Genomic DNA, 60,948 nt, shown 5'->3' on the forward strand with positions numbered 1-60,948 from the left:
TTTTTATCAGCCAAGGGATCCACAGCACCTGTTCTGATCTCTGTAAGGGGTTACAAACCTGATATCAGCAGCCTCGTGGCCACCCAAAGCATTCACTCCTCTCACTGTGAGTTTGCTCAGTGATGAATTTTCTCACTGTTCTAAAGCTCCCACTGGATTTTGTTGTGTCTATCCATATTAAGTAATGGAATTGTAACATGATAAAAAAAATTAAAAGCAAGCAGATCAGGAGTACATTGTTTGCTCTGGTGATGTGATCCAAAAATTTTTTTTAAAGTTTCTTTTTCCCCCCTTCTTCTTTAGACATCCTTCTAAAATAAATGACATAATGGAGCAGAACTAAAATACCTAGATTTTCATTTCAGCCTGATGTGAGCACCTCAGAGGGACAGAAAAGGGGAATGGGATGAATTTTGAAATGCCAGCAGCCTGGCAAGTAGCCACATCATAAGCTACACATTGGCAAAAAAAATGCATGTGCTGGGAACCATGTGCATGTGTTGTGGTTGTTTTCATGAGGATGGAGCACAGCGTGACTGTGGGGGTTTATAAACAGCAGAGGGACTGAAAATTATTTGTGGGTTGGAGTAAGTAGGAGAAAAATCAAATTGCAAAGCATTTTGGTTCAGACTGTCCCACAGACCTCTGGGTATCTGAGAGTTCATCACCAAGATTTTTACAGATCTTAAGGAAGGGGTACTTAAAGCTTGGCTTTGCTTGAGGAACATGGGAATAGCTGACACAAGCTCTCTGTGCCCTGTGGCTGGAGAGGCTCTCCTTGCAGGAACTCTGCTGCCTTTGGGCAGCCCCAGAGCCTGGGGGGCTGCAGAAATCCTCCAGCTGCATTCAACACAGAGCAGTAAAAAACAGGGATGGGATTAATTCCCAGAGGCCACACACACCTGCTCCCAAAGCAGGATTAAACCCCCTTTATCCCATTCCTGACAGGACTTGTCCAAGTCCTCTCCTTGCTGCCCATCCCCTCTCTCCTGCCAGGGGTAATTGAGAACATCCCGTGCCCACAAATGGATCCATTCCTGTGCTGCCAGTGCTCAACTCTCTTCAGAAAGAGACTAACAAGAACTTGTCAGGGTTTTTTTTTTTCCCAGTTTTCAAACCCCCTTCTGCCATTCCTAGCCTTGTCCAGTGTTTGTGGAGAGCTGCAAGGAGCAGAGCAGGTGGGAAAATCACACTGTGTAGTTACATCTTAATAACTGCTTTTAGTGCCCAGAATGCCTTCTAAGTGATGTTTTCCAGCTCTCCCACCCCCTTTATTACCTCTGCACGTTTCAAGAGACTCTCTATAACATTCTTTACACCCCTGGGCTACAGGTACCAAAGTAATTCAGATGGCAAAAATGGGAAGCAGTGGAGTTGTGCAGGCCCCCTGCAGATTGGGGCCAAAAAACCAGAGCCTTATCCTGCTCTGTTGGGGCTAGTGGAAATTTTAGTGTCATTTGGGGGGAAGGATCAGTCCCTCCAGGAATTAGTAACAGTTCAGGCACCCCGGAATTCTGCTTAGCCTGCTGCCTGGCACCATGTGCTCCTGTGGCTGGCACTGGAGGTAATAATTCCCAAACACAGAATGGCTGGCAGGAAAATTAAAATGATCTTCATCAAATTAACTGAGAATGTGCATTGTGGCTGTATCTGGAAGCACTCTCAGGGGTGCTCTTAGCTCTCACTCTCAAAGACATGGCCCTGCACGCTGCTGCCAATGTTATGTATGGGAGACAACATCAGGCAATATTCACTCATTTACATGTCAGTGCACCTCAGTGTGAGCCCTGCAGCAAGATTTGGGGTCCTCCTGGCTGGAATTTCAGCACAGGAACTTAACTTCTAAAGCTTTCCATTTAAAGGGTAAATTTTTAGGGTGAATGAGTTAAAATGAGGAGGAGGCTTCAGAAACCAGGAGCCAGAGTTCCTGTAAATAACTGGTATGGACATCACTCAGCATCAAGGTGAATTTTAGCTCTGTTAGATTGTTAAAGGGAGTTGGGCTAACATGCCAGAGAGGAATGTTTAGAGTATGTAAATTATCCAGATGTGTGTGCTTCAAGTAACGGAGAGAATGGAAAACTCTTCTGTAAACAGACATTTTTATTTAATTGTGGAACAAACCAGCGCAGACACAATTTCAGGTTTTCATTTTCCAGAGATGTTGAAAGGTTTTGTGAAAAACCTGTTATGGGTCAAAGGTGTTAAATCACAAAGCTAAGGAATTTATTTTCCTGAATTTATTTTCCTGCTATTTTTACTTCAATGAAATAATGGTTAATTTCAATATGAAAATTAAGAGAAAATGTAGCTGTATTTAATGAGAGGAACCAAGGCACTAAAACCTTGACAAGTGATTGTCTATCTAGATATTTTTTTCTTTATATGTAAATCTATCTGCAACCTTTCATCTACACATTTATATGCAAGAAGTCCATAATATCTCTTTATATATTTATTACCATTCATTTCTGCTTGTATAATCCCACTTCTTTGTATAGAATTGCTGCAATAATTGGTTATTTTCTCACAAAGCAGAATGTGTCCACTGATAGCTGGTGCTGATAGAAGTGTCCTTCAATACTAAATTAAAAATATGTGATTCTATCATCATCTGTCTAGACCAGGGACTTTCACCCTCCTGCTGTCTGCTGCATCACGACAGTTTCCACATCTTTCCACAACTTCACCTCCAATTTAGGGATGAGCAGCAGCACACACGGCAACCAGAAATAGCCTGGCTTCCAGCAAAATGTCACTCACCCCATAAAGTTAATAAAAAAAAGTCCAATACCTTATTTTTTGCTGCCCTGCAGTTGCCATCTCACACGTCAGGAGGATGCACGTCCAAGGCTGTGGGAATGGCCATCTGTTCTGCCTGCACACTGCTGATGCTTGGGAGTGCTGAATTACTCAGATGCTCTCATTTTTAGAGACATCTGGAAATGGTGGCCAGCTATTAAAAAAAAATAATAAACTACAGCAGCACAGAAAAAATTAAATTGGGCTGAGTGCCTTCTCCTTGGGATCATGAGAAATTTCAGCACGTTTGGAGAATCAGGGAATGGTTTGGGCTGGAAAGGAACTTTAAAGCCCATCCAGTCTCACCCCAGCCATGGGCAGGGACACCTTTCACCATCCCAGGTTGCTCCAAGCCCTGTCCAACCTGGACTTGGGCACTTCCAGGGATCCAGGGGCAGCCACAGCTGCTCTGGGCACCTGTGCCAGGCCTGCCCACCCTCATAGGGAGGATTTTTTCCCTGATATCTCATCTAAATCTACTCAGAAAAATGTAATAATGCCAGAGGGGATGACATCATTAGTAGGTTTTGTAGGTTTGTTTTCCTAATGACACCACAAAGCACATGGTGAATAGAAGAAGATAATTTAGGGTGTAGGAAGGTGGAAAAATCAAACTGGATGAACTCAGTTGTGTACAGAAAAATGGGGCACATTGTCCAAGCCTTTAGAAGGAAAGTACTGTAATTATATTTTGGCATTGCAGTGTTAACTGGTGCAGGGGAATCCCAAAGGTGCACAAACCAGTCCTGGATTTCAAGTGGGTTTTTAGAGCCAAGGGCGCTTTGGCCCACACCAGGAGCACAAAGGAAGATTTCCTGTGCTCTGTGATGGGATAATCCAGCTGTCAGCCCTGGGATCAGCCGTGCCTGGGCTGGAACACACATGGGTGATGGAAAATATGGAAACACCCACCCAGAGTGAGGAGGAGAGGTTGTTCCTTGCTGAGGAGAGGAGGCAGCTGCTGAGGGCTCACCTGGAGCACCTCCAGAGCCATCGAGCTGATGCTTCACCTGCAGGGACAGGGCCCTTGGACAAGGAGATTTTGATGCAAGGGCAGAGTCAGGAGGAGGAGTGGGGAGAGCAGGACAGGATTAATTATGGTTGTGTTCGAGGGTGCCAGGACGAGGGAAGAGATGAGAATCTTGGCTCCATGTTTCAGAAGGCTGATTTATTATATTATGATATATATTACAATAAAATGCTATACTAAAACTATACTAGAGAGAATAGAGAGAAAGGATCCGAGGAGAGGAGAGGAAAGGAAAGGAAAGGAATTGTCAGTGACAATTAATAACCCTGCATTAATTGCAGCCTCAATAAGCACAGCGTGTGCTTCACAGGCAGTGAGGAACCAGCTCAGTCCCCAGGGATGGCAGCATCTGCCATGGGCAGCTTCTCCCTGCCAGGCTGTGCCACCTCACCTCTGTGCTGCCCCAAGGCATTTTCCCTAAAAACCAACTCTGTTTGAAAAGCAAAATTAATATTCTAACATTTTTTTTTCAGTACTGAAACAATCAGAAGATTTTTGCAATTCTTTCTTTAGTGCCTGAAACGACCAAAGTCTTCTAGAACTGCTTTTCTCTCTGATGCAGAATTTGTGTCAGTATCTTTCTGACACTGTTGGTGTCAGAGCAGGGAGTTTTGATGGAGAAGTTTGGAGATCAATTAATTTAAAATTCAGCCTTGCTGTGAAGTCTCCTCCCAGCAGCTCTTGTTTAGGAACACAGTTTTTCATGTCCTTAAATCTGAGTCAAACACGCCAACAGGATTTCATATGGATGGAGCAGGTGCTTAACAGCACTATTGCCAACACCTGCAGCTAAATCACAAATTAATCTTTGCAAAATTTGTTTATAAAAAACCCAAAGATGTTATCCCACTTGTACCTCCTGCTTGGCTCTGAAAGGTATGTTTGGATTAGATTTTTAATCTTTTCACGGCAACGATGAAGCCTGAATGTTGAATTTCTTTTTTATTTTTCTTTTTTATTTCCTATGGGCTAGAACTCTTGGAGCCACCAACTTGCTGGACCTGCAATTAAAAGGAAGAGGGGAAAGCAGCGAAGAGTGGGAAATGAAACTGAAAATATTGGCTATTGCTGCTGTGAAACTTTGTACACGGAAAATGCTGCTCACAGCCTGGGCAGGTGTTTTGCACGTGTGGACCTGCCAAATTCTGGCTTTTTCCTTTATTTAGCAGCAATGTTTGCAGGTGAAATGTTTTCACACAAATCTTCCTCTCGTGCAAAGGTCTTGAACACCTGGACAGCGAGCTGTGAGACCTCAAAAAGTGGGATTTTATGTGTCAGAATTGATATTTCTTCACCTGCTTTGCTGTGCAGAACAAACTTTTACATGGGAACTTGTGAATTTCAGAGACACAAATTCACGTTTTAGGGGAAACATGGCTTGTGGGGGCTGCTAAAAGCATCATGTCAGAAATGTATGTCCAATCTTTTCTCTGGTTTACCATCATTTGATTGCTTCAGGATTAAATATGAAGTGTTGTGCAGTAATACAGGCTGTCTGTGTCTGCAGCAGGAAATTATTCCTAACAGAACAAATTGGAATTGACTCATCACTTCACTTGGGGATGTGTTTGTTCACATATATATTAATTATATGTATTAATACATATTAATATAACATATATTATATTAATATATATGTCATATAGTAATATAATAATAATAATGCATGTAAAATTTTATGATTATATATTATACATTATATGTTATATATTAACAATAATTTGTATAATAATATATTCTCATATATACTAAATATTCATATATATATTTCATGTTGAAGTGGATTTTCTGCCTTTATTGCAGCAAAATAATTAAATACAAGGCTTAGTGCTCATTTTATGGGATTTTTTTTGGGGGGGCTTTTGCAGCTGCTCCATGGGTGTGGAGCCAGCCCCTCACTCAGTCACACGTTTTACTGCATCCAGGTTCCTCTGGAGACTGAATCCTCAGCGAGCACCCCACAGATGGCAGCTTGTGCCAGCACTCCTGGCTTCATTACTGCCCGTTTCAGATGGCTATTTCATTTGTTATCACTTTTGGCTGGAAAACTGTTCCTGTAATCAAACGCCTGCTTTCTGTCAGGCCCCAGGCATTTATTTTCATTACTGGGGTTACCTCAAAAAAAAAAAAAAAAAAAAAAAAAAAAAAAAAGAAAAGAAATAAAAAAAAAGAAATAAAAAAAAGAAGTACCCAACCACCCAGCCTGGAGGCTGGGTGTTGGAGCAGAGCTCTTTGAGAGCTGGGTGTCCATCTGCTTTGTGAGTTTGGAATAAACAGAGAGGGCCTGGTGGATCTTCAGGAGGTGTGAGAGCAGGATCTGAACAACAGCCACAGGGAACGGTGCCTGCCTGAGGAGCACGAGATTTAACTCAATTTGGAAGACCTTAAAGCAGGGGAGAGCCCAGGAGGCACGAAAATAAAGTGGAAATTTTCACCCTCAGTGCCCTCAGTTGCTCTGCTTGTAATTTTAGCAGAGTTTCCAATTCTATTCCCAGCTCCTTAAATTACACAGCATCTCTGCTACCCCAAAAACCTTTCTGCAACACTTGTGCCAGCTTTGCATTTCCTCACTCTCTGACCACCAAGCTGAAGGATTAGAGCAGAGCTGGGCAAGCCAAGCCCTGAGCTGGCACAGGGACCAGGCCATTCTCATTATTGCTATTTGTTGACATGTTCTCTGTAATTTAAGGAGCTCTCTGCTTTCCCTGGCACTAAAGTCAGATGGGTGTCTGGGATTTTCTGCCCTGCACTTGATTATTTCTTCTGTCTCCACACTAAGAGCCCAGTCTGTCACTGGATTATGTACATTGACTTAGCAGTGAGATTTTAAGGCTGAAATGAATGTATGAGAATTGGCTGCTGAAATCCTGAGGCCCTTGGGTCTGTGAGAGTGAAATATTGGCAGGGCAGGACTGAATAGAAATAATATTCTGCACAACCCAGCCAATATATGGAAGCCAAACAGCAAAGGCAAGCAAACAATTCCTTTCTATTTCCGCCATGCAATTTTTAAATTTTAATTCAGTATACAGGTAACAGGGGGTTTTAAAAGGCCATTAGCCAAGGATTTCCTCCTGGCTGATTTTATTTTCTTACAACAGAATCCCCCTGATTACAAATTCCTTAAAATAAAATAACATAGCAGCATGTCCCTTAATTAAACCATGAGAAATATTTAATATTTTTAAGGTTTCTGGGCAGAAATGTGTATGTTTTAGTAACAGATATCAGCCAGCTGCCCTCCCCGAGGTCCTGCCCTGGTAACACCACACCAAGGTCCAGGAGTTCTCTCTGGCTCCTGCTCAATGGTCCATTTTCATTTGGACACTTTAATCCCAGTAACTGAGTCCACAAAGGTACTGATTCCTAAAGAAATAGTCACCCTGAGAAATTCTTACTTGAAATTATTCAGATTTTGCTTTTAATAAACAACAAATTTTAAAGAAATTTTAAAATTCTATCAAGATAAGACAACTGGTGGGTTTTTAGAAAGTGATCATTTTTCCATTTCAGCATTCCAGGTATCTCCATCTCAAAAATGAGATGCCTCACATGGGAACAAAATGTTTTGGGCCGCACAGAACCGATGACAAGAAATCTGAATTTCTCTTCCTCGAGGAGTTTCAAAGTGTTGATGGATTGTCCTGATGCACCACATGAAACACTTCCAAAATCCTACAGCTCTTCAGGGAACAGGAAGAATCTTCCCACTCAGTTCTTGAGGCAACGGAGGTATTTCATACTGAACTTTAAAAACATTGACAGATTTCTCCCTGCAGCCAAAGGAAGGCAGAGAGAGTTTATGTGTTTCAAAGAAAATTGAGATGCTGGCAGACAACATCAATGTCTGTGTGTGTGTCTTTCAAAATGCAGTTGTCACCCAATGCAGTTGTAGTATGAATCACACCCTGAAGAGTTATATAAGGTTTGGGCTCTGAGTAAAAGCTGGGGTTTATTTTCCCCCAGGGAGAATTTGAATCTAGTGAAAAATTTTGATTCTAGTGAAAAAAAGAAAAATAAAATCTTAAAAGAATATATTATAAGAAAAATAAAGAATAAAATATTAAAATAAAATAGAATTTGAGATATTATATGTTATATATGTTATATATGTTATATATGTTATATATGTTATATATATTATGTTATATAAGTTATATATATGTTATATATGTTATATATATGTTGTATCTTATATATTGCATATTATATGTTATATAATATATTTTATGTTATATATCATATACTATAAATATATGTGTTATATATTAGTAATATATTTTTTCATCTATTATATCATATATTGTTAGTTGTAAGAATAACTGAAAAGCTGGAAGCCCTAGAATTAGGAGCCTATTTAAATGAGTTCAGTATATTGTATTTATAAATGGATAAATATCAGTGTACAGAGGGTCAGTTTAGAGAACAGCTTTTGTGGCCTGAATTTAGCAACCACTCCACTCTGATGATAAATAAGAAAGGTCCCCTTGGTTATGTAAAAAGGAGAGGGAAGCATCTCAGTGAATAATCCCCAGGGATTACAGGGTGCCAGTGGAAGTCCAGTATTAGCCAGCAGCCAATGGCTTCACATCTGGAACTGGGAGCCCAAATGCAGCTGGGGGGTGGCACTCATTAAAAATAGATCTGCTGGAGGGCTAAGATGATTATTGGTGCTGATTTGCAGGATTAGACACGGGCAGCAGTCTGTCAGGCTATTTCTTCACTTGAGCACACAAAATCTCCTCCAAGGCCGGTGCAGACAGGGGTTTGTGTCTGGGGAAAGGAGGATTTGGGAGGGGAGAGGGAGGACACTTCCCTCTGCTCCTCTGCCGTGGTGTTGGAGCAGAGTTGAGCTCACCCCAGACCAGCAGAGAGATTTGTGTGGCTGAACCACTGGAGATGGGAATGATGGACAGAATCTCCCTGCCCGGTGCTGTGAGGTCTTTGCAGCTGGATTTATAGCCAGTGTAAGGAAATTGCGGTGTTGGAGCAGAGCTGAGCTCACCCCAGACCCGCAGAGATTTGTGTGGCTGAACCACTGGAGATGGGAATGATGGACAGAATCTCCCTGCCCGGTGCTGTGAGGTCTTTGCAGCTGGATTTATAGCCAGTGTAAGGAAATTGCAGGGGAGCAGGTGTTGCAGGAAGGCACAAAGATCATAGAGAAAAGATTCATAAAGTCAGGCCTGCTCTCCTAAAATCAGTGGCTGGCCTTGTCAAGCTGGCACTGTGCAGGTTGCCGTGTGAAAAAAATCCTGGTGTGAGCAGTTCATTAACATAACAATCTATTCCTGGGTAAAAAACAACTTACACCTGTATAAACTGGTTTTACACCTTAGACAGAAAAATGAAAAATATCACTCACAAACAACTTTTCTGCACGTACACACTGAGAATTTGAGTGACCAGTCAATTCAGAATAACAATTTGTTACTGACCAATAAAGTAATTGGCAAGAAAGCTCCTGACCAATTGGAGTCCCACACCAGGTCTGTAAAACTGGCTAAAAAGGAGTTTTGTGAATAAAGACTGGGCTTTTTGCACCATGAAGCAAATGGAGTCCTGTGTGATTTATTCCCATAGGCAGGGAGTTACAGGTTCATTTCTTCAAAGGGAATCTGGATACATGGGATGGACTGAGAGTGGTGGGTGCAATTCATAGTTTTATTTTACAATAAACAAATCAGAATACTGTAGTCCCCACAGAAATAACAGTGTGCAAAAATCTGACTGGGAAACCCTTGCTTTCCTTGTTACTAAGTCCTCTTTATTCTTGTTTTCAGAATTGTTCTGTTTTGCAAGAAAACACTTAGGAAATATTGCGGGGGAAGAATAGATTTCTGTTCAGGGACAGGAAAAATATGCACTTTTGAGGCTAAACAAGCAGTTTGGATAATCAGAGGTATATGATCCTGACAACCCATTTCCCTTCATTTGCTGAGACAATGATAGAACAAACAATTTAAAATAATAAGCACATTCAGAAGAATTACAACATGTGCTGTCTGCCAAGAGGGGAAAGTCTCATCCATCAAAGAAATGATTACAGGTAGTTTGTCCAGATCCTGCTAATTCCAATATTTACACAATTTCCTCCTAGTTCCTGGTTTATGTGTTTATTGATGGTGAATGAATATTCTGTTGAATCATCTGAGCACTGGGCTTTCAGCTGGCCATTAAGTTAACTGCTGAGAAATTAGAGCTGGACCTCAGAAATGCAGATTCATGGGAGTTATTTGGTAATTCTTTAATCAACTGCTCCTGCTGAATTGCCACATGAATTTTGTTTACCTGGGGCTGTGTCATCCATAGTTACCATTCAGATTAACCTGTCAGGTCAAGTAAATGTACTTTTCTAATTAGATTCTTAATGTTTCCATCTGTGGCTCGGACAAAATATTTCAAGCTCCTTTCCCCCCTTGGTTCAGAAACTCTCTCCTGAGAGGGGAATTGCTGAAAAAAGCCAAGCCATCCCCAGCAGCCAATTCCCCCACGCAGATGTGGGTGGGTTCAGTGGGGATTCACATCTTGGAGCAGAGATAATGAAAGAGGAGCCCATAAACCCAGTTATTGAAGCCCTGACAGGCAGCAGCACTTCCAAAGCCTAATGGCAGCAGCCAGTGTGTGTGCTTTGGAGACAATCTCACTCAGTGCTTCCCCTGTAAATAATCATAAGATACAATGGATCTGTGGGAATTAAGTTCTTAGGAGGCGGTGATGTCATGTCCACAGATTCAGGGCACTATTCACTTGCTTTTGGGAAACATTTGATAGTTACATAATATTCCTCAATCCATGTTCTGGATCAGCTTTGCTCCATCAGGCTTTTCCCATTACTTTAATAACTTCTGGCGCCAGCTTCACAAGTTGTTTGTTTTGTTTGTTTGGTTTTTTTTAATGTGCCATCAGCCATCATATTCAAAAAGAAAAATAAGAAAAAAAAAAGAAAAGAAAGACAAAGGAAAAAAAGAAAAAAAGCCAGGGAATCCAGCAACTTCTAATTCATGGTTGTTGCTCACATGGATATAAATAATAGGGGTTGTTTAACTCAGGGCAGCTTATTTCTTATCTGAGGAAATATTAATGCCCTCCCTGTTATCTAATTCAGCATAATGTAAGGGGATTTAGTGGAGATTAAGAGAGAAAGTGGGAGAAGGATTTATATTCTTTAGGGCCATGCTGGTGCTCCCAGGAGTTTTGGCATCACTTCCATTGGAAGAGGTGATTGCTCTCCAAGGAGTTAAAATAATTGGAAGGAGAGGCAAGCTCTTACACTGGAATGAAAAGTCCTGAGGAAAAAAAAGAAGCAATTGTTGAAGTTTCAGACTCCCTGCCCTGTTGCTGGAGGGAAACATCTTTGTTCTCAGACCTGGAGCCCGAGGAAAGGCCAGTACCCCAGCAGCAGTTAATTTTTAACAGCTCTGTTCCTCTGCAGAGATTCACTCCCTAGGGGTGCTCCAGGCTGGCCAGACAGTGACAGAGCACTGTTCTATAATTTAATGTCATCAAACCTCTCCTGTTATGTGTGCAGCTCCTTGGGGAGAGCTCTGGGAGGGGCTCTAACACCTCCAGGTGATGGATCCAGCACTCCTCAGTCAATGCATTGAGCTTCATGGATATCTGTTGGTTTTATACAGGAATAAAACCAATTTTATGGTTTGTGTATAGGTGGCTATAGCAGAAGTCTACTTCTGTTTGCCCTGAATGATCTGATGTGACTGAATCCCCAAATTTACCATTCAAGGAATGCTCTACAGCAGAGTGCCTCTTTCTAGTGCCAGCATGAAATACTTGAATAACATTTGCTCCTCAGCCTTGGAGCCCAAAGCATCACCCTGTTTCCTGAAGGTCACACATTTCCACCAGCATTTTGGAGCAGTGAGATGAATCTCTTCATCACAAACTAAATTTTGGTAGGTATTTCCTAAGCAGGGAAAGGTTTATGCAAAGTCAACCACTTTTGTGGGGTTTTAAGAGATTCCAGCTGATGCCAACAACAGATTCAAGTAAATTTTGTGGGAGCCTGGCTGTGTTAAGCAACCAACAGTGACAGAAGTTCTCTTCAGCATCTCAGCTCGTGTGTAAAGTGCAAGGTTGACGTTTTCCCTGTGGAGGTGACATTGGTAGATATGCACAATTATACCTTGGTGAGGATGAAAATGGGATCCCTCCAGGGCAGTGTGAAGGCACCAGACTATTTATGACATTTGATCTTACAGTTCTGCTGAATGTAATTGCTCCTTTTGGTGCTAACTGAGCAAAGGCAGGTCAGAAACTCAATACTTGCAGGCTGTGTAGTGAAACAAATACCACCTTTCCACACAAAGGAGGCTTGAAGGGCAGGAGCAAGATTGAAATATTAAAATGTGGATTTGAACTAAAGAAAGTTACATCTGCAGTCATCCTTCTTCGTCCTGTGAGTATGGAAATCTGTGTCTGTCCTTCCTGGGTCTGCAGCAAACTTGTGGCCATGGTCTGACCAGGATCATGGACATTTGCTGTTTGAAGCAGGCTGGAGGTAATTCCATCCACATCACTGGGTTTTACAGCCTGCTCATTTTTATTGCTCGTTATTCCAAGCAAAAGGAGTAATCCTCTGGGAAGGGAAAGAGAAAAAAACCCTGGATATAATAATACAGCTGTAACCATGCTGCCCAGTCATTTGCATCCACAAATGGAAACTCTTGGTGAAAGTGTAGGTTGTAGCCATTCTCTGGCCAGCTTAATCCAGCCAGTGATCCCATAATCCATGTTCCATTTAGTGCCTTCCCCTCCTAACTGGTTTGGAGTCAGCATGATTTCTTCCAAATGCTAATGAAAACCAGGGAGCTCTTACTCAGGGAAGCAAATGGAAATAAAATCCATATTTGCAGCCATTATTACAGCTCGGGTCTGACTTTGGCTTTTATGTCACAGCATTTTGTTGAGCTCAGCTTCCAGGCTTTGTTCTTTTCTGACCTGGAATACTGGAGGAGTTGGAGATGACCAAGAAAATTTTTGCTTAGAAAATCAAAGAAACTGCTTCCTATGGAATTCTCAAATATGAACAAACTTGTTCTGTTTGTTTGGGTTTTTTTTTTTCCAAGAAATATGACAATTACATGCCAGATTTCTGAACTTCTGTTCATCACCCCACCTGTGCAACCTTTTTGTTTGAGCTTCTCTCGTGAGCAGTTTTGGTACCAGGCATGCCTCCCCACCTTGCTGCTATTTATCCATCCATCCCCCAGCCCTTGGACATTCCTGCATGGATTCTCACCAGAATCCTTTTCCTGGAGCAGCCACTGCTGGATGTCCCATGGAACAGCTCCTCTGGGTGTGTGTTTGCTCGTTTTCACTGCAGCTCAGTGGCACAAACAAGGGTGAGGCTGCTCCCTCCCAGGTCTGCAATGCCTGGAGGTGCTCAGAGGAGAGCCCTGGCTGGGCCAGGCACCCAGTGGGACCTCAGAGCTGTGATAAATGAAGCTAGAGCTCAAATTTAGGGCTCAGCTACTCCATGCCTTGGTCCAGGAAAGCAGTGCTGGGACACAGCCCTGAGGACACTCCTGGCAAGGAGTCTGTGTCCTTTAACCTGGTGGAAGAACTGGTTCTTTTTTTGCTTAATTTCCTCTTGGTTTGTTTTCCATCTGTTCTGGGATGATTTATGGCTAATTTACAACTTTCTTTGAAAGAATCAGAAATAATTAATAGTGAAATATAATAATTAAAATGAAATAATTAATCAGGATTCCCTCAAATCTGAAATGGGACCCCTAAATCAGGCCCCCATGTCAGCAGGTTTCTTCACCTCACTCCAGTCCTTCCTCACTCCATTATGTGTGGAGACGCTGAGTTTAATTGTGTTATTCCTGGCAAAGAAGGAGAAAAAAAGCAGAGGAAAACTAGTTCTAACAATCCTATTTGTGAATTATAACTGTACACTCTAATCTAATCATGTTTCTCTTTCCCCAGATGTGGAGAATTTTAAGAGTGCCTCATTACCGACCACTAATTAAATCTGCTGTGAAAGAAATGTTGGGTGAAATCCTGCCAGCTTGGAGCTGCTGGCAAAGCTCCCACTGACTTCAGTGGCACTCAAGTGTTGCTTTTTGGGTTTTGGTCTGATCAGAAGAGGATCACTGTAATTATATATCATCTGGTAACATCTGGGATCTCCAATTAAATCTCAGGCCTCATGGCACTGGGCAAGTAAAGAGGTTTATTTGGGTTTTAGGTCATTCATCGTGGCTAAAATCCTGACAAGTGCCTGCCTAGAACCAAAGGATTTTTTATTTTCCTGGGGGCCCACAGCCCCCTTTGAAGCCAGAGTCTTTCCAGAGTGTGTGTTTGGGTCTGGAAGGATTATCAGCCCCAAACAAGAAGGACTCAGGGGTTGGTGTAGGGGCCAGACATCCTGGGGAAGGCTGGCTGGAGTTCCATGTGAGGTGTTACCCACTCACAGAGATGTGGCAGCAGTGCAGGAGGGACCAGAAAAACACCCAAAACAAAGAAGAAAGGAGAGAAGGGTGTGGGATCCGCCTTGAGGGGGCTGAGCTGCTCCAGGGTCTGCTGTGAGCCAGAGATGTGAAAATCCAGTGTATCAGGGTTCTCAGGTCAGTGATATCTACAGCTGGGAGCTGACTTTCCTAATTCCTCCCTGAAACTCATTTAAATTCCTCACTGGCTTGTTTTTCCCTTCCCCTTGATCTATGTAGTTCAATTAAAAGGCAGCATGAGGGCAGTGTCTACAAGAATTTGTTTATTTCCACATTTTGCCTCCAACAGAAGTTCTCTAAATGCTCTGCTTCTGCAGCCACAAATTTTCCTCTTCTTTTTATTTCCCTCTTCTCTAAGCTGCTAAAACTTTGCTTTAAAACTGCAGTGTGAGTTAACAAGTGAGTGCCCAAATCCCTGCCTGTTGGTACAAACCGAATTTCCCATTTGTGACCACTCACCTGATGAGTCAGGCTAACAGAAAAAGGCTCAGATTTGGTTTCCTGATTTCCCTCTTTGCTCACAGGAGCACTGCAATGAAAGGAGACTTTTCTGGCTGTGTTTTACTCTTGTCTCTCAGCAGCACTTTTGTGCTAGATCCCTTCCTGTTTCATCTGTAAGGTTAATTGTGGATAAAAAAGGACAGAATTAGGTCTCTGTCATGGCACCACAGTGTGTTTGCTTCCTTGGGGATGCTGCAAATCACACACCTCCCACCAGCAGGTGTCTGAGAATTAGTAAATAAATCCTTTATTTTGTACAAGCTTTCTGAAGAGCTTTTCCCATGTTTAGTGCACACCATGATTTTTTTCTGAAAATGCTTTAATACCATGAAGTGCTTGTTTACATCAGCAGCTGAAGGGGTGTGTGTGCTCTTAACCTGTAGTGCTTCCTTTGGCTAATTACAAACCTAATCAGTAATTCCTTTTACATTTCCACTGACTTTGTATCTCTGGAGACAGATTTTAAGGTGAAGGGGCTTGAAACACTCACTGTGGAACAGCAGAGCACAGTCAAAGCAGCACAGTCCTTTCATTTCAGCTGGGACTGCTCTGTGGGAAAGGGCTCTTGTGGAAATTTATCCTAAGTAGTTTTTAATGATGTTGTGTTAATACAGTGGCTGTGCTTCTCCAGGTTACCACTGAAAGATGCTCCTTTTAACACAGGGGGGGTTTCTGGCAGAAAGTCATTTGTCCTAAGCTGTTCACACATCCAGCTGCAGTGAGCAGGGCTTGTGCAGCATCTTCTGTTCCCAGATGGATTCTCAGTGGTAAAAATGGCCATGCATCAATAGCAGAGTATCAGTATCCCAAAAGAAAAATGAAATAGCCCTTTGCCTTTCATCTGTGCCACTGTCTGCAGTGGAAGATGCAGTTTGTGTCTGCAGGGACAAATCTGAGCCAGGGGCTGTCGGTGGGATGGGAAAGGCAGAGCACAGCCCTGAGCTGGCAGTGATCAGCGCTGTGCAAGGGCAGGGAAAGAGGAGCTGCCCCAGGTAATCACACAGGCTGCACCAGAATTATTGCAGGAAAACAGCCTGGAGGGCTGGGATGTGGCTGAGCACCCAGGTGCTGCTGAGGGCCCAGTCTCCACTTTATTGTCAAATAACCTTTCAAAGCAAAAACTCTCCTTTGCTCTCAGTTTGTTCACCCAGATGTTTCACAACTCACTCCATGGACAAGTGGACTCAGTGTGCAAAGACTCTCCATCCTCTTCCTCCTGCTAAAAAGTCATCATATGCATGAACATCACAGTATCTTAGCTTAAAAAGCTCCTTACTTCAACTGGGACAGCTGAATTCTTTAAAAATATCCAAAACACCCTTAAAAGTCTCAGCAAAGGCATCTCTCAGTGTAATTCTAGAGTGGATGTGACCCCCCAGCCCAGTCCCAGTTTGCAGTGCCATGCTGTGCTTTCAGATCCTTCAGCTCTGGATGTTTCTATTGTGACATTTTCTACACCATAAAAACACTCACAGTTTCAAGTTAAATCAACACTTGTGGCAGAATGGGTACCAGAATTGCAGTCAGATCCTCAATTGCCTTTAAAAGAAGGGGAAATGCTGTGTGACATTTGAGGATGACACTAACAGTATCACTAAAATAAATTAAATGAATGTTATCTCTTTTTCTGAGTGGCTTTTAGAGTCTTTATAATGCTTTTTGGATTGTTACTGCGGAGTAGCATTAACAAAGCACCCAACATCTATTTCCATGTAATTCATCTTTTGCAATATTTGATAGTCCTGGAGTAATGGAGGAGCCATTCTTAGCTGGAAATGGAAGAAATGGAGCATCAGAAAAGAGAGGATGCTATCAAATAAGAAAGCAAACAAGTCTCTGAAATTAGAAAATGTGAGTTTTTCAGCTTTCAGTACCTTCTCAAACAGAGCTGATAATGCCATGTGGGGTTACTCAAATAAGAAAGCAAACAAGTCTAAGAAATTAGAAAATGTGAGTTTTCAGCTTTCAGTACCTTCTCAAACAGAGCTGATAATGCCATGTGGGGTTACAGGAGGTTTACCCACGGCTGTTAAGCTGCAAAGAGCTTGTGTAAATAGATTGAATTTCCAAACAAAATCAGACCTCACTGGAAATGAGCACTTCTCTCTGTATTCATCCTCAAATGGCAAATTTCTTAAAAAAGTTTAAGCCCTGACTTCTAAGACTCCACAACTCTGAGATTTACTCTTGCAGGAGGCAAGCCTGGCTCTGAGTTTAAGGCAAGGCTTTGAGTTTAAAGCAGGAATCTCAGAGCAGCTGGGATTCAGGGAGTCTGGGGGTTTATTCTGAACTTTGTGTGACTACCCAGGGTACACTGAAAAAAAAAAGAAAACTCTGTGTTTTGACTTATGAGGGGGATTAAAAGCTCAAGGTGACATAAATCACAGATAAGTGTTTTGAGGGGGAGTTTGGCTCTCCAGATGTGCTGTTCTCAGCTTGCAGGGGCAGAGTTAAAGAATTTCAGTGACCACCTTTGACTAGAAGGTTCACAAGCCCTTGCCCTTGGCCATTTGTCAGACATGGCATCATGAAGGGGTCCCAGGGATGGTTCAGGCCAGGTTTGTGCCTGTCTGGATGTGCCTTTCATCGTTCAACAGCAACACAACCCAGAGCTCAGGGCCAGGGTGCCAAGATCCTGTCTCAGCTCACTAACCCAAACTGCACTGGTTGCTCTCACCCCATTTTCTATATTATCTTATAAAACAACAGTTTTCAGCCTTTGGTGAGGTCTCAGAAGGCCCTGAATGAAGCCCCAGTGAAGGATCCAAAGCAAAGGAGTCTCCCAGAGGAGCCTGTCTGTGGAATCACTGCATTACAATTAGCTCTGCACAATCCTTCTGTGAGGAATTACAGGACCTTACTTGCAGCATCTGTCAAAATAATTGCACCTCTCAGTGATTTTTATCCCCCCATCCCTTGTTTTAAATATGTTCATTAATTAAGTGGCTCAGCTCATTTCAAAGTGGCCCTGAACTGAAATGAGCAGCACATCTTCCTCATTATCCTGGGAGCAGGTTGGGAACTCGAGCAGACTGAAACCCTTCCTGTCAGCTCTTGGAGCCTTCTCTGTTCCTCTGCTTGTTCTGATTATGAGACAACACTGTACAGGGAGAGGATGTTCCTTTGGAGCTGTAGGTGACAGGTGACACCAGAGGGCTGACACTGCACGGGTTGTCCTAGATTAAAGGCAATGTGTGCATTCTATCACCATCTGTCAGAGCTGGGGCAGTTCTCTCTGTTCATGGGGCAGTTTTCTTTATCTCTCCCACAGCCAATCCTCCCTCCAGGAGATCTCTTCTGTTCATGGCCAGTGAGTGTCCCTGCATGGCTGATCAAATTCCATCATCCCACTGGGAGATGCTCTGCCCAGGGGAGGAGCCAGGCATTCCTACCTGGATAGAACCTGAGATTTTGGGGCACCAGAACAGCCTTTCCACTGGATTCCCAGAGGAGCAGCTGCCTTTCCCACTGGGGCTTCAGAGGAAAACTCCAGCCTTGTGCAGGATCCCTGCTCCAGCAGAACCACAGCTGGCACTGCAGGAGGGCTGAGCCCCCATGGGATGGGACTGTGCCACCACCCTGACCCACAGTGGGTCAGCTCCTGCTCTGACTCTGGCAGAGTTGTTTTATATTACAGCATTTTTAATTTTATTTTTATTTTCTTCCCTAATAAATAACTGTTATTCCTGCTCCCACATCTTTGCCTGAGAGCCTTTTAATTTCAAATTTATAACAATTTGGAGGGAGGGGATTTACATTTTCCATTTCAGGGGAGGCTCCTGCCTTCCTCAGCAGACACCTGTCTTTCCAAACCCAGACACAGGCCTATCCAGAAATAGGTGTGGCTTTCCTTCTGGAGGCAGAAGGATGGCACAGGGCCAGTCAGGGAGCCTGGGTATGCTGCTTTGGGCTGGGACAGAGCTCATCTCCTTCACGTGGCATCAGGCTGTGCCTTGGGTTTGTGCTGGAAGCTGTTGAGAATTCAGGGATGTTTGGGTTCAGCCAAAGGCCTCTTCTGCTCCTCACGGCACCCTGGCAGGGACACAGCCAGGACAACTGGCCAAGAGGTGAATTATTGCCCTGTTTTAGGGGCAGGGTGAGGATGGGAGGGTGCAGAGCTCTTGCTCCAGGTGTGGGCACACATGGCAGCACCTGCAGACATCACTTTATGTCACTTTTGTCATCCTGTGCTGCTCCTCAAGCATCTCTGCTGAAAGCACTCTCAAGAAATGCAGATGAGCCAGACTGGAATCATCTGCAAAGAAGCAGGAGCTGAGGGGTGTTTTAATGCAGTGGTTCTAATGGCTCCCCATTTCCTGCCAGGGAAACGTGTAACTAATTAAGTCTGTGACATTTGTTTAACTCAAGCAATAAAACGTGCTTGTGTTTATTATTATTGTTCAGAATTATTTACTAAACACACATTTTCCTGGAGGGAGAAGGGGAGAGTTTGTAAACAAAATGTTAAAATACATGTTTATCACCTTTCTGAATCCCAGATGAAGCTGTTGTCAGCACAATGAGGGCATTGATTAATATTTATTTTATAATTCCTATTAATTAATTAATTTTATAATTCCTATTAATTACATTAATTAATGTAAATGTACATTACATTACATTTACATAATTTATGAATAATTACTAATATATTATGACATTATTTCTTATTAATATATTAACTGTAATTATAATCGCATTTATTATTAATGTAGGAAATAATACCTGTTTTAAGGTTAAAACTCAGCCTCTGTGCTGAGTACTACCTGATTTCTGCCTTCCCAGCAGAATCTGTTGTGTCTAATTGGAGATTTTCCCAAGTATCCCAACACAGCCCAAATCTGACAGTTCAGCTGAGCACTGGAGTAATGACTTAAATAATGCACCTTGGAAAAGTTAATCCTTAAAAACCCGTTAGACATATCTTGTTTTCCAGGTCAAAGCAGGGCTATATTTAACCTTTCAGAGGAATTCGGGAATTTGGGGATGGGGGACAGAGTGAGCACAGAGCAGTTATTCTGTGGGTCATCCCACGGTGCAAAACAAACTTGCTCATTCTGTGGAAGCGCAACAAAAATTGGATTTTGTTCCACTCCTCCCAGATCTTGTCCCAGCAGATGACAGCCAGGCACAGAAATAAAATAAAGCACCATATCAAAGAGATATTAAATCCTGCTGCCAACAATTGGCTTCATTTTTCTAGTTATTGATTGCTGTCAAGGTCCTGTCTGGGGAAGGCTGCAGAGTCCTGGTTTATGACAGCTCACAGGAACAAGGGATCTTCAAATCCTTGCTCTGGAAACGTTTCTATTTTGCCACTTAAATTCTCCCATGAACTCTGATGTTTTATTCCTTAGCTCAAGAGGCCCAGAAAGGCACAAAGTTTTCCCTGTCTGCTCTGGGACAGGAGGGAGAGGCTGCTGGAGGCATCCTGCAGGTCAGGCTTTGTCACCCAGGCTACACAGAGAGCTCTGGCTGTGACCCCTCTGTGCCAGGAGCCCTGCAGCACAGCACAGACACTCCCAACACACCAGAGCCCTCAAACACAGCTTCATTTTTCCTTTTTCATTTCAACAGCAACCTCAGAGAGCCGCACAGCTTAAACCCCAAGCCCTTTGAATTGTTCTACACTGTAAGAGCCATATCAATGCTGTGAGTGTAAAAACCATCCCAACCTCTCCAGGCTGGAACAATTTATGCCTAACCATTTCCCCCAGGAGGCTCAAAGAATGAATTTTCTCCAAGGAGGTGAAAGAAGTTGGCAGCAAACCACTCAGGCCAGTGGCTGGAGCAGTTTTGGGGTTTGGCTGAAGCAATCACAGGACAGCAACAAAATTCCTGCTTTCCCCTCTCCTTTCTCCCAGGGTTTCTTTACCAAATGTAGGGGATCTATCACATATTGAAGCCCTATTCACAGTTTCCTTCCTTCTGCTCATTTTTCCCCATCTATTTCCCACATGGGGACTCGGCCAGCCCAGCGTGCAGCGCTGCCTTTGATCTGTGCACCAGAAAATCTGTATCAAGTCAGCTGCACATTTCTAAGCAGATTAAATTTGCCCTTGTGGTTCATCTGAAGCCTGACAGATCTCTCCTTTGTGTGCTTTGAGGTCCAAGATCCCAAACCAGCAAAACCCTACAGCCCATCTGGAAGTTGAAACATACATGAAGGCCTCTTCCAATGGGAATTATTTAAAGTGCTTAAAGCCTCATGCAGCCAAAATCCTCTGCTTTTCTACCCTTACCAGTGACCTTCCCCTGAAGATTACTGAAGTGTTCTGGGCTTGTAATTTGGGGGGTTTTGGAAGATGGTTTTGGAGCAGTGAAAAAAGCCTACAGGCTTCATCTGGAGAGATGGAGGCCTGTGGCACTCACATTCTCTGGAAAATCTCTTTGCCCAGGATTTTTCTCCTGGGAAGATGAGAAGCCTCAGAGAAAAAGGAAAACAATTCTTATCTCATTTGCTTCTCCTGTGTTGTGCTCATTGGAATGTGTTTGGAGATTGTTTACCCACAGGTGATTGTTTCATTACATTCTGGTGTGAGCTGTTTTCACTCTTTGGCCAGTCAGGGCCAAGCTGTGTCAGGCTCTGGAGAGAGTCACGAGTTTTCATTATTATCTTTTTAGCATTCTGTCTATGTCCTTTCTGTGTTCTTTGGTATAGTATAATTTAGTATTCTTTAATATAATATAGTATCATAAAATAATAAATCAGCCTTCTGAGAGCATGGAATCAGATTCATCATTCCTCCCTGCCACGGGGGTCCCCACAAATACAACAGAGGCCCTTTTTGTTTGGAGTAGGGAATTAGTTTGAAAGATAAGCCAATAGTTTTGGAGGAAATGGTAAGAAATGGTGTGGCTGAGTCTCCCCTCTTTGGCTCCACGAGGTCAGAGGCTCATTTGCTCTTTCTCAGCCCACATTTAAAGGAAGGTGTGCTCCCAAGAGCTTGAGGTGTGGCAAAGTGCAAGGACCTGAGCGAAAAGGTTCCCAAGGATTGACATGATGTGGAGCCTGTGCTTGCAAAGGAAACAGCCTGCTTTTCCCAGCAGGAATTGGGGAAGGTCCATTTTGGGGATTTGACGTCTACCCCGGGTTCCAGGAAGCAGTTTTACCACAAAGCCAACTTTGAGAGAAGTAAAAACTCTGAACCAACTCCAGGCCCAGCTCCCTTCTCTAAGTGAAAACAGAAATTCAGTTTCTCAACAGCCAAACAAAGCTGAGAGGTTGTCATGCCTGGGAAAATTGATATATTAGTATTTCTTAATACAAATGCCCTTTTTTGGTGGCTATTCAGCCCAATATATCCTGGGAGCTATTTTTGAGTGCCATGCACAGGGGAAAATAGCCCTCTGAGGTCAGGAGACAAACCCAGAAGGAACAAGCCTCCCAAGTATTCTTCTGGATGGTGCCCATCCTCCCTCATCTATGGAAATATTCTCATTTTGGTGCAAATCATTTATCAGGTAAATTGCAAATGTCAAGGTAAAATGTAATGAAAGCAGCAGGAACAAGAGGAAACTGTGCCCAGTTTTCCTCTCCTTTTGCACCACCCTGTAACCTTTTTGAAATGTGAAACTATTCTCCAAAATATGCTTCTTTGGAATAAACTGCATGTTATTTATGGTTTCTGACAAGATTCTAAGCTACTGATACCCTTGATTTGTATGTTTGATTTGGGTTTTTTGCAAGAAAAACAGAGAGCAGTTGCTTGTGTGAACCTGAAATCTATTGCAGACTTCCCAGTTCTTGACCAAGGAAGTTCAGGGAAATACTTTATCTGAAAAATGAATTGCTCCTTTTAATCTTTTCAATCTGCTAGGTAATAAATAAATAAATAAATAAAAGAGAAAAAAATCAAAATTAAATGGAAATTAACAGACCACTTTTTGATTCAAATAAGACTGAAAGAAATCTAAACTGATGGGGGAAACTGATGGATGAAAAAAAATCCTGGCTGGTGTTTATTGTAGGATCTGCAGCTTGGAAAAGCTGAGGGAGAGAATATCAAGGGGACATCTCTGATTTTGCTCCTGGGGCTGAGGGGATAAAGGGATCTCCCTGCTCATGAAAAGTGAGGAATGAGCAGGGATTTTAGATGATTTTGTTGATCCTGATAAAGCCATTTTGGCTGCTTCTGGAAGTGACTTCAATTGCTGGGGTGGGACAGCCCAGTGGGTAACGCTGACACAGAGCCTTCAACACCCATCCCAGCCTGGTGGTCCCAGCCCCAGGTACAACAACCTCCTCATCCTCATCCTCCCCATCATCATCATCATCATCCTCCTCCTCCTCCTTCTCCTCTTCCTCCTCCCCTCCTGCATCTGCACTGCCACATTTATCCCTGCACAGGGCTCAGTGGCACCTGAAGCTCTGAGGAATCAGGAGATTTGTGTCTGCTGCCATCCAGACCACCCTGGCTATTTCATCTTCAGCCCATAAAAGTTGCAGCCTGTGCTTCTAAAATATTCTTGCAGCGGATGGAGCCGTGGCTGCAGCACATGGCTGGGGAGGAAGAGAGGCAGCTTGCCATGTTTTTTCCCATTCCTGCTCATAAATAGCCTTTGCTTTGATGTTTCAGATGACCTTAGCATCCATCAACAGTTGCAGTCCTCAGCAGCTCATTCAGTGAGCTGATGTTTGTAAATAAAGTGGAGATTTTAATCCACGGTAGCAAAAGGTCAGCTGGAAAGGGGGAAGAATTTACCCGTGGGTCTGTTTCCTCTGTCACAGAACTGGGCTGTAAAAGTCACAAACTGTTTTTGTGCAAATCAGAAAAAAAAAAATTTATTTAATTAGATAGTGAAATATCAAGGTAGCAATGGCTGGGAGTAATTTCTGTCAATTTGAGCTCTCTTTTTAGTAAAGCATCTCTTGTAAACCACTCCCATGGCCTCTGTTCACCAACCTTTAACTCTCTGGGAGCAGATTTATTCCCAAACATCTCAGCCATCTCTGCTCTCCTGACCCCATGTGGGAGCTCCCTCCTGCTCTGACATCCCATTCCTCCTCACTGATCCCCTGCCAGAGGTGGAGGTCACGGCAGGGGCCCCGGAGGGAGAGGTGCTCCCAGCAGCTGCCTTTGCTTGCCATGAACCACAAGCTCTTTGCTGACAGTTTTCTAGCTTTTGTGATCTCTGGAATTCATCATTTTCAGCACCAAAAAAAAAAAAAAATAAAAAAAAAACCCAGCATCTGTGCAAGGAAATGTCCTTGGTAGCTCAGCATCCCAGGGCTGTGTGCACATTACCACAGCAAGCAACACAGAACTGTCCTCCAGCTCTGGTGACAGGAAAGGGAAATCTCCCATAAATTACAGTTGTGCTTTTAAAAGTTTGTAAGCAAAGAGCCATGAATCCCCTTTGTTCTCCACAAGGGCCTGTTTGTGCAAAATGCAAGCTGAGGGAAGGCCTTGGGCAATGCAGGGTGCTCCTGTTCAAGGTTTTCCAGGAATGCCACAGCTGTGGGGCAAGCTGGCATCTCCCTGAAAACAAATATTGTGAGGAAAAGGGAAAGGGCAAACTTTCCTAAACCAGATTGCTTAAGAAAGAAGCCTGGAGTTTGCAAGATGCTGGCTTGTGAGGGGAGCAGGGAGCCTGGCGTTCTGCTGGCAGGCTCAGACAGTTTGGATTGTTTGTGAGGCTGGTGAAGGAGCCCTGGGGTCCCTGTGAGCTGCTCCATCTGACCTCAGTGTTTTATACCAGTGATGTCCCCTCTAACTCTGAAAACACTGTCCCCTGATGCAGCAGGAACCCAGCACTGCCCTGCTGTTTCTTCCTTTTTATCCCCCAAAACCATTTCACTGCTGGTTGAGGAGCAGCTCGGAGCTCTCTCCCTCCCACAGGTTCCTGCCAACATATTTTAGGCAGCTGGGAAGCAGAGACTGGAGGGACAAATCCACAGCACCTGCCTGCATGGACGTGGCAACACATCCCTGAAGTTGCCTTTGCTGCCAGAGCAGAAAATGCTCCAGCTCTGGCTGCAAAGCCCATCACAAAAATACCATTATTTTAAGCCACGGTTATTTCATTACTGTGGTAAAAGAGATTGTGGCCATTTAAAGGAGCAGGATAGAGTCTGTAATATAATTAGATGATCCTGAAAAAGCAATAGTGGAATTCAATCACTGAGCAATCCACATGCACTTCCTGAAGGTAATCAATCCCAGTGTCAAAGGAAGCCCATTGTTCTCGTCCCCCAGGGTCTCCTGCTCCCACAATGTACAAAGGGCTTCCTTGTCAGGACCAACAAATCTACTTCCCCAGCTTAGTCCGAGATAAGAAAACAATGTCTGGGCTACCCAGACAATTTGTCTATCTTCAGGCACTTTGCTTTTCTCTTTCTAAGTTTCACTGTTTCCCTGTTTGGGCCACGGCTGATGTACAGCTGATAATGCTGTCCCTGGGGTATGCTCTGCCTGCCTTTACACAATGTAAAACCAAAAATCACTGCAGGTCATTTTGCATTTGGAACAAGATGCTGAAAGTACATTCACATCCCGAACTGGCTCACACACAATAGGAAAAAAAAGTTATTCAAAATATAAGCCAGCTTCCAAGCTCCTCCTTTGGTGGCCCTAATTCAGAATTAGACTTTTTTGTCCCTTGCCACCTGTGTACTGTGAGATTTGATTTGTAAACACTGGCCCAGAAACTCGGCATTCATTCATTAATTCTACCAAGAATGTTCTGTTTTGTAACCAGAAAATTCAATTACTTGCTATTTAATTTTAGTACTTTCCACCTTTTGTCTAGGAAATTGAATTATTGTGGTTAGTTTTCCTTCTCCAGTGTCTAATAACTCGCACATACACACCACCCTTCTGTGTTAATATATACACAGTGTCCTTCCAGCAGGTAAAATTCCATCTAAAGCATCCCTGTCCAAGCTTGTTGAGCTTCATAGGAGCTGCAGTAGTGAGAGTGAAGACAGAACTGAGTCAGTGCCTCTCTTTTGTGGGAACCCTCAGCCAACCTGGGGGATGTCAGAAACAAGGCAGGGAGAAAATGATGGATCTGACTCTATCTTATTAGAAGGCTAATTAATTACTTTATTATACTATATTATTCTATATTACATCTAAACTGAATCTGCCAAGCACTCAACTGTACAACATCTCGCGGCTGTCAGCTGACAGTCTGACACACACACACCTGGATCCAGTTGTTCATCAAATCAAAACGCTCACACCGGAATCTAATTATCAATTCCCTCCAGGTAAACAATCTTCCACAACTCATTCCACTCCTGAACAACACAGGAGCAGCAAATGAGATAAGAATTGTTCTGATCGCTCTCTGAGGTTCAGGGAACGTGAATCTCAGAATATCCTTGGGGAGGGATGTTAAAACCAAGTGTCTGCCTCCCTGGAGCTGCCATTAGCTAATGGTTCTCCATTGCAGCTGCTGCAGTTTTACAAAGAGAAAAACTTTCCCTGGGAGCCCAGCGGGGACCCCGCAGTCAGGGGAGATGAAGGGCATTTCCCCAGGGCTTCCCAGTGCAATCAATGCTTGCTAATCTTTAGAAAATTACACTAACAAGCTCCAGGCACCAACTGCGGGAGCCCTGCACAGCAGCCCCTGAAATCACGCACAGCCCATTAATGGATCAGGGCTTTAATGAACTGGAAAATCTCTCCTCAGCAGAGGGCGGAGGATGCTTGAAGGCTCCCACCTCTCCTGAGCTGCTCTGAAGGCAGACAGGCACCTCTGACAGCAAAAAATGCTGCTTTTGGGGCTGACCAGGCTGGGGAGCAGCCCCAGGACCTCACAGGGATGTGGGCTCTGAGGTGCAAGTGAAGATCAGCAGCTCCTGAAAAATGCTGAGCTCAGAAACCCCCAAATGGCAGCTCAAGGAAAGCTGCTGGTGCTGTGCTGTAGGTGTGTTCAGTGGATTTTCAGGAAATACCCTTTTTTCTTCTCTTTCAAACCGTCAGGCAGATCCAGGAGGTGCAGCTGGCCAAAATACAATTGCTGGAGAGGCAGATTACTTCAGAATGAATGAAATCTTGCTACAACCTGCATTAAAAACACCCAAAAAAAAAAAAAAAAAAAAAAATAAAAGGCAGGGGGTTTTTTTCTCCTCCTATCAGTCATAAAATCTAGTTATTTCCTGAGCAATGTTGCAATTTGCCTGATGCTTATGAGATATATTGCCTGCTTTCCACTCTGTTTCCTATTGGGCAGTCTGCAAGGTTGCCTAATCTCTAAAAGAAATAAGCATCTGTTTCCTTCATGGTCCATGCCTGATTTAAGGTAATTATGCTCCTATTATACTTCTACATGAAAAATCCTAGGGAAAATAAGAACAACTGATTTTTTTTGTTTCCATCAAAAGATGTTTTAACTTGTAATCCAAGAGGAATGAACATTGGATCACTCTTTAAAAGAAGGAGTCTCCAAATTTTTGTCCTGTCTCTGGGCAAGTTCGGTGCATTTCCAACTGCTCCATATCTCTGATGTGTCTTTGCAGAATCTGCACCCAAGGAACTCCTCCCTTCAAAGCTCTCCCAGCTGGCACATTCTGCTCCCCCTGATACCTCAGCAGTCTGAGCATCCCAGGAGCCATGAAAATAAAAATAAGAAAGCTGATTTTTCCCCAGGAGAGAGGAGAAAGAGGGGTCAAAATGCAGAAGGAAAAAGCAAATTGCTGGGAAAAGGACACAGAGCAGGAGACAAAGTCTTGGAGTTGATCACATCATCCTGTGGAGGCAGGGAAGATATTTTCTCTCACTGTATTTTCTCCTCCATATTTTGAAGCAGCTCCCTGGAAGTGCTGGCACTGACAGGAATGGCCCATCAGAGACTTGTGCAGAGATAACAGAGTGATACCCCTGTCACTTCACCAAGAAAGCCACGTGAACCTGCATCTTTATATCTGCTTTTAGATTTTCAGTAATTAAAAAAATAAAAAATAAAAAACAACCCAAACCATCTTTATGCTTGTTCTTTGGAGTCAAGTTTTGAATTCCTAGGGGTCAGCTCCTCCAAAACAAAAGGCATTTGGTGTCTCCACTGCCCTGAGATGGTTTTGGGCTTTGCTTCATCTCTATCAGCAGACACTTAAAAGGATCAAACAAAACAACTTTCCCATTCAGAAAGAAACAACCAGACATGCTCCTTAAGGATTTCTGTTTTCCAGAGCTCCTTGACCCCCTGGCCTCACTTCTCAGGTTTTAATAAAAAATCTTTTGACAACTATTTTTCATATTTCTGATTCTGACATGGGGAAAGGCTACCCATTGCCTTGAATTTGGTTCTGAATTAAAGACCTTGCAGAATCAGCATTTTTTAAATGCAGCCTTTGAACAACTGGAATGTTTCCTTCCATAAAATCCTCAATGAAAACTGAGTCTTGAAGGCAATATTTGCCCCCCTGCAGAGTGTGAAACCCACAGATTTCAGCACAGATGCTGCAGTCCCTGGGCTATGAGAATGAAGAGCAATTTCACTTGAAATGGGAACAGGATTTCATCCCAAAATACAATGGAGCAGAGCTGCTTATCCCAGCTGAGGGGATAAGCTGCCATTAAATGGTGAAATTCCAAGCAGGAGGGACATACCTTAAAAAAATTAATTAGAAACAGTTTCAGGTTCTTCTCTGCCTGCTGTCAGTTTGCTGACTTTACACCTCCCACATTCCTACTTTATAGGGCTGGGGTTTTGCTTTGCAACATGCACCCAAACAGCAGGGGCAGAATACAACAACAACAATATTAATATTAATAATTTACTAGTAATAAATATAATAATAATAATAATAATAATATATTCCCCATGTGCAGTGAGGGAGGCCAAGCACACAGAGATTGATGCAGAGCCCTCTGATGAAGGCTGGCTTTTTCCAACCCTAGAATTTCACTGATCCTTTGTAAGGCCTTATTCCCTGTCTGGGGTGGGATGGGCTGGGGCTGTGTCACGTTTCAGAGTGCCCTGACCCAGAGGAGCCCTCTGAGGCTGCAAACACAGCCCTGCTCATCCCTGCCTCTTGGAAACACCCAGCTGCTGTCAGCACTGCTCTGCTCTCCACCTCACCACTTTCCCAGCCTTTCTCCCAGACCACCACCCCAGCAAGGGTCAGGGGAAGGCAGGATAATTGCAATTCCAAGTGCTAGCCTAGGGAAGGCAGGATAATTGCAATTCCAAGTGCTAGCTGTGCTGTGGGGTGGGGACCAGGGCTTGTTCATTTTTTACAGTAGCTGGAGCAACGAAGTCTGCCTCTGCAATGAGCCCTCCCCAGGGCTGATCCTTGTGATGCCAGCAGATAAAACCTCCTCAGGGACACATTTTGGGGCGCACCTTGGCAGTGCCCACCCTTAAACCTCAAAAAAACCCCTTAAACCTGGCTCAGACACCAAACCCTGCTGGGATCTGAAGCGCTCGCGTTGTTTTCCTTTGCCTCATTCCAGACCTCATCGTAAAACCCTCTGTCCTTTTTGCTTCTTTCCATAAATAGGAGTTCCATCCCCTCTGAGGAATGGCTGTGGATTCCAGGGTTTGCCCTGGGTCCCTCCCAGTGCCCATGGTGGAGCTGGAAGGGAGAGGGACAAGGACAAACAGGGGCAGCAGTGGGGCTGCTCTAGCCCCTCTCTGCTCCATGGGCAGGCTCCAGCTGGCTCCAGGGGCAGCAGGATCCATCCCCTGCTGGAAAGGGTAAGGATCCAGGCTGGCATTTGTTAGACCAGAGCAGCAGCAGAGCTCAGACATTACTCACAGCCCGAGATATGCGGGGCTAAGGCCAAGATTCCTCGTGGATCTCCAGCTCCTGGGGCCCTTTCCAGTCTCTGTGGTTTTGCCAGCCAGCCCCTCGGCTTCTGGGCTCCACCTCAGGTCAGCAAGTGCCCTGAGACCACTTTCCAGGGTGGCCCCAAAGCTCTGATGTGGAAGGAGCTGGTTTACAAAGCCCTCTGTCAGAAATATCACAGGAGTTATTCCCTGCATCCGTTCTGCACGGAGTGTGGGAACACAACCCAGTGCAGAAGGAGAGGAAGGAGGGACAGGGTGAGGAGGAATGTACACAATGAGAGGAAGGTGAAGCAGGCTGAAATGCCCCTGGCTGACTGGCGGGCACAACTCCAGCCTTTCAATTCAGAATTCCCATCCCATTCCCATTCCATTGCCTTCTACAGGCAAGCCTGTAGAATTTTTATTTTCCTTCCTCTGAAAATTTGCAGACTGATGAAATGCATCGACATCTGAGTTTGCAGTACACCTCTCAAAAATACATTTATGAAGAATTAGCATTTCCCCCTGAAGTCTCTATTTTTAGGTGGTGGCTTTATAAACAGCGCTGCTTTACAATAAATACTTTCTCCCCTTTGCGGGGACCAGCCATGAGTTATTCCTGCACTGAACACGTTTCTCCTCGTTTCCAGGAGCTGCTGTGTTGAATGAGTCCCTGCTCCAGTAGATGCATTGTGTCTAATGGGTTTGCTTATGCATTCCTGAGACTTTGCATTGGCCCCAGCAGAGCCTGGAAGTTCCTGGCTGTGACTCTCACTAAGGGCTGATGGTGCAATTATTCACGTGAAGGGAGTTGCTTTATTCTCAGTTATTATCTCTTCTGATCTCCCAGCAAACAATTACTTTGTGAAGCAGAATCAGGCCGTGTTACACACAATTATAAATCTAAATTGGCGTGGAGGGGGGAGAGCAGCACGTTTTCTTCCTCAGAGAGAGAGGAAAACTCTAGGAGCTGGGCTGCTGTGCCAGGTCATGTGTGACCTGTGTGTAAGTTATGGAATTTCTGACCTAAATTCCAGTGTTTTCTCCCGGATATAATGCTGCCTTCCTATAGCACAGACTGCTGGTTTATTAGTCTTCATTCTCCCTTAATTTAAGATCCCTTCTGTTCATTGAAATAATGTTTAAATCTGTTTTCCTTGATACTTTGAGTGAGGTGTTGCTCTGTAGTAATTCACAATTACTCTATATAAGCTGATTGTTGAGAAGTCTAAATCTGCCTGTTTAGGTGTGAAAAACTTCCTCTGTGGGAACTCCAGTCTAAATGTTCAAAGAAAATCTCTCTTTGAGGCAGCTCAGCTAAAAATCCTAAGAAATTAGTTGGGAAGAACTTACTCCAGCCCAGCTTGATTTTTCAACATTGACACAGAGTTGACTATGGAGAATGAAGGGTTCTCTGCTCAGGAAATTGTTGTGAAGATGTTTGAAAGAAGGAAGGAGTTTATTTGAAGTTTCTAGAAGCAGGACTGCTAATTGTCCAATCAATAGCTCTGCAGAGGGTGCTGATTGTTCCTCACCCTTGTGTCCAAATTAAAAGTTGCTTTGATTTGCCTGGGATTTATGGCTGGCAACAAGCTCCCAAAGGAAAGAGCCTGAGGAATGGGAAGCTAGATGGAACTGGATAGGATTTCTCCAAAGGGGAAGTGGGATTTCACCCCTTGAGACAAAGACAGGCCTCCCATCTGAGGAGCAGGGATCCAGGGATGCAGAGACACCACTCACATTTCCACAGCTCCTTTTCAGGGGGGAGTCTGGAAAAGCTCAGCTGTAAATGCCAAAACTTCTCAGTCACAGTCTGAAACAGCTGCTTCAGTCTGCACAGCAAAGTAAATCTGCCCTGCTGCAAACAGCATGTCCAGGGCTCCTCTGGCAGAAGTGTTGAGTTAATTGAGACAAAGTTGGTAATAACTGCCAGCTCTGCAGGCACGGAGCCCCAGATGAAAGAGCTCGGACCCCATTTGTCTCCATTACCTTGTCATGAGAAGGATTTTCCCTCCACACAGCCTCAGCACGGTTTGGATGTGGGGCTCAGTGCCCCAGAAACCTCCAGCAGACTCGTTGCTCCAATGCTGGGATTTGGCATTTTGGAATCCTTCTAAACGAGGACTCTTCCCTCATGGGAGCTGTTGGGGGTCACTCAGCCAGCAGCCAAATTGTCACTTTGTCCCTGGAGGACTTGATGGAATGAGAAAGGCTCCGAATCCTCTACTCCAGCTACTGAATCCCCAGCACATGGAATTTAGTCTGCATCACCCCTTTGAATTAAATCTGAAGGGAAGAAATACCCAGAGGAAGAGCCTTTCACCCGGGGTGGGAGAGATGAAGTTCGGAGCACCCAAAGGTGTGGGTGGACAATAAAAGAGCTGGTATTTAACCACACAAGAAGCTATGATTAAATTAATCCACCATTCTCCTTTTTGTAGCTCTTTGGGGGAATTAGATCAAGAAAGTAACAAAGGAATGCCACAGTCTGCCAATAATGTAATTAAAGAACCAAGCCTCATCTGAGCTTTCTCTTGCCAAAGAGCTTGCTGGATGTAAGTTGGAAAAAAAACTCAAATTCAGGACTTTAAAGGGAAGACAGAGAGATATTGTGAAAAAGTATTTGAATACCCAGCTATTCACTTCCTCCCCTTAACACTCTCAGAATACAGAAAACATGGAGGATGAAATAATGCACCTACTTCAGGAAAACAAGGCGGAAAAAAGTGATTTCTTAGGGCTGGTTACACTCAAGAACAGGTTGATGACTTTAAAAGGGAGGTGGAGTTGAAGGGGACCTGGAACTTGTGCCAAATCAACTAAAAACATTTATCCCATCCTATGGAGACGTGCTAAAAAAAAACAGCCCATGGCACCAGTGCAGTACTTTTAGGTTGTTCTTCTACTCTTAATAATTAAATACAAGTCACAGAGGCCTGAGGTTGCCAGGATCCAGGCTGGACAAAATATACAACTGCTGGTTCTGTAGAAATAATTTACATTGGAACATGTCCAGCATCGCTGGGCACTGCAAAACTCAGATAAATGAACCCTGAAGAAACAAAAAAAAAAGTTGCCAAGTGGTGCAAAACATGAGTGTAAATCTGAGCTCCAACTCTGGCACGCCCTGGAGCTGCCATGCAGGTATTAACTAGCCAGTATTAGGAAGAGCTATAACATACCAAGCAAAGAGATTTGATAATTATCTTGGGATTAGATTTTGGGAATAAATTCTTCCCTGTGAGGGTGGGCAGGCCCTGGCACAGGTGCCCAGAGGAGCTGTGGCTGCCCCTGGATCCCTGGAATGTCCAAGGTCAGGTTGGACAGGGCTTGGAGCAGCCTGGGATAGTGGAAGGTGTCCCTGCCATGGCAGAGCTGGGACTGAATGATTTTTAAAGTCTCTTTCAACCCAAACCATTCCTGGATTCTGTGATACTCCCCCCTTACTTTTTGAGGGGCAGGCTAGAGAGGCATGAACACATAAGAAACATGAGATTTAAGTTTATGGACATGTAAACAAATATAACTACGTAGATATATAAAAATATTTATCTTCACATAACATAAACACGACACTATATAGCACAGTTATATAGTACATAAAGTTTAACAGGAACATCAAACCAAAACTGAAATAATAATTTTCCAGCATGTAAAATTCACAAGGGGAACAGCAAAGGCAGCTGTGCCCTGCCAAGCTGGGGGTGCTCCCATGGGAGTCAGAGCTTTGATTGTCCTCTGCAGTCCCACTGAGCTCTGAGGAAGGACAGAAGCAGGTCTGAAACACAGCCTGGTTTGAGTGCTGCTGCCCTTAATCTCTGCTGTGCTAACAGCATGTTCAGGGATCTTCTGCTTTGCGCTCTGCTAACAACCTCCAGATGGTTTTGCTGCTCAAGCAGGGGCTCCAAATGCTGCAGTAATCAAACCATGGCTTTGTAACAGAGACATCCCCATGCCCCGTGGCCTCACATGTGATCATCCTGCTCTGCTCTGTCCTGACCAGGTGATTAGAGAGCAGGACACAGCAGGGAATGCCAAGCACGGGGAGAGGCTGCAGGTTCCCTTTGATATCAGGACTGGGAAGAGCTGCAATGGGCAACATCTGTGGCAAAATGCAAGTTACTGCCATCTGAAACACGAGTGGTTCACTGAAGTGATGTGACCAAAATGGTCCCAAAATGAACCCAAGATGAACCTGTCCCTGCTCTGTGCAGAGAGCTCAACATGCCCTCATGTGAAGCTCAGACCCACACACTAAAGCAGCACAGAATGTGAAAAATATAAAAACTAAAACCTGAGGCATCAGAAGGACAAGAACCCTCCCAATAAAGACATGCTATTCAGATGGAAAGTTCTGTGCTGAGATAAAAGGTGGAAACTGTCCATGTGTCTGTCCGAGCCTGCTGAACAATTCAGAAGGAATTCAGCTGGATGCTGAATGTGCTGCTCAGGACCTCACACAGAGATACCAGGGGAAGAAACCCCTTCCATTGTACTTCTTCCAGCACCTTCAAAAAATTAAGCTCTGTTTGACTGCTGAAAGAAGTCCCTGAGCTGAGATTGGCCGTATATTAGGGCTACATACATTAAAAAAAAATCAATTACCTGATTTTTGTTGTGTTTTCTGCCACTCTAGTATATTAGGGCTACATACATTTAAAAAAAAAAAAAATCAATTACCTGATTTTTGTTGTGTTTTCTGCCACTCTGATGCTTGCAAAATCTGTCTGTCTGCCCAGAGGTGGGTGTGGACATCAGCAGGCAGTTTTGGGAATTTTCTTACAGGATGTTTTTGCTTTAAAATGCCAGCTTGGCATCTCTTGATTTCTGATTTTGAAATGGGATCTCATTCTATCTAATGCCCAAGCCACGAGAGGATCCAAAACAATGCAAGGACGGAAGCCAGAGCCCGAGCTCTGTCTGGGCACCAGGAGCCAGTGGTGAATGAGATCCAGCCCCCTTAGCAGAGATTTGGGACAGGAGGGAGCCCGGGTGTCCCCTTCAGGCCGGGTGGGTGGTGGAACCACGTGCACTGACTGTCACCCTGCTGAGGGACACGAAAGGAACTCTCCCAGTTAAAGCCCAGGCTGCCACAGCTCCAAATATTGCTGTCTATCTCCAGCCAGCTTTAGATAAGGTTTTTATCAGAGGTCAAAGGCAAGTGGGGATTTTCTATGGCTTGTTCAGCCCTGCACTTTGGATAAGAAAAGACAAATTTTGCCTTCTCACATCAAACTCCCTCAGAGCAAGGGCGTGAGCCAGCAAAGCAGCTCAGGCTCCAAAATCCCCAGAACCCTTGTAAGGAATTCTGCAGCACCATTACTGACTGCAAGCCTTACAACCCTGAGGAGCTGCAGGGATGCTCCCTGCCTGGCCAGATCCCTGCTCAGCCCCTGGCTCCTGCACAGAGCTGGGGCTGAGGTGGCAGCTCAGCTCCAGGTGACACCAGCAGCCGTTCTGGTGACATCCCCAGGGCTGACGTGAGCAGCTGGAGCTATTTCAGAGCTCTAAAGGTATTTGTCAGGCTTGGGATATCATTTCATGTCCTTGCCAAAGTGCTCCTGGCCCCAGAGGAGCTGCAGCAGGGTGAGGGATTGGTAATAGGATGTGGGATGTGGAGGTTAAAGGTTCCATAGAGGAAATCCTACACAAGCACGATGCTGATACACATCTGGCCTTTCCTCTGCCTCCTGCAGGTGTCTCTGACAGGCCCTCAAGCTATGAATTTGCTATTTCTGGAGGTAGGCAGGATATTTGTTATGGGAAATCATCTGTCTCTGGGTCTACAGGCGGGCAGAGCTTCAGCTGGGAGAGGTGCAGCCCCAAAATCAAACTGCTTGGCCCTGTCTTTCTCTGCTTGGCCCAAACTTTCTGACCCTGCCAAGCCTTTGTGGGTCAGAGCAGGGTGTTAACCACGAGATAACCCCAGTTTTGGTGTCCTGTGTGATATCTGGGATTTGCACATGCCTTTTAGGAGGTTTTCTTGGTGCCCATGCTGACCCTGGCTCTGACTCTGCCATGCCTCACAATTTTTGGGAATCCCCAGAGCTCAGCTTGGATCTTTTAGGGCTAGGAGCCCTCAATGTAACTCTGTTACCCTCAGGAATTCAGCCTGGCTGAAGGCAGAGCGTGGTAAAGGCTGAGGATTTGCTGTGGATCTGCAGGAAATGAATTCGCAGAGAATTCTCAAAGCCTGACAGAAGGCTCACATCTGTATGCAAACCTTGAGATAAGAAATGCTCCCATCTCTGGGTCAGAAAAGAGCTTAGTCCAACATGGATCCACAGCCAAATTCCCTTGTGTTTAATTTTAGGGCAAATCTGCCCACCAGAGAGATTTCTCTGAGGTTTCCACTCTGAGGTTTCCAGGCTGGGTCTCGTCTCCTCTCAGCAGTCCCAGTGTGAGAGCTGCAGTGCACATCCTCCCCTCCCAAAACTTCCACCAATTCCCACTGCCATGAGAGGAGAGCATCCTGCTGTCCTCTCCTGGGGGGCACCAGCAGCTCACAGAAGCTTTTTGGAGACAAAAGGCTCTGGGAGAGCCGTGCCCTGGAGGGAGCTGGCACAGGGGAGGTATGGGCAAGAGCAGCTGGGGCAGTCCCACCCAGAGGAATTGTTTGGGATTGTCCCCAGGGCACACCCCAAAGAGGAGCCTCTGCCCGACACTGAGAGCCATTCTGCCTCCTAATTAATGGGATCGTGCATTTGGAGGCTTCCTGGAAATTTTGTCAGTGGGATGCAGCACTCAGCAAGTTCCTCCCTAATAACATTCATCTGCCTCGTTTAGACCTCATATCCAGCAAAGCTGGCTAAAAGTAGAGGCTTTATATTCTTCTTTACAGGCCTTCCCAAATGGTCAGGGGCCACTTAACACTGACCTCTGCCAGGCTTTGCAAGGGCTTGGGGCCAGATGCTTAAAGAGAATCACCTGTCTGTGTTTTAAATTGCTTTTGATCTTTTATTTCTCTCTATAAATTCCCAGAGGAGCTCGCTGGCAGCAAACATCTGGCACAGCTTTTCCTGCTCAGGGAAGGAATGAACTCAATATTGAAACCTCAGGTTTGGTGGCCATAAATAAGGGAAGGAATGAACCCAATATTGAAACCCCAGGTTTGGTGGCCATAAATAAGGGAAGGAATGAACCCAATATTGAAACCCCAGGTTTGGTGGCCATAAATAAGGGAAGGAATGAACCCAATATTGAAACCCCAGGTTTGGTGTCTTCCTGTAGAGCTGGCCATAAAAAAAGCCCGTGGGTGAGGGGGTGAATCATCTGCATCCAGGGTCAGCCCTGCAGAGATGCTGCAGGTTCCTCTATTTGTTGATTTTGGTATTCACCCCTCAGGACTGGCACACCTAAGGGACTCCTTTTCCTGCTAATCCATGCAGGGAGCAATCCCAATTGCTGGATTAGGCAATGAAAAAAGGTAACAATTATAATATTGCTGCTTTAGGATACCTCACACAAGGCTGGAGGGGTGACCACAAAGGGACAAATTATGGTGTCCATCATCCCTGGGACTCTCCCTGCTTTTCATGGGGCAGGTTCAGCTTTGGGAATCTGAAGCAGGGCTGTGGTTTCTTTATGTTCATTTTCATAACAAAACCACTCTGGATTTACTTGCTTTTTTCTGATTTCCTAAGAGTGAATGGAAGTGGGGCAGAGCCTCCCTTTGTGAGGAGCCAGAGTAGCAGGGAGGAGCATTGGATTATTTTTTAGGGGGGACACAAAGCAACTCTAACCTTCCCACTGGATTAGGCAACACAAAAAATCTTTAATAACCCCCAGAAAACCATTGCCCTTTGCTGCTGGCAGCAGAACCTGTGCAGAGCTGGCAAGGAAACAGCCCCTGGAAAAGGAATTGCAGCAGCCCCTGGCACGAAGGTGCTGGGATAATATCCAGCTAAAGTGAGTCACCTCGTGCTGCTGCAGTGGTGTGCTCTCAGGAAACTCTCTCTTTGATATGATCTTTCTTTAAAAGTCAAATCTTTCCTCTGGGAAAAGGCAAGTCTTGCCTTAGGCTGACCTACCTTGTTTTTGGCTGGAAAAAGATCTTTTCCCTTGGCTGCCCCATGACTTTCACTCACAAACTCCCTGAGAACATTTTTAAAAACCATTATTTAAGTCATCCCTATCCGGCAGCATGAATCCCAGTTCCAAAAATGGTTTTATTGCCCTAAGCTGATAAAATGCCCATCCTTTCATTCAGACACATCTTCCTGCCTGTAACAAACGATGCTGAGGGTTTCACAGGCCCCGGGGAGGTGCTCAAGTCTCACCCATGTCCTTGCACTGTCATCTGACAGCAGCTTGTGGCACTGCAGAATTTGCCTTATTGGCACCATTTGTGGGATGGAAATTCACAGAGATTCATGCACTTCCACAAATTCAAGAGAGTTTGATCTACAGCCTTAAAAAGAGCTTAGACTGATGTAAAAATAAAGCACACAGACATTAAGTAGAAAAGTCATAAATTTATGTTTCTATAGTTGTAAGTAAAAATATATCTTAAGTAAGAAACTATATTGAGTAAAATAGTAGAATCTATAGTATAGTAATATATATAATATATATTATATATAGAAGTACATAATATAATTTATATTTTATAGTAAAGTATAAATTATATAGTAAATATATTTAATATATATTATATATGAATATACTATCCAATATATGTTATATATTAATATTATATATTAATATATTAATATATAAAATATATTAATATGTATTAATATATTATATATATTTAAATATATATTATATATTTTATATATAAGAATATATCTTAAGTAAGAAACTATATTGAGTAAAATAGTAGAATCTATAGTATAGTTATATACAATATATATTATATATAGAAATATATAATATAATATAATATAATATAATATAATATAATATAATAATTATATTATAGTATATAAATTATATACAGCAATATATAGAGTAAGTTGAGAGATTAAAAGTTATAATAAAAACATATGTGTATATGTACAACAGCCTATTAAGCAAAAATATTCATAGTACAGCAGAAGCAAGTAAAGGTAGTAAGTTAGAAAAACAAAATAACTATCCATTAAATCAAAAAGGTATATATTATCTTACAGCAAAAAACTTATAACTACTTTGTACTATAACCAAATACCTACTCCTCCAAAAAATCTCACAACCTAATGTTTATCTAAACAATAAATCATTCTGAACCCAACAATGTCCCATCTCTTTATTACAAACAACAACAATCACCAACAGTCATTGTGGGTGACACGGAGGGTGACTCTGTGCCCAGTGGTGATTTATGGAGCAATCTCACTCAGGATCCTTGAAGGCAGCAGGGATTTGGTGTGAGGAACTGCACCACAAATCTTGAAGCAGAGAAATCTTGGCTTAGTTATGTCAAGATAAAAATGATTTTAACTGCTGGCCTGCTGAATGCCCAAGATGTCACATAAACTGGAGCCAAATCCAGCAAAAATATTGCAATAATTCAATTATTTCTTATACCAGCCTCACTTACTGCCCTGTGTACAGGATAGCCATGCACACACTCCCTATGTACCCTCACCAGAGGGAATTGCTCCACTTGGAGTGAACCATTTTAGCCCTACTCTTGTGTGTGGATCAGATGTAATTTAAGGGAAAATGGCAATTATTTTTTTCTTTCTTGTGATAATTCCTTTTAAATCACTATCCATCATCAAATACATTTGAATTACACAACTTAGACACCTGCTTACCAGTAAATTTTAAATTTCTAATTATTGCTAGTGGTTGTGTTTGTAAGGATTTGTGCCTGATGCCTAAAATTTCTTTGCAAGCTGCTCAGAATGCTTTGCACTAAAAGTAGAGACATAAACCTACCAGTGTTAAACAAGAAATTCTTCAGAAAGTCAAAGCTGTTCTTCTTCTTTTTCATCTAAATGGGCCATTCAAAAGCGAACTTGGTAGGGCAGGAACTGCTCTGTAGTGATGAAAAATGCCTCCATAAGTGAGTGGACTGAGTCTCTCGTGTTTTAGGATTCACTGAGCTCCAAATGGGAGAATAATGTGGATATGAATGGGATAAATGATGTCCTGGAGTTGTCCTCTGACAACACAGCCCAGCCAGGGACTGCCAAGAAGATGAATATCCAGAAAAGGGGAGAAAAATATTCTTTCCAGTACTGCCAGGGAAGTTTTTCTTAATCTTTTTAAAAAATGTGCAATCCCTTGCCTAGCTACCAACAGAGACTGGAGATAGAAGCACTTGAGGAATGGAGATGGGGGCAGGAAAAATTCATGAAAGAGTCGTGTGCAGGATGAGTTACAGTTCCAAAAGTGTTATAACATCAACTTTCATTCTGATGTCAAGAGCATGACCAGCTGCTGAATTTTGGTCCTGCAGAATTCTCATTTCTTCAGTGCACAATCCATGGACTGCAAGGCACAGACCCTGTTTTTTCCCAGATAAATGTCAAAGCTGTGTATCTGCAAAAATAAAGGCCAGTAAATGGTGTCTGAAGTAGCTATTAATCTTTGGAATTAGTTGCTCCAAGTGCAGATTGCAAGTACATGAAACAACAAAAAATGGAATTAAATTAGGGAGATTTATCGTGAGCAGTTGTTTCACGGTGGTTTGGGTTTCAGCGGGAGCACAGAGCAGAGAAAGATCAGCACAAAGACATAAATTAAGTAGGAATACTCCAAGGAAAAATCTTGTTTACTCTGTGCAAGCATCCATGTCATCTGTCACCTGGGAGCACAGGACCGAGGGCACGGGTGGGAGCTCCTGGATCTGCTGAGAGGTGCTGGATCAAGGTGCAGGTATTAATATTGGAACAGTGTTTGTGGAAGGAATTGGAGAATGCTGTGGTGTCAGACAAAGCCCTCTGAGCAGGAAAAAATCAGCTCAGAGGTGGGAGAGGTGGCAGTGTTGTGGCAGTGATTGGTTCCTCTCTGGATGTACTGAAGCTGAGTGAGCCTTTCAGTAATTGCAGCGCAGCCTTGAGATGGTGTTGGATGAGATCTGGGTGGAGGTGACAGTGACCTGCAGGTGCTGAGCTCTGCCAGCATCCCAAGGTGACACTTCTGTCCTGAGGGAGTCACCTTTCCATGGGCTGGCTCTGAGCTGTCCACAGTTACCACTGGATGAAGAGAGAAACCTGAGGAAAATTAAAGAATTTCTCTGTTTGAAGAGAAATTCTGTTTTAAATGCCTGACTACAGCTCTGGGGGAGAGGAGAGCTGGTGAAATGAGGCAGAGCAGGTGACAGGGACCTGGAGCAGGTGACAGGGACCTGGAGAAGGTGACAGGGACCTGGAGCTGTGCTCCCTGCAGGGACAGCCTCTCAGCAGCCGGGCGCAGGGTGAAGCCTCTGTGGCACAAAATGCTCTCCAGCCCAAATGCTCCCTCCCTGTCCTCTTCTGTGCCTGAAAGAGCTGTGCCATGGGGCCACCTCAAACCCTGTCAGCCCCCAAAACCCAGCTGCACCTGTGGGGATGACTCCATGGGCCAAGCAGGGTTTACAGAATCACAGCAATGCAGGCTCATTGCATCTGCACAGGGATCCCAGAGCTCCTTTGGGAATCCCAGACCATGCAGAGACACAGCACTTGTGCTGTCCCACTGGAATCCCCCTCCCTGTACCTCTGCAGCTGTGAGGGAGGTGACCCTCATCACTTTTAACTCTTCACTCCCTTTCTCCCCATAAGAGTAATCCCTGGTTTTACTTCCCAGCAAAATTCCCTGGCAGATGAACTGAGCAGATTTTGTTACTAAGAACTTTTTTTATAGCAGTAGAGTTACAGAGAGAACTGGCCAAAGCACAGTTACTGCTAGAAAACCTTTAGGAACCTTAACTCTAAATAAATCAAATATATTCCCTTAACTACTGAGCTTTATAAGGCACACCTTGCTCTTTTTTCAGGTTCCCATCATCATATTCTGGCAAGCTTCAAGATGAAATCCTTTGGCTTCCATCAGCGTGCAGCTATTGACATTTGGGCATGGATCAAAGTGAATTTCCACAGCTTTCAGGTATAAGGAATAATTGGAAGATTTTTTTTTTTTTTTTGGTTTTTTGCTTTGTTTTGTTTTGCTTTTTGGTTTTTTGGGTTTTTTTTTTTTGTGTGTGTGTATCCACAGGGTATAACACTCCTCTGCAGACCCATTTTAGAGTGGATATAAAATAAATCCAGCAAGGCTCCTCTCTGCTCAGCAGGGCTGCAGCCAGGTAAAGTGAAGGCAAACAGGGTTTAGTGTCTGTATCTTGACAACTTTTGTGGTTCTGTTTGTTCCTTCCAGGTGGAGGCTGGACAAGCTGCTGGAGGAGAAATTCAGGGGGAATTATAAAACAAACAGCCCCCACATTTGGCTGAGGGAGCCCTGAGCAGCCCTCCTGGTGTCTCTAAAGTGACATACATGCAGATATACATACTTACACACACAAATGTGTATAAATGCCTTGTTCTTACAGCTCTGCTTTGGCACCTGCCTCTGTGTCCATCCCAGGCAGGATGCTGGGCAGCTTCAGCCTGACTGCACGAGTCCATTCCCATCCTCCAGGCCCTGCATGTCCACGGAGATGTCCAAAACCCCACGTCCACTCCTTCCGTCCCTCCCATTGTCAGGCACGGCCTGACTCACGTCCCCTTCCTTGCTTTCTCTGTGTGCTCATGTAATTTCCAAGCCACCTTCCTTCCCTATTCCACACCCCAATTTATTTTTTCCTAAGGGTCTTTCCCCTCCTTCCAACTGGTTTTCAGAAAACCAGCGTCACCCTGGTTTAACGAAAGCCCCTGGATGTTTATCACGTTGTTAAACCATTTCCTTCGAGTGGGCTCCAGATGAAGTTATCACTGTGTCAAGGCGTGATGCAAACCCCGCAGCAGGAAGCACACAAAGGGAGAGCCCACCAGGCTCTTGGGAAGTTTGGGTGAACTGTTTGTAAAAATCTGCCGAGCCCACCCCTCCGAGACCTTTATTTCCCCCTGCGGCAGCTGTCATCTGATCCCACGCTTCGGCTCTGAATGGGGCTCTCGGAGGATGCCAGATGTTGGGAACAAAGGTCTAAAAATAATCTTTCCAAGTAATCTTCCCGTCCATCACTCAAGGAGAGCGTCAGCTTTGTGCGAGCATGTGAGCCGAGAACCTGATCTAACTTCAACAAGTTCAACAGCAGCTCCCGGCTTCTGCCTCTGGGCTCCTTTTTTTTTTTTTTTTTTTTTTTTTTTCTTTCTTTCTTTTTTTTTCATTCCTTCCCCTTTCCCTTCCCAGAAGCTGCGCAGGGAAAAGCGGCTGGGAGCGCTCAGCCCTCGCTCTCTCTCCCTCCCTCCTTGCCAAGCCCGGAGCCGCCCGGACCCCGAGAGCTCCGGGGCTCCTTCTTCCATCTCTCCCTGGGGAAAAAAAAAAAAAAAAATGAGCTCCAGGCTGCTGCCAGAGATGCGTTTCTGTCAAAAGATCTTCGCTGCAGCCCTGTGTGTGCTGGTTGTGCTGCCGGAGCCGGGCTGTGCCAGGACTCTCTGGAAACGCGCTCTGCTGAAAATGACGGAGAAATACGATGTGAGTGAGCCTGGGGGGTTTGGGGGATGCTCGCCGAGAAAAGGGGACTTTTCCTTACGTGGTTTGGGATAAGGAGTGTTTGGATCGGCGGGCTGGGTCTGTGTCACAGCCATTCACGAAGTTTTCCCAGGCGGTGCGAAAGTTTTGCCACCTAGCTGCTGCAGGGGGAAGCTTGGAGCAGGGAGAGAGCTTTGGGATGGCTCTTTCCTGGAAACTCCCCAGGGCAGCCAGGGGAAAAGGGACCGGGGAGAAGGGGGATGCAAACCCTGCGGCTCCGGGGAGAGGTTTAGTGCGAGGAAGATAATGGGATTTATTGCTTGGAGCAAGGGAGGGTTCCCTGCCCAGCTCCTGTGCCGCCTTTTGGGGTAACTGTGGTAAATGTGCGCTGGAGGGAGGGATGGGGGCATTGCCCACGGTTCTGTAAATCCCTGGAGCACCGAGAGCTCAGCCCCACAGAGCCAGAGCAGCGTGCCCATCACCCTAAAGGGTGGTGATGCCAGAAATCCATCCCCTGCCAGCAGAGCTGCTGGCACGCCCTGGCACACCCTGGGTGCCTCCATCTGTGCCTGCTCCTGGCACCGGGCACTGAGCACAGCCACCACCTCCAAACCCGCTCTGGACAGAGCTGCCCAGAGCACAGTCACTGCTAGAAAACCTTTAGGAACCTGAAGTCTAGTTAAACAGGAGTGCTGGAACTGGAACTGGGACAGAACGAGGAGGGGATGGTGCTGGGGCTTGCCCTGGTGGGTCTGGGCCAGACAGCTGTCAGAGATGGTCACAGAGGAAATGGGAATTGGGGAAAAAAAGGGAAATAATTTGATATCTTGAGTTTTGGGGCTCAAGATTTAAAAAGAAAAACAAAAAACTTTTTAAACTTTTTAAAGTTTAAAAAGAAAAAACTTTAAAACTAAAGATTTAAAAAGAAAAACAAAAATGTTAGAAAAACTCTTATAAATAGTTTGTAAACTTTAAACTTTTTAAAGTTTAAAAAGAAAAAACTTTAAAAAAAAAAAACAGAAAAGAAAGAAAAAAGTAAAAAGGTTTTTTTTTTCAGAAAGAAAAAAGAAAAAAGTTTTTTTTTCTATTAAAAAAGAAAAAAAAGTTATACATTTGAAATTTTTACTTGATCCATTCAAGTTCCCTTAGAAAGCAGCACTGATCCAAGGTTTCTTCCCCATGAAATGCTTGGGTGCAAGCCCCAAATAGTTTATTTTCTTATGCTCAGGTCTGACTGCATCTTCCAACCACTGCATGTGTATAAACAGCACCTTGGTGTCACAGGCAGATCCCTCCATCTGTTTTCTGCAGCTTTTAATTCAAAAAGGATGTTTTTATGCCCATGAATTTTAGAGTGATATTTGTGCATGGCAACATTTGGTTTGTGCAATTCCTGACTCAGAATTGTGACACACATCCCTTGCCCCCAGTGAGCAAACTGAAATTCTGTCTTGCATCCTTGAAATTGTGCAGAAAACATTGTGCTGATATTTGAAAGGCACCTCAGGATTTTGTAAAAAAATCTTCTTTATAGCCTCTCTTGGGCTAGGGTATGCTCTGGTTTGCACTTTAATTGGAAAATGGATATAAAGAGCTGCATTTCCTGCAAAATCACTCACTGGAAAGTGCATTTATCTGGATGTTCTGCCATGTTTCAGTGTGAAGCTCAAATTTAGTAGGAACTATGAGGTGAATGACCCAGAGAGATAGGACAGGAGCAGAAGAGGAATTTACATGTTGATTTTCAGATAAGGAGCCAGCTCCCCTGGGGATATATCCTCTTCTTTCAACCTGCACTTCTTCAAAGGGCTGTTTTTCCTGGCAGCCCTGAATCCAGGTGCTACTGATCTGGCAAGCTCAGCTAGAATTGCTCATATTGACAGAAACATTGATCCAGGGAAAACAGAAAATGCTTTTCTTTCTCCTCCTCGAAGCCTTGTCAGGGGGAAAGCGTCTGCTCTCCATCCTCTCCTGCACCAGGAGGCAGTTCTGGCAGCCCCTCTGCTTTCTCAGAGGGATGTTTTCTTTCCTACCAAATGCTGTGTGTTCCCTGTGGTTGGAAAATCAGAGTCTGGGGGCAGAGCAGCTGATTTGTGAGTCACTTGGACGGAGGGATGACAGATGGAGGTGCTTATGGCAACGTGGGACGTGGGTCACAGACATCCCTGTGGGACCCCAAAGGACACAGCTTTGTGTGGTCTGAGCCCAGAAAATCTGAGGCTGCAGCAGGGAGGGTGTATCCAGAAAAATGCTGGGTGCAGAATGACGGGCAGGTGTGAGGATGAGGAGCTGGCCAGGGGGTTTTCATTCAGCCTGAGGAAGGGTGTTGCTCGGCAAGGAGGGGTCAAGTGGGACTGGAGAAGGGAGAAAGAGGGATTGCAGTGAGGAGAAAAACCTGGCAGGCACAGTGGGATGCTGGAGCTGAGCTTTAAAACAAATCCATCTATTTTCCAGAAGGAGGCTTGTCGAGTTTAGTGATTTGCAGCTGGTGTTCTGCAGCCCCCACACTCCAGGGACTGTTCCCAGGGGGCAGAGGGAGGGAGCTACCTGGGAGTGGGTTCAGTTCATTATAAAACACCCATCATGTCTGTTGGGAAAAACTGGGCCAGTCTGGATTTCATTCCACTGTCAGCTACAGCAAGTGTTTTAGAAAAATCCCAGCCTTCTTCTAAAGTTTTCCAGAAATGAAGAATTCCTCACAGCTGCTGTAATGCTCTTCCAACTATTTATTTACCCTGCAGCAGCCAGCTGTCATAAATCAGTCTTGGGGTACCCTCTTTGTGTTCTGGCCCCCAAATCCTCAGAGTAACCTGTGCGCAGAGCAGCCTCAGCCTCCCCTTTGGAACCTGCACACACACACACACCTTTTTCTGTATTTCCCTCTTTCCAGCCTTTTACTCATTATTGTGCATCTCTTTGGAGCCCACCCCAGTTCTGCAGGGTTCTTCCAACTGCAAACAGCAGATCCAAAATGACAAATCCTGAGCTAACAACAGGAGAATATTATTCCCATTGCTTTGGTCTTGTCCTTCAGATTGTATAAGCTGATTTCAGGCTGATGTTTGCCACTTTGATCATCACTGATGGGTGACTTTCCAGGTCTTTAATGGAAATATTGGAGGATTCAAAATTCTCTCTGACTGTGGTGGGCTTTTTTTGTTTTTTTTGTTTTGGTTCTTTTGTTTGTTTGTTTGTTTGTTTGTTGTTTGTTTTGTTTTGTTTTGTTTTATGGCCAGTGTTTTTAATACCTGCCAGGGCCAGAGCTGATGGTGGGAGGCTAAAATAAACCTCATGTGCCACCCCGAGGGGCTCCATGCAGAATATGAATGAGCAGGGAGCTGTGCTTTGACACAAGCTCAGGGACCAGGTCCAGACACAAATAACAGAATAGATCTGGGATTTTTGGGAGGCAGACTGCATCCCTCAGTTGCTATTGAAATTATAGCTGAGAGTGAGTGATTCCATCCAGGTTCTTCCTCTTCTTTGTTGAATTCCAAGGTTCCTCAGCTGAACTCTGAACTTTTCCCCTTACTTTGTTTCTATCTTTAAGGCAGATATTGTCAGTAAATTATTTAACAATTCTTCCTGGAAAACAGAAATTTACCCCCTGCACTGAAAAATATTTTAAAAGAAATTTTGACTGTCACCACCATCTGCAAAAATAATAAATCAAACTGTGAATGCTGGGAGAGCTTCTAAAAAACTTACAACCCAAACCTGGAGACAACCTTAACCACGTTATTTTGGGGAATGAGAGAACCCTGTTTTATGCACCCATAAAAAAGGAGGTTTATTAAACCAAACAAGCAAAATATTCTTATTTTGAAAGCAGTGAGTTGTGAGCAATAGGTGACCAGAGAAAATGGGCAGGGAGGTCATGAGGTACAAAGTTATTTGGCTACAACTATTGTAGCCAAATAACTTTGTTTTATTGTTCCCCAACGGAAATTTCATTCATGGAGCCAGCTGTTCATTGCAATTTTGGCTTCTTGGTTTCTGAATCATCTGTGAAGCAACTGCAGTAATTGTTTGGTGGTTTTTTCATGTATCCATTATTTGCCAGTATTATTTTGGTCCCATTTCCGTCTGCAGATGACCTTTCAAATAGAATAGTAAATGTGACCTTCCAGGATGAACACTCCCTCCAACAAGGAGACCCCTGCTCAGTGCTTGGAACTGCACAGATTTATTGCTCAGTGCTCCCTTATATCCCAAAATTATACCTGGTATGAAAATTTGATCTATTTAAAATCCAGCAATCTGGGAGGAAAAAAAAAAAAGAAAAAACAAAAGTGTATTTTAAGTATCTTCAATTTTCATTAAGAAAATCTTGAAGGTTTTCCTGTTTCAAATCTGGAGTGTTTGCAGCTTTTGAGGAATGGACTAATATGAGAGCTTGCACCTTCAGCATGGAAAACATCATAAAAAGTGGGTTTTTCCAAACCTTTTTAGTGGTTTAAACAACCTATCAGTTCATGGGAAAACAATGTCACAGAAGGGTTTTAAAGGAAAAAGCCCAAGAAATTTGTTCATTGATATTGGAACAGGGCATGAGACTGTCATTAGTGAAAACATCAGGAATTCTCTGTCTCTCTGACACTCCACCTCCTGCAATGGCCGCTCCTTGGCCAGTTTTTGGGAGAATCCATGTGGGAACAGGCTGTTGTCAAAGGACAGATGCTCCAAGGGAGCCACTGGGGGTTACAGAAGTCAGGAGGGAGAAGGATGTAGAAAGGGATGTTGATGTCACCTCAAATTTCTTCATGGTCTGCTGGTGAAATTTCCTAGAAACCCCTGGGGGACTGTTGCACCACGTTTATTCTTGGAATAGCAATGCCAGTTTCTCATCACTGATTTTGTAACACACCAGTGATTTGGCCAAGTGTATCTTTACACACATTTTTATGTATTTATGACTTTACCAGCCTGCTCGTGAGGCCATGGCAGCGCTCATTTCACACCCCTGGCTTGATGCTGATCTCTTTTAAAAGTGCAAATCCAGAATCCACTTTTGATTTTATGAGAGCTTATGAATGGTTGTTAATAAACCTGAGAGCTGAGTGCCCTGAGCACTTTCTGCAGCCCAGAGGTGAGGGAGTGGTTGAGCCACAGGTGAGAAAGGAGTGAGTTGGGTGATTCACCTCTCAGCTGCAGGGATTTGGCTTCTTGCTAAAACAGCCCCAGTGAGAAAAATACCTGAATGGTGCCTCACAAATGTTCCTGGGCCTGTTAATGTACTTCACACTTCCCTTGTCCTGACAGCATGCAGTGAGCAGCTCAGCTTCTCTCCTGCAGTGAAACATGGGCTCGTTTTCTTTGGAACAAAGCTGGCATCTCACAGATCTCACCAGAGTGTCCCACAATTTAGAAATGGTCTCTAATTTAACAACCCAGAACTCCACCATGGATGAACTTGAAAGGCTCCCCTATAAATTCTGGTCCAGACAAGGTGATGGAGATGGAAGGAGCCCACTGAGGAGAGAGGTGCTACTAAGGACATTAGTCCCATGTCCCAAAACAACACAGTGCCCTCATTTCCACTGCTTCCCTGTCGAAGTGTTTTGGGGTCCTCATCATGAGGATGCCTGGAGTCTTCTCTCAGTCTCCTAGACAAGTATAAAGGACTTTAAAATATTTTTAACCTAATTTTCAATGCAATAATCTCAACCGATTGAGAGATTGATATATTGCAATTACAATAATCTAGTGCTTGTTTGGTGTTTCCAAAGCACTTCACTAAGGGGATGACACAGTGCTGGGGGAGCTGCACAGTTAGCTCTCCTCTCTGCTGAACGCTCAAAACCCACTTTGAAACCCCTTGTGATGTAGCACTTACATTCCCTGAACATGATTCTTTCACCCAGGATTTTTCTCCTGGGAAGCTGAAAGGCGGCGAGAAGCCTCAGGAAAAAGGAAAACAATTCTTATCTCATTTGCTTCTCCTGTGTTGTGCTCATGTGGAATGTGTTTGGAGATTGTTTACCCACAGGTGATTGTTTCATTGCATTCTGAAATGAAATGTGTGAGTTATTTTCACTCTTTGGCCAATCAGGGCCAAGCTGTGTCGGGACTCTGGAAAGAGTCACGAGTTTTCATCATTATCTTTTTATCATTCAGTAAGTATCTTTTCTGTATTCTTTAGTATAGTATAGTATTCTTTAATATAATATAGTATAATAAAGTAATAAATTAGCCTTCTGAGGACATAGAATCAAACGCATCATTCTCTCCCCTCGTCGGGGTAGCCTGCTTTTCCAACGCCTTTCCCCACTTCCCCCGGCGGGATGTTCCGTAACTCACCTTACGCCGAACCTGACTTCCTTTTCTTCTCTTTGCAAAGGATTATGAGTACCCTCTTCATTCTCACAGTTCCCAGTACCAGAAGAACGACCGGTGCCCGCCGCCGCCGCAGAGCCTGCCGGAGCGCGCCTGCGAGGTGCCCAGCTGCCGCTCCGACGCCGAGTGCCAGCGCCACAAGCGCTGCTGCTACAACGGCTGCATCTACGCCTGCCTCGAGTCCGTGCAGCCCCCGCCAGGTACAGGGGGCCCCGGGGGAGCTGGGAGAGAGAGCAGCTGCTGGGGATGGGGGTGGTGGTCGTGGAGATCTTCACACGTGTTGGGCGCCGGGTGGGAGGTTGGAGTGCGGGTTCTGCTCCGCACTTGGGGTTTCTGCGGGGTTGATGAGTCAAAAAGTGTCCAAGGCAAGCTGGTGTGGGAAAATTTCCACTTGGGTGAATTGTAGAAGTCCCTCAAGGCCAGTTCTTTTCCTGGGATGGTATTTTCCATGTCCCATCCCTGGAAGTGTCCAAGGCAAGCTGGTGTGGGAAAATTTCCACTTGGGTGAATTGTAGAAGTCCCTCAAGGCCAGTTCTTTTCGTGGCGTGGCATTTTCCATGCCTCATCCCGAGAAGCATCCAAGGCAAACTGGTGTGGCAAAATTTCTGCTTGGATGAGTTGTGGAAGTCAGTCAAGGGCAGTTCTTTTCCAAGGACAGGCAAACTGGTGTGGCCAAATTTCTACTTGGTAGAATTGTAGAAGTCCCTCAAGGCCAGTTCATTTCCTGGCATGGCATTTTCCATTCCCCATCCCGAGAAGCATCCAAGGCAAACTGGTATGGCAAAATTTCTACTTGGTTGAATTGTAGAAGTCCCTCAAGGCCAGTTCTTTTCCTGGTGTGGCATTTTCCATGCCCCATCCCTAGAAGCATCCAAGGCAAACTGGTGTGGCAAGATTTCCCCTTGGGTGAATTGTAGAAGTCACTCAAGGCCAGTTGTTTTCCTGGCATGGCATTTTCCATGCTCCATCCCTGGAAGTATCCAAGGACAGCTGCTTGAGCCTCTAGGACAGCAGGTTCTTGTGGCCCTGGATAACATCCATGTCTCCCTTTCCACTGGAACAACAAAAACATGAATATAAGTCCAAATCAATCCATCAGGCAGCCTCCTCACAGGCCCTTAGAGGAAATCCATGACTTTTCCATAACTCTGTGCCCTGTGGATGCTACATCTTGACACTGTGGTCTTTTATTTCTGTCTTCTGCAGTCTTGGACTGGCTGGTTCAGCCCAAACCCCGCTGGCTGGGAGGCAATGGGTGGCTTTTGGATGGCCCTGAGGAAGTCTTACAAGGTACAGGACATTTCTCTGTCTTCTCTGCAATATCCATAATCCCACAAAAGCCCAGGAGAATGAATCCCTCATACACAGAGCTTGCCTGGGGTGTTGGGCTGCTGGGGCTGCTGGTATTTGTCTGGAGTTTCCACAGGAATAACTCTGTGTGGTGCTGGGAGCTGCTTTCTGATGCAATAAATACTTTTTATGGATATGGATTATCCAGCAGAGCACTAGGAATGCTGCAGGGTGCTGGGCTTGTACCCATTCTTCAAATAATTAGAGATATATCTTCCTTTTAGAGAAAGGCTTTGTCATCATACACATAATTTTCTGCCAGCTTCCTGATAGACCGTGGGTGGACTTGGAATGGGAGATCCTTTAATCCAGAGTGGCCTCATCACCCAGATGCCTTGGGCTGGGGCTGTGGCTCTTGGATCTGAAGATGACTTGGACAGGAGCTCTGGCAAACTGCCGCAGAGCTGTGCCAACTGGGGCATCTCAGTTTGGAGACTGACAATGAGGTTGAGCTTCTCGGGTTCATTCCATAGGGAAAGGGGTTTTAATTAATTTTTCCCAATACCTAAAACTGAAATAAGGAGGGAGTGGGAGGTGGGAAGAGAAGTTTTCTTCTATGAGGCATTCCCAGATATATGGACACCTGAAGTTTTTAGGTTTTTCATGGAAAAGTTAACCCAGCTTTTGATCAGCTTTAGTCAGATCCAGATAGTGCCAATGAATTCCCCTCTTTGGTCTTACACAGATGGTTTTAGACTCGCTGAGCCTCAACTCTCATCTATTATGGAAACTCCAAGTTCTTGAAGAGAAAATTCTGCCTCTAGCTCATTGGAGCTGCACAGCTAGAAACAAGATAAAATAGGTTCCTCCTCATCCATCCTTGTCATGCTTATATTATTTGTTCTTATCTGAACACCTTCATCTCAGCTTGAGGGAGTAATTAGGGAAGTAAGAACCATCAGTCATGGCATGAGAATTACAGCAGAGGTACTTGAAATTAAAAAGGAGAGGGAGGAGTGGCCCTGCAGAGTCTGTACATGTAATGGCCACAAACATGCCCAAGTCCTGCTTTACCTTCCCATTCTGAGCTGCACTTGCTGCCTGTCCTGGGTGAAAAGTGGTGAAACCTCTGTTTGGGACAGGGGTGGCACTGCCTGACCCCACAGTGAGTCACACCTGAGGTTTGGATTCAGCAGCAGGCCCGTGGGCGTGGAGCAGAGAGCAGAGCAGCACACTGCCAGCTTCCTGCTCACGTTCCCAACTCCTCAGTTGCTATAAAACTGGAGGTTTCCTATAAAACTGGAGGTTTATAGCAACTCCAGTTCAGAGCCTCGTGGGACGCACTTGTCCCTGCCTGGGGAGAGCAGCCCCATGGAGGGATCATCCTGCATGGTGGGCACTGGTGATGCCTCTCTGGGCTACCTAAAAACAGAGTTCAGACAAAATTTTATCAGAGGATAAAAAGCAGTTTATTTTATATTTGTTGCAGGGTCTTGAGGAACATTTAGGGCAGACAAAACCCACCCAAAAATGGATTATGAGTCACAGGTTTTCACGCTTTTATAAGTTTGGTCCATTTATATATTGCGGGTTAATCTGCCAATTGCAGCTTCAGCTAATGGAGTCATTTACCCCCAGTTTGCTCCCCCAATTCACTTTTGTTTCCATCTCTCAGGGCCTGAGGCAGTGAGGTGTCCTTGATTGCCAGGCCTGGAGAGGAATTGTTGTGTCTGCCCAAAATGGGAAAGCAGCAGTTGATACTGTGTGGAGCTCAGAGTTATACACTTGGTGCCTAAAGAGGCTGCCTGGAACAGAGGCTGGACAGAGTTAAAGGAATAAAGTAGGGATTTATTAAAAGGCCTTCAAAGGATACACCTTGGGCAGCACAAAAGCCAGGCCATGGCTACACCCAAGATGGATCCAAGATGGACCCCAGGTCACGAGTTTTTACACTTTTATAAGTTTAGGTCCATTTACATATTGGGGTCAATTGTCCAATTACAGCTTCAGGTTATGCAGTCCCACCCTCCCAGTTTGCTCTTGTCAGTTCACTGTTTTTTATACTTTTTGGGCCTGAAGCTGCTATGGTGTCCTTGATTCTGGGGCTGGAAAAGGATTGTTTTGGCTGACTAAACTGTGACTAGAACTTGCTAACACTTTATGTGAAGCTCAGAGTCACACACCCATGCAGTACGGAATCCAAAAAATACAAAAGCTACAACTTAAGGCGTCACACTAAAGAACTGCAGGATTACAAATACATGAGAAACACACAAGCTAAAACCCTGCAGCATCAGTGGCAGGCGGTGCCCACCCCAGGGCTGGCACTCCAGGCTGTGGGGAGAGTTTGTGCAGGGAATAGGGCTGAGCTGTGCCAGGAGGGGCCAGCCCCGAGCTGCCCCCGTGGCAAGGAGCCTGAGGAGGGGTGGTGGCCGTGCTGGGGTCCCCATGGGTGTCACAGCGTGGCTGGTGACCCGCTGGCTTCTCTTGCAGCCGAGGCCTGCAGCACCACGGAGGACGGGGACGAGCCCCTGCACTGCCCCACGGGCTACGAGTGCCACATCATCAACCCGGGCAACACGGCCGAGGGCATCCCCAACAGGGGCCAGTGCATCAAGCTGAGGGGAAACCCAGGTGGGTCAGGCAGGAAACCTCCCTCTGTGGGGTGATGCCTCTTTGTGACTCGCAGATGGGGCAGCTGAGAGGCGTTTTAAAAACTTTTTATTCCGTTTTCAGTCTCATGAGATACTGAAAGGGTGAGACGATATAGGTGGAATAATTCGCTCCATCACAGTCAGAAGCTAACTTCTGATTGTGCTAATTTCTTAATTATAATACGTGATAAGCATTCCTTGGCCTATCAGCTTTAGCCACACCATGCTGTAAATGCCTTAAAGCCAATAATCAAAAATTACCCCTTGTAAGCCCTACTCCAATGCATCTTTCACAGTTCTGTTCCTCCAAAGTATCTACTCTTATTTGCAAGGCCATCCTTTGAAACTTGTTTCTAGCTCCATTTCTCTCTCAACAATGTCTGTCCTATTCCTTGGCATTTCTAAGTCAGATTTTTTAGACTCAAGGTTTGCATACAGATGCACACTGTGTGAGCCTCCTGTCAGGCTTTGAGAATTTTCTACAAACCCATTTCCCCCTCACTCTTAAATAGAAAAAACTTCTTGTGCATGCTGATGTTTGCAAGGCAGAACCAGAAAGGAAGGGACCAGGACACTCATGCCAGTGTCCTCTGGGGCTGTGTCTGTGTGTTCTGTCACTACACAGCACCAAAATTAGAAATATTTATATGTTACTGCATGTTTCAATGAGAAATCTGAGTTTTAAATTCAAGTTTTGTGTTCTGACTTTGCTTTCTGCATCCAAAACTTTGTTGCCTTTATTCTGCTGATGCATTTGCCCAAAAAAAGAATTTCATACATGCCAGAATATTTTCCAGGAAAGCTCACAGCATGTTTAGATATTCATTGAATGGTAGGATATGTACACTCGCACTGGGCTACAAATCACCTCAGTGCAGAGACATGAGACATCAGTTTTGCCATTTGGTCACTGTAAAAAACAGGAGAAGCATCAGATCTCTGAGCTGCTTCCAAAACAGATTAAGAGTTTTTTCTAGAGCTTTTGGAGCATCTCTTTGATAACCTTTTCTTTAATAACATCCATAGTAACTAATGTAATGCAGAACTGTGGGGATCTTAGACATGAAGTATTTCTCAGGGCTTAAATAATTATATAAATGGCAAACAGAACAACCTAGCTGGAACTTGAATAATGTAAAATACTAATAGATGGTCTGAAAGGTTATCCAAATTTTATTTCATTTGGGAAAGCCTATGATTCCTTGACTTGTAGCTATTGAAAAGGTTATAAAATGCTAGTGGCAATTCCCACTCCTATGGCAAATGAGTTGTGTCCACAGAGCTCAGTAATCTCAGCAGTTTATAAGAGCTTTATAGCAAGCCAAATTGCTTCAGCCACAGAGAACTTTTATTTCCCTCATTGTGAGGTTATTATTTCCCTATCTCTAATTTCTCTGTGCTGCAGACAGGTCAGAGTTTAACAAAAAAAAAATGAAGGCTGACTGGGTATGTTCTCATTATGAACCTTCTTTTCCAGATGGACACAACCTGAGGCATAAGTACTACAAAGAATATTTTGGTAAGCCACTGGCATTAAGTGTTTGTTCTTGTTGTTATTGTTTATTATTAAGCTTTATCATTCTTGCAATACTTACAAGGAATTTCCTCCTTATGAAATGAAGGTTTGTACATAGAAAAAAAAAAATTCTTTATCTTCAATTCTCTATGCCTTGGTCAGATCTTATTTTAAGATCTACAATGCCCTGACTGTGGACTCGTGAGAACCAGAATTTTCAGCTGTGGCAAAATGAGTTAAATGATGCAGTCTTCTGCCAGGGGAACCACCCAGTCCAATAATCTTTTTTTTTATTATTTTTAAGCATATTTTTGGAGCTTTGCTCTTGGCCCAGGACTCCTCTGTGTTGCAGCTGAACACAGAGCTGTGTCAAAAGCAGTGTCTTGGACTGTGGTAAGAGATAAGTGATGGCTGGAGCCCAGTGAATTCCCTCAGAGGTGTCAGGTCCCTCTCACAAATCTGGGGCTCCAAGAAACCAGGAGCATCTCCCACATTTTTCCTCAGAGTTCCAAAGCTCCTGGTTTCTCCCTCTTGGATCTGGATCAGATTGGAAGTGACATTCAGGCATAACTAGACAGCATCTTTGACAAAAGATTTACAGACATCCACATCTGGCCACTTTGGCTGATAAAACCATTAGAGGATTTCCTTTCCTCTCTTCCAGTGTGGGCAAACCTAGATCTCTGCTAAATAATGATACCAATAAAACTGCACTGCTGAGGGAGCCTCCAGAAACCATTTGCCACAGCCCAACCCCAAACCTGACTTTGCTGATGTTTGTTTTACAGGGAGCAACTCCAACAATTTGGTCGGCTATGTGAAAAACCAGCAGAAGCATTTAGGCTAATTGAAGGTGTGCCTGGGTAAGTGCCCTGTGAATAAAGGGAAAGCTGGGTGGAAATAGCTGGTGCTTAGAATGCAGTTATTCAGAGAAACATTGTCTGAGGGTGAATTTCCTCTAAGCAAAATGCTGGAGTAAAGACAGCACCTTAAAACCCTGTGCAGGTGCATGAAACACTCTCATTCCACCAGACACACCTGATTTCTTTGCAAAACCTTTGCCTTGTGGGTGACTTTTTAGGATGAAAAATAATTGGTGTTCCTTAAGACTTTAAACTTTGTGTTTAGGGGTTTCTTCTAACACAGGTGTAACTGGGCCTGCCAGGCAAATTAAAAAGCTGTTTATTCTGGCCTGACTGCAAAAAGGGTCAGTCTTGCAAACACTTCAGCACATGGGGGGTTTTGTGGGATAATTTTATGTGTGTGAACATTTGGCACCCACTCATGTGAGCAAAGGCACGTTGATCCAGAGCCAAGCCAACAGCAAAAGCTCTGTCTGTTTTATCAGCCTTGCATCAGGCAAGAATGAAAATATTTATTACACCAGAAGTTCTGTCCCAAGATGGTTTTCTCAACACTTTCAGCTTCACTTTAAAATTAACTTGGGTTTAGCTGGGAGTTCTGAAAACAAAGCAGTTCAGTGTCTTTCTGTACCTACGTCAGGCTGGCTGTTAAGATTGCTCAGCTACTTAAGGACAAGTTCTGTGCAAACATCCTAAGAAGGATAAATATTTTAATCCCTCTTCCTTTTTATTTTTTTTTTCTTTTGTTGTTTGGTTTTCACCCAGCTGGACCACTCTGTCAAGGAATGCTTTACCCAGCAGCTTTCTGGTCCCAGATCTCCACAGCTCCAGCACCCCCTGATCCCTAACCATCACTGACAAAAAAATTCATTATCCAAGGAACAGGATGAGTCCAGATGCATGATCCAAGGAACAGGATGAGTCCAGATTCATTACCCAAGGAACCAGATGAGTCCAGATTCATTATCCAAGGAACAGGATGAGTCCAGATTCATTACCCAAGGAACCAGATGAGTCCAGATTTTAACCCCACCAGGAAGGGGAGAAATGTGATCCCCTGAAGGAAACCATACTGCTTATCAGCTGCCCTTCTACAAATGAAATGCAAACACCTCCAGGGATCCCTGTAAGCCACAGTGCCACGACCAGGCTGCTGACACAGAGCCTGCCCTTCAGGTGCTTGTTGTGTGACCAATTCAGATTTCAGGCCTGTGAACACAACCCAGTGACGTCAGAATTCCACCTAAATATCATATCTAAGTTGCTTTAAAACAGGTGAGACTAAAGAGGTTCTCTGGGTCAAATCCAGTGCCTGCCTGTCTTGAACAAGCCCTTTAAAGAAGCCTTTTCATCAGCTTAAAAATCAAAGAAATCTGCAAATTTCTTCTTTTCCTATTTATACCCAGATAAAAAAAACAGGCTTGACCCCCACTCTAAATGGCTAAACCTGAAGTCCTTAAAATTTGAGGAAGTTTGAGCTAGGAGCAAAAACAGCTTTATAAATGTTTTTAGGTTACTTTCCTCTTCTCAGTCTGGTGAGCTGCAGATTGAGGGTTAATAATGGAACAGATTCCTTCCTGCAATATCCAGGCTGACACACAAATGAATGCCAGGTTTTGTAATGTGCTGTTTTTAGCCAGCACAGTTAATACTCACAAAATCTGTGGGTTTGTACCTGCAAAACCTCAGCAAGAGGCCTGAAGTCTGGATAATATGTTAAATGTGTTAGAAAATCAAACCCAGGGTAAATTTTTGTGATGAAAAGGATGGTCTGGCAGATGGACTACTGCTCCTCAGGAGTCCTGTACCTTTGTGTTGATTTCCCTAAATCCTTAAAGCCTGGATATTTGTATTTGGACCTCACAGCAGCTTTGAGCTGTTTACCATTATACAATGGAAAACACATTTTCTATTAAGATGTGGCAGTCCTGAAGGGACAGTTGCATTTTTTGTGACAAACCAGCCAGAACTGTCTGGCAGAAAAGCCACATTTGCTCCATGGTTTAGTCCACGTCGCCATCTGCATGCATGAAATTAGCATTTTGATTTTCACAGTAGTAGCACTGCATAGAAATACCCAATTCACAAATGCGAGCGCCTGCTTCCACTCACAAAATACAGGATTCTTTTTTTCCATTCACTAAATGGTTTAAGCCAAATCCAAGACACCTATAAAACTCCTGATACTTTGCACATGACATTTGCAGCTGGAGAGATGGAAGGTGCCAAACTGCTCTTCTGTTTCCTATTCTAAACACACTCCTGGGTGCTTTACAGAGCAATGGAACAGCTGAAGGGCTCCACATGTTCCTAAATATCTTCATTTGTTCTACTCACTTTTTTTTCCAAAGTGCAAGATATTAAATGCAGCACCATGTTTGGACAGAGCTGTTTCTAGAATTTTATCCAATACAGCTTCCTGCAGTGAGATCTTAATTCCTCCTTGGACACAGGAGCCACAGAACCAGAGAATTGTGGTTTGGGTTGGAAGGGAGTTTGAAGCTCATCACCTTCCGCTAGAGCAGGTTGTCCAGGCTCCAATCCATATTTTATAGTTCCAATCAGACCACAAACTTGTCACTTATCCTACTGCAGCCTCGCTCCTCAGTGCTGCTCAGTGAAATGGATTGATTTTGTTCAGCATTACTTCCTGCAGAAAAAAAGATTAAATTCTGATTAAATGAGCAAAGCCCTTCAGTGATCACTGCTGGCCCCACAGCGTAGATGTCAAAATGTTCTGTTTTAAACTAAAAAATACCTAAAACCTTGTGAGTAGTTAGTTGAAAAACTAATGCTGAGCATTCACAAATTTGAAAGATTAAAACTTCAAATCTCAACCTAATCTCTCAAAGCAGCCCAAAATATGCTTAATTTGAGTGGACACATTCACTTCAGTGTCTGTTTTCTCTGTAGCTGCAGAACCACATACCTGACCACCTGGGTGGGACAGTACAGATATTTTCTGCTTGCAAAAGGAATTAAATAAATTTAAAAAAAAAAAAAGATAGAAAGAAAATTGACAAATTAATAATTTGATGGTGAATTTCTTTTTACTGGGTGTTTCACAGCCATCACCCTCCTTCGTGGTGCTATAATGCTCAGGGGGATTTTTCCAAGTTAATTCCAGTTATTAATTGTCAAACTCAGAAACAAAAGCCACAGAAGGGACTTGACAAAGTGCTGTGTTTTCAGCAGTGAAATGCTGAAATGTGAAACTCAGACACTGAAATGAAAACACAGAGCAGGTGAGCTGTCCTCAGCTGCCCTTCTCTCCAAAAACAGATGCTTCATCAGCAGCCTGGCACAGCACGGTAGGAAATGCCTGGTGTAGGATGTTTTTAACATTTTCATGACCACTCTGCAGTGTGTTTGGTGCTATGATAACCTTCCTGTGTGTCACTGGGTGCTGCTCTGCCCACAGCCTCCCACATCCCCGAGGATCTGGGCAGCCCCAGGCAGCCCCTCCCTGGTTTGTGCTGTTCAGGTTCTGCTTTGGTGCTCAATAAAAAGTGACCAGTCTGTTTGTCAACCCTGCCGAGTTTCTGTCGCGTCTTCTTGATGTACTTTCAGCTTTGGATTAGGGGAAAAAAAAATGGACAAATCTTCTAAATTTTACTTGTTGGGAGAACATAACACAAGCGTAGGGAGACAAAAGTCATTTTGTCCACTGGAAGGGAGATGATAGACCCCAAAACACATCCACCACCCCTGTCCCCTTCCAGAGGGGTCCCTGTTTTGGGTCAGACCCTCAGTTTTTGGCATTTTCCCTGCCCACAGAGGAGCTGGTGGACAGCCCTGGGGAGGCTGGGGGTCGTGCCCCAGGTGAGGTGACCCTCTGTTGGCACTGGGGCAGTGCTGGTGCTGCCAGCTCAGGTGCTTTGGGCTGCACCAGCAGCTGCCCAGGCAGCTTTGCAAGAACCTCAGAGGGTGCAGAAGCCAAGCAAGGCGAAGGTCAGAGCTGGGCTGTGCCCACTGCAGGACAGAGCTGGCACGGGACAGGGCTTGGGCCGTTCCCAGCCTCCATCATCCCACCTGCTCCACCCAGCCAGTCCTGCTCTACCTGCTCCTCAGGAGGGGCAGGAGCCCTCCTGCACTGCCCTGACAGCACAGCAGGAGAGGAGCTGCCTACAGCCACGGGGACAGCAGCAGGGCTGGCACCTGGGGAAGGTCTGGGGGGTTCACATGAACCCAGGCAGCAGCAGGTGTCAGGGGAGCTCCTGGATGTGCCCCTGGAGTTGTGCTTGGGATCACCTGGGCCTCTCATGGTCCTTGGGATCCTTGGGATCATTTGACCTCTCACGGTCCTTGGGATCACATGGACGTCATGTGGTTCTTGGGATCCTTGGGATCACTTGGACCTCTTGTGGTCCTTAGGATCACATGGACCTCTCATGGTCCTTGGGATCCTTGGGTCACTAGGTCCTCTTATGGTCCTTGGGATCCTTGGGATCATTGGACCTCTCATGGTCCTTGGGATTACATGGACCTCATGTGGTTCTTGGGATCCCTGAGATGACTTGGACCTCTCATGGTCTTTGGGATCCTTGGGATCACCTGGACCCATCATGGTCCTTAGGATCAATTGGACCTCTTGTAGTCCTTGGGATCCTTGGGATCACTTGGACCTCTCGTGGTCCTTGGGATCACCTGGATCTCCCCGTTTGGATGGGGAGGTCACAGGGGGTGTGCACATAACTCCTGTCTCCTGCTGGGAGGTGTGACAGCAACCAAGAACCTCGGCTTCCAGGAGAATGACTGGTTTGACGAACACCCCAAAATCATGGTTTAATTTCGGCTCATTTCCACACCAATGCAAGCAAATACAGTTTCAGCTGCTGTAGTTTGGTCGTGATCATTGTGGAAAAAGCACAGCATGACCTGAGGCAGTGTCTGGAGTGACACTGAAGTGCTGTCAGGGCATCCCAGGAACCAACAACGGGATCAGCAGGAGGACTAACAAAACAGATCTTCAAGGAGGCTACTCCTACCGCCAGAATAATATAAAATAAATTCTGATGTACCACTGTGTGGTGTTGGGGTGTCTTGGTCACCTTCAGGAAGTTTTCCATAGTTTGCTGAGCAGTGAAGAAGCCTCTGAGGTTTGGACAACTCATAAAAGAGTTTTTGGAGGCTGGAGATTTCTCTTTGCTCGTGACACAGCAGGGGTTGGCTCATACAGGGGGTTATTTTCTTCTCCCACCTCACCCTGGCTGCAGAG

The 60,948-nt window shown here is 44.5% G+C and overlaps 1 protein-coding gene across 2 annotated transcripts; it reads left to right on the forward strand.

The window, feature by feature from the left end:
- The first annotated feature begins 42,351 nt into the window (after positions 1 to 42,351).
- On the forward strand, positions 42,352 to 58,755 carry WFDC1 (WAP four-disulfide core domain 1). 2 transcript variants are annotated; one of them, XM_041400853.1, is made up of 7 exons: positions 42,352 to 43,074; positions 49,412 to 49,607; positions 50,614 to 50,697; positions 53,191 to 53,331; positions 54,829 to 54,870; positions 55,656 to 55,730; positions 56,496 to 58,755. In XM_041400853.1, exons 1-6 carry the CDS (start codon positions 42,559 to 42,561, stop codon positions 55,712 to 55,714), a joined length of 1,038 nt encoding a protein of 345 aa, XP_041256787.1. In that variant the 5' UTR covers positions 42,352 to 42,558; the 3' UTR covers positions 55,715 to 55,730; positions 56,496 to 58,755. The 2 variants fall into 2 exon arrangements, with proteins under 2 accessions (XP_041256787.1, XP_041256788.1); XM_041400854.1 differs by lacking the exon at positions 53,191 to 53,331.
- The last annotated feature ends 2,193 nt before the right edge of the window (positions 58,756 to 60,948 follow it).

Source organism: Onychostruthus taczanowskii, unplaced genomic scaffold (genome assembly GCF_017590055.1).
Source record: "Onychostruthus taczanowskii isolate IOZ18803 unplaced genomic scaffold, ASM1759005v1 scaffold18, whole genome shotgun sequence".
NCBI lineage: Eukaryota > Metazoa > Chordata > Aves > Passeriformes > Passeridae > Onychostruthus > Onychostruthus taczanowskii.

Bases quoted from the DNA above. Each gene is read 5' to 3' on its own strand.
- WFDC1 (XM_041400853.1), top strand. From the start codon at position 42,559: ATGCCAGATGTTGGGAACAAAGGTCTAAAAATAATCTTTCCAAGTAAT. The intron at 43,075-49,411 runs GTGAGTGAGCCT...CTCTTTGCAAAG, and splicing joins AAATGACGGAGAAATACGAT to GATTATGAGTACCCTCTTCA. The intron at 53,332-54,828 runs GTGGGTCAGGCA...CTTCTTTTCCAG, and splicing joins CAAGCTGAGGGGAAACCCAG to ATGGACACAACCTGAGGCAT.